We start from the raw sequence: 72,089 nt of genomic DNA, 5'->3' as shown, positions 1-72,089 counted from the left end.
TTTATAATATTTTAATCACTAGTATGGATTCTTAGGAAGACTAGTGTTATTTGTTTAAGTATGTTTAATTTTATATTGTTCTAGTTCTGCTAAATAACTTGTATTTATTCCAGGCAGCTTTTCTGTTTAGTCATGAGGATTTATTTACCTGACCATGAGCACAAAGGAAAAGTTACGTGTTATTGGGAAGACGTTATATATTTCTCTCAACTATATAATCTAACATAAAACATTTTTTTATGTTCTTATTGGACATTTACATATTCCCTGGCAAATTCCTGTTTAGAACTTTTAAACATTTTTTGATTAGGCTATTTGTCTTTTTAACATTGAGCTGTAAGCTTTCTTTATATATATTTTTATATAAGTCACTTATCAGGTATGTAACTTGTAAATATATACTTCCTACTCTGGTTTCTCTTTTGACTTCATTGATGGTGTTCTTTGATGTGTGAAAATCTTAATTTTGATGAAACTCTGTTTATCAATTTTATTTTGGTTGCTTCTACTCCTGGCGTCATATCTAAAAACCTTGCCAAATTCAGTGTTCCAAAAAATTTTACTTTTCTGTATATACAATTGTTTTTGGTGCTTTGAAATATTAATGAATTCATCCTGTCGTCAACCCCATGAGGTTGATAATACTATGACCACCACTGCCATTTCATTGGTGAGGAAGTTGAAGCAAATAAAGCCACCTTATTATTCCTACTTTTCTTTATAAATGTATCAATACCTGGATGATTTGTATAAAATATTCTGTTGTAAACGCTTCCTATAACTTTTTAACATCAATGTTTTAGTGTAGGTGTGTCTGTGTATGACATGATTCATATATATGTATACAAATACAAATCTATGTATTTGGTGATCTATATATAGTGATATATATGTGTGTGTATATAGACACACACACATCTATATATAGTGATATATATTTAAATCATGCCTTAGGCTCAAGAATATTTGTTGGGAGACTTGTTTAAAGATGAGACTTCTGGTTAACAAAGACAAATAGGTTTCTGTTAATCTGGACCACTGTGATCATACAGTGCTTCACTGATGTGCAGATTAAAGGTGTATGGCTTAATTTAGCTATTTTCCACAAACTTTATATACTTTTTGTATTCCTTGTATATATCTTTTTGTTATACTAAAAATTTAATTTTATATTTATAGGAGGGAATGATCAAAAGACTGTGGAAAAGAGAAAAAATTAGACATGATCATTTAAAATATAGTTATGTAGAATAATAATTATTATTTCAAACTGTCTTCAATAAACACATTGAATTTCCCAACATACCTATAAGATAATAAAGTGATACTGTGTCTTGTTTCAAAAGAAATGGACATATATATGTGCATGTATGTTTAGCAAGATTGAAAATTCACTAAGTCCTTTTAGAGTGCATTTCCTATATTATCACAAACTAAAATTAAGAACTTACATTTGCTATTAAAGGTCATAAAAGAGAATAAAACCAATATGAAATTTAGGATTGTTTTTCCTAGCTCTGTTAAGAATGATGATGCTATGTTGATGAGAATTGCACTGAATTCATAGATTGCTTTTGGCTGTACGGTCATTTTCATAAAATTGATTGTACCCATCCATGAATATAGGAGATGTTTCCATTTGCTTGTGTCATCTATGATTTGTTTTGACAGAATTTTGTAGTTTTCTTAGTGGAGGTCTTTCAGCTTCTTGGTTGAGTATATTTCTAAGTATTTTATGGTTTTTTTTTTTTTTTTTTTTCCTTGATTCAGCTGTGGTGAAAAGGGTTGAATTTTTGATTTGATTCTCAGTTTGAAGTCTGCATAGCCAAAGCAAGACTAAGCAAGAAGAACAAATCTGGAGGGATCACATTCCCCAACTTCAAACTACTACAAGGCTCTAGCTACTGAAACAGGGTGGCACTGGTATAAAAACAGGCATGTCGACCAACGGAACAGAATAGGGAATCCAGAAATAAAGCCAAAAACTTATAGATAACTGATCTTTGACAAAGCAAACAAAAACATAAAGTGGAGAAAGGACACCTTATTCAACCTATTCAACCAATGGTGCTGGAATAATTGACAAGCCACATGTAGTAGAACGGTACTGAATCCACATCTCTCGACTTATTTTAAAAAATCTACTTAAGATGGATGAAAAAATTAAGCCTAAGACCTGAAACAATAAAAACTCTTGGAGATAACATCAGAAAGTCTCTTCTAGACATTGGCTTAACAAGGACTTTATGACCAAGAACCTAAAAGCAAATGCAACAAAAACAAAGATAAATAGATGTGACTTAGTTAAGTCACATCTATTTAGTTTAATTAAACTAAAAGGCTTCTGCACAGCAAAGAAATAATCAGCTGAGTCAACAGACAACTTACAGAATGGGAGAAAATATTCACCAACTGTGCACCTGACAAAGGACTAATATTCAGAATGTACAAAGAGTTCAAGCAAATTAACAAGAGAAAAACAAATAATACCCTTAAAAAGTAGGCCGATCAAGAATTGACAATTCTCAAAAGAAAATATACAAATGTCCAACAAACATAAAAAAAAAGTGCTCAACATCACTAATTATCATGGAAATGCAAATGAAAACCACAATGCAATACCACTGTCCTCCTGTAAGAATGAGCATCATTAAAATCCCTCAAATAATACAATACTCGCATGGATGTGGTAGAAAGGAAACACTTTTACACTGCTGGTGGGAATGTAAACTAGTACAACCACTATAGAAAAGAGTATGGAGATTCCTTAAAGAACTAAAAGTAGATCTACATTTTTACCCAACTATCCTACTACTGGGTATCTACACAGAAAAAAAGAAATCATTATATGCAAAGACTCGTACACTCACATCTTCACAGCAGCACAATTCCCAACTGTAAAAATATGGAACAAACCTAAATGTCCAACAACCAATGGGAGGATAAAGAAAATGTGATACATACACACACACACACACACACACACACACACACACACACAGTCATACACCTTGGATTGCTACTCAGCTATAAAAATAACAAAATAATGCCATTAACGGCAACCTGGATAGAGTTGGAGACCATTATTCTAAGTGAAGTAATTCAGGATTAGGTAGTCAAACATTGGATGTTCTCACTTGTAAGTGGGAACTAAGCTATGAAAACGCCAAGGCGTAAGAGTAATATAATGGACTCTCAGCACTCCGGGAAAGGTCGGAATGGGAAGAGGGATAAAAGACTACACTTTGGGTGCTGTGTACACTGCTTGGGTGATGGGTGTGCCAAAATTTCAGAAATCACAACTAAATAAATTATCCATCTGATCAAACACCACCTGTTCCCTAAAATCTATTGAAATAATTTAAAATATGAGAATAAAATCAACCAGATGAATATTTTTAAGTGACCAGAAAAAATGGGTACACTGAGGCTCAGGGTGCAAGATTGGCTCAACAGAAGCATGGGACTGGACCCCAGCTCTCCTGACTTTTAGTCCGGTGTTCTCTCCACCACTCACTCACTCATTTCTACATTTCTAATTTTTTTTGGACAAAGATGTCTTGATTTTGTTGATATCACATGGAAAGTCTGAATTGGCTCATAGAACCAAAGACTTTGTAAAATAGTTCAATATTACTGTAGGAAGCAGGTAGCAGTAGCTATATTTCTAATTCCACATACATTCTATTGGCGAAATGAATAAAGCTCTAAAATAATAAACATTTTGCCACAAGTTTTGGGAAAAAAATGACGCTGAAGCACTATGCTTCTGCGTAAAGGCCAAGTAGCACTACTCATCTCAAAATATTAAAAGGAAGAGAGAGTTTTTTTAATACAATTCAATTGTTTAATAATTCCTTTAACAACAGTTAAAATATGAAAATCCTGCTCAAAATGAAGCCAAAGTAATCTGAATATTTGCAAAACAGTACCAATACTGTCAGTGGACTTCTTAATATTCTTGCGTTTAAGTAAAATATATGAAATGTACTTAAGCTCAGTAAAATTTTTTTCATGTAACCTATGAATGGGAGCAACGAATTTCAATATAAGCTCTACAAGTTTAAATATCAGCTCGTATGACTTTATACTATTTAACAGTTTTGCCAGTATTTTCCCTCTTGACGAAAAGTGTTTCTAACCATTAAACAGGTATTAAATCTCTGAAAAACAAATTTTTATTTGACAAGGTAAGTCAGTTTTAAAGAGATTTTCTGTCACAGAAAGAAAGGAATCTTGCGTCATAACCTTTCTTGTTGGAATAAACTGAAGAAATCCCATCCATCTGGTTTCCCAGCTTCAAGACTCAAATACAGCTAATCTCTTTTCCCCTTCTTTCCAGTTCTAGCAAATTTCCAGAAATAAAACATACAACATTGTATGATGGTAAATGTTACAGTTGCCACACAGGTCAGCAGGAACCCAATCACATCCAAAGAGTGGTACTGGAAACAGGTTAGGTCATGGACTGCAACCCGAGGGTACTTGGCTCCTTTATGGTGACTGAAAAATTCAATCCACAAGACTGCTCAACCTTTACTGGTTGATCATGACAAATTCTTAATAACTTCAGAGTATTCTCTTTATATCTGAAGGATAAACATAGAGATACCAAAATTGAAAGTAAGTTTATTTTCTTGAGCATATCAAGTCCACGTAAGGTTTTTATTTTAACTAATTAATTAATTAATTAATTAATTGAAACAGAGTCTTGCTGTGTTGCCCAGGCTGGAGTGCAGTGGTGCAGTCTCGGCTCACTGCAACCTCCACCTACCATGGTGTCAAGAGATTTTCCTGCCTCAGCCTCCCAAGTAGCTGGGATTACAGGCACAAGACACCATGCCTGGCTACTTTTTGGATTTTTAGTAGAGACAAACAGGGTTTTTCCATGTTGGCCAGAGTGGTCTCGAACTCCTGACCTCAGGTGATCCACCCGCCTCGGGCTCCTAAAGTGCTAGGATTACAGGCATGAGACACTGCACCCAGCACATGAAAGGTTTTTAAAGTTCTAAATGATTCAAAGTAAATGACATATAATTGACATAGAATTTGTGCAATTTAGTTTGAGTCATCATAGAAACTTTGGCTTTTACATTGGAATTTTATCATTGACAAATTTTTTAAAGTAAAATGGAAAGTCAGGAAAATTAATTTCTTACAGGAAAAACAAATATAAGCCATTTTATTATTACTTTTTAGTTTGTTAATTTTTAGTTTTTGTGGGTATTTACCAGGTATATATATTTATGGGATGCATGAGATGTTTTGATACAGGCTGCAATGTGAAATGATCACATCATGGAGAATAAGGTATCCTTCCCTTAAAAGGATAACTTTGTGTTGTGAACAATCCAATTATACTCTTTTAGTTCTCAAACAGGCATATGAGAACGTGCACAACATCATGAGCAATTTTAAGTGCTTTAGGAAAGATAGTGGAAATACAATTTGAAAACTATCATGTTTAAGTTCCAAAAAGGAATTGTGTCATGGCGAGTGAAATGCCTCATAGCTAGTCACTCTGCTTCTACCCTACCTTTTGTCTCCTACTGTTTCCTACCCAGTAGCCAAAATTATATTTTTAAAATAAAAGTCAGATTTTGCCACTCCCCTAATTAAGATTTTTGCCTGACTTCTCATCATATTAAGAATAAAATCCAACTCTGTTATTTGGCCTACAGGACCCTGCAATGTCAAACACTGGCAAACTGTTCTCCTAACACTTTTGCCATACACGCTAGGTCTTCTAGAGACATTGGCCTTCTATTTTTCTTTAGGGTGCCAAAAGTGTTCTCACCATAGCATCTTTACACATTTTGCCCCCTCCTTGTGCTCTTGGAACATTCTTTCTTGCAACAACCCAAGGCATGCTTCTATCTCTTTTTGAGGCTTTCCTCTAAGTATTACCTCTAAGAGAGGCTTTTCCTGGCCACACTATTTTCTCTACTGTTTTATGCTTATTTTGATACTCGATTCTTGCAATGTTAGATATATTATATATCTTATAAAATAAACCTTTAAATATTAAAGTCAAAATATAAATATACATACACTAAGTGAATAGGTCAAAAGCGTAAGATCATCTTGAACATTATCTTGAAGAGAAGATACCAATTTACCTACTCTTCAGATCATGGTGTAGGATGTCACAACCTGCCTAGAATAACTCTCTTGTCCTGAAAGATTTAGTCACTACTTTTGTCGTCCAATTAAATACTAGCCTGACTTCAAATATCATACATTAGTTTTCTTTGTTTATGTAACTGAATTATATAACATATATTCATTAGAGTCTATTTTTTAAAACTTTTGTGTAGCAGTTGTTGGTTAATACCATTGCTGTGTAGTATTTTGTTGATTGTTAAACCACAGATTATGTCATCATTTTATGACCAATAGACATTTGGGCTACTAACAATTTTTGGACAATATTAATAATTCTGTCATAAACATTCTTGTATATGAAATGCAAGAGTTCTTCACCCCCCCCCCCCAAAAGATGTGCGACAGCTGTGTGGCTTATCTGTTCCATCGCCATGCACGTTCAAGCCCCTTACGGGAGAGGGAGCACGCAGACAGGCAAGTGCAGGAGCCTGGGCGAGCGCTCCTGGGCTCTGGCGCCACGGCAGCATACAGGGGTGGGTGTCTGCAACTCCTGAAGCCCAGTGGGTATGTGTTGGTGTACTCTTTTAGCCTTGCCATATACTGATGGCTTAAGTGTTAACCAGTTCAGCGTCCTGTTAGTACTCAGGTCCTTGTCCAGCATCCAGGAAGAATTAGGTCACACATGGACTTGGAGGACAAATGCAGGGGTTTCACTGAGTGGTGGAGCTGGCTCTCAGTGGGATGAATGGGGAGCTAGAATGGTGATGGAGTGGGAAGATGATCTTCCTCTGGAGTTTGGTCATCCAGCATCCAATCTCCTCTCGTCTCCAACCGTCTTCAGCTGAACTACTCTCGGCATTCAGAAATTCCTTCTCTTCTCTCTGTTGCAGCATTCTGCCATTCTTCTGCTCTTCTGTTCATGCCAGGCTGTTGGGGTTTATATGAGTACAAAATGGGGGGCATGGTGGGCCAAAAGGCAACTTTGGACCTCAAAAACAGAATGTCTCTTCTCATTTAGGGCCAAGAGTTTTCAGGCTTGAGGGTGGGACCTTTGCAGGGGAACCAACCACTTCTACCCAGTATTTTCCTGTTTCCTGTGTGGAAGAATTGGAACACTCTTGCATTGTTGGTGGCAATGACAAATGGAACAAGTACTTTGGAAAACAGTTTAGCAGTTCTTCATAAACATATTTCCCACATGAGCCAGCAATTCCACTTATAGTATCAATCCCAAAGAAAAACATGTTTATGCAAAAACATGTGTAGCAATGTTCCTAGAAGCCACAATTGGAAACAATCAAAAGACCAATGAACTGATAAGTGAACAAAGAAAATATGGCATATCCATACTCTAAAATATTATACTGCTGTAAGAAGAAATGAAAAAACACACTACAACGTGAATGAATCTAAAAACTATTTAAAAAAAAAACCAAAAAATTATGCTCAGTGAAAGAAGTCATTTATACAACACCCTAAATTGTATGATTCCAGATGGATTCATGACTCGTAAGCATTCTAAATACACTGAGATTTTACACCTTAAATAGGTGGCTTTTAAGTCATGGAAATTACGTGTAATTATCAAGCCTGTTACAATAATGGAAACAATAAAAATGAATTTTTCATCAAGAAAATAGTTATGTTTTTAGAGATTTTAGATATTTAATGAAAATATGTTATCATATTTCTTTAAGTTTATCCTTCCTTTCTACTGTGGACTGATCATATGACTTTTTAAAAAACTGTCATTTTAGGAAAAGAAGTCATCAAATTGTCCCTGTTTGCAGATGACATGATTGTATATTTAGAACAACCCATTGTCTCAGCCCAAAATCTCCTTAAGTTGATAAGCAACTTCAGCAAAGTCTCAGGATACAAAATCAATGTGTAAAAATCACAAGCATTCTTATACACCATAACAGACAAACAGAGAGCCAAATCATAAATGAACTCCCATTCACAATAGCTTCAAAGAGAATAAAATACCTAGGAATCCAACTTACAAGGGATGTAAAGGACCTCTTCAAGGAGAACAACAAACCACTGCTCAGTGAAATAAAAGAGGACACAAACAAATGGAAGAACATACCATGCTCATGGATAGGAAGAATCAATATCATTAAAATGGCCATAGTGCCAAAGGTAATTTATAGATTCAATGCCATCCCTTCTAACCTACCAATGACTTTCTTCACAGAATCAGAAAAAACTGCTTTAAAGTTCATATGGAACCAAAAAAGAGCCCGCATCTCCAAGACAATCCTAAGTCAAAAGAACAAAGCTGGAGGCATCACGCTACCTGACTTCAAACTATACTACAAGGCTACAGAAACCAAAACAGCATGGTACTAGTCCCAAAACAGATATATAGACCAATGGAACAGAACAGAGCCCTCAGAAATAATACCACACATCTATAGCCATCTGGTCTTTGATAAACCTGACAAAAACAAGAAATAGGGACAGATTCCCTATTGAATAAATGATGCTGGGAAAATTGACTAGCCATAAGTAGAAAGCTGAAACTGGATACTTTCCTTACTCCTTATATGAAAATAAATTCAAGATGGATTAGAGACTTAAGTGTTAGACCTAATACCATAAAAACCCTAGAGGAAAACCTAGGTAATACCATTCAGGACATAGGCATGGGCAAGGACTTCATTTCTAAAACACCGAAACCAATGACAACAAAAGCCAAAATTGACAAATGGGATCTAATTAAACTAAAGAGCTTCTGCACAACAAAATAAACTACCATCAGAGTGAGCAGGCAACCTACAGAATGGGAAAAAATTTTTGCAATCTACTCATCTGACAAAGGGCTAATATCCAGAACCTACAAAGAACTCAAACAAATTTACAAGGAAAAAAAAAAAAACCATCAAAAAGTGGGCAAAGGATATGAACAGACACTTCTCAAAAGAAGACATTTATGCAGCCAACAGATACATGAAAAATGCTCATCATCACTCACCATCAGAGAAATGCAAATCAAAACCACAATGAGATACCATCTCACACCAGTTAGAATGGCAATCATTAAAAAGTCAGGAAACAACAGGTGCTGGAGAGCATGTGGAGAAATAGGAACACTTTTACACTGTTGGTGGGACTGTAAACTAGTTCAACCAGTGTGGAAAACAGTGCGGCAATTCCTCAAGGATCTAGAACTAGAAATACCATTTGACCCAGCCATCCCATTACTGGGTATATACCCAAAGGATTATAAATCATGCTGCTATAAAGACACACGCACATGTATGTTTATTGCGGCACTATTCACAATAACAAAGCCTTGGAATCTACCCAAATGTCCATTAGTGACAGACTGGATTAAGAAAATGTGGCACATATACACCATGGAATACTATGCAGCCATAAAAAAGGATGAGTTTGTGTCCTTTGTAGGGACATGGATGCAGCTGGAAACCATCATTCTCAGCAAACTATCACAAGAACAGAAAACCAAACACCCCATGTTCTCACTCATAGGTGGGAACTGAGCAATGAGATCACTTGGACTTGGGAAGGAGAACATCGCACACCGGGGCCTATCACGGGGACAGGGGAGGGATTGCATTGGGGTTGAGGTAAATGACGAGTTGATGGGTGCTGAGGAATTGATGGGTGCAGCACACCAACATGGCACAAGTATACATATATAACAAACCTGCACCTTATGCACATGTACCCTAGAACTTAAAGTATAATAAAAAATAAAAAATAATAAAATAAAATAAAATAAAATAAAATAAAAACAAAATCCCTGAAACCAACAGAGATCAGTGGCCAATATTCAATATTCTTTTTTTTTTTTCAATTTTTTTTTTTTAAATTATACTTTAAGTTCTAGGGTACATATGCACAATGGGCCGGTTTGTTCCATATGTATACATGTGCCATGTTGATGTGCTGCACCCATTAACTTGGCATTTACATTAGGTATATCTCCTAATGCTATCCCATCCCCCACCTCCCCACAATGGGACCCGGTGTGTGATGTTCCCCTTCCCGTTTCCAAGTGATCTCATTGTTCAATTCCCACCTATGAGTGAGAACATGCGGTATTTGGTTTTCTGTTCTTGCGATAGTTTGCTGAGAATGATGGCTTCCAGCTGCATCCATGTCCCTACGGAGGACACGAACTCATCCTTTTTTATGGCTGCATAGTATTCCATGGTGTATATGTGCCACATTTTGTTAATCCAGTCTGTCACTGATGGACATTTGCGTGGATTCCAAGTCATTGCTATTGTGAATAGTGCCACAATAAATATACGTGTGCATGTGTCTTTATAGCAGCATGACTTATAATGTTTTGGGTATATCCACAGTAATGGGATGGCTGGGTCAAATGGTGTTTCTAGTTCTAGATCCTTGAGGAATTGCCACATTGTTTTCCACAATGGTTGAACTAGTTTACACTCCCACCAACAGTGTAAAAGTGTTCCTATTTCTCCACATGCTCTCCAGCACCTGTTGTTTCCTGACTTTTTAATGATTGTCATTCTAACTGGTGTGAGATGGTATCTCATTGTGGTTTTGATTTGCATTTCTCTGATGGTGAGTGATGATGAGCATTTTTTCATTTGTCTTTTGGCTGTATGAATGTCTTCTTTTGAGAAGTGTCTGTTCATATCCTTTGCCCACTTTTTGATGGGGTTGTTGGTTTTTTTCTTGTAAATTTGATTGAGTTCTTTGTAGGTTCTGGATATTAGCCCTTTGTCAGATGAGTAGATTGCAAAAGTTTTCTCCCATTCTGTAGGTTGTCTGTTCACTCTGATGGTATTTTCCTTTGCTGTGCAGAAGCTATTCAGTTTATTTAGATCCCATTTGTCAATTTTGGCTTTTGTTGCCGTTGCTTTTGCTGTTTTAGACATGAAGTCCTTGCCCATGTGTATGTCCTGAATGGTATTACCTAGGTTTTCCTCTAGGGTTTTTATGGTTTTAGGTCTCACATTTAAGTCTCTAATCCATCTTGAATTAATTTTCATATAAGAAGTAAGGAAAAGATCCAGTTTCAGCTTTCTACTTATGACTAATCAATTTTCCCAGCACCATTCATTCAATAGGGAATCCTGTCTCATTAGTTGTTTTTCTCAGGTTTGTCAAATATCAGATGGCTGTAGATGTGTGGTATTATTTCTGAGGGCGCTATTCTGTTCCATTTGTCTATATCTCTGTTTTGGTAGCAGTACCATACTGTTTTGGTTACTGTAGCCTTATAGTATAGTTTGAAGTCAAGTAGTGTGATGCCTCCAGCTTTGTCTTTTTGGCTTAAGATTGTCTTGGCAATGTGGGGTCCTTTTTGGTTCCATATGAACTTTAAAGCAGTTTTTTTCCGATTCTGTGAAGAAAGTCATTGTTAGCTTAGTGGGGATGGCATTGAATCTATAAATTACCTTTGGCACTATGGCCATTTTAATGATATTGATTCTTCCTATCCATGAGCATGGTATGTTCTTCCATTTGTTCGTGTCCTCTTTTATTTCACTGAGCAGTGGTTTGTTGTTCTCCTTGAAGAGGTCCTTTACATCCCTTGTAAGTTGGATTCTTAGGTATTTTATTCTCTTTGAAGCAATTGTGAATGGGAATTTATTCATGATTTGGCTTTCTCTTTGTCTGTTATGGTGTATAAGAATGCTTGTGATTTTTACACATTGATTTTGTATCCTGAGACTTTGCTGAAGTTGCTTATCAACTTAAGGAGATTTCGGGCAGAGACAATGGGGTGTTCTAAATATACAATTATGTCATCTGCAAACAGGGACAATTTGACTTCTTTTCCTAACTGAATACCCTTTATTTCTTTCTCTTGCCTGATTGTCCTAGCCAGAACTTCCAACACTATGTTGAATAGGAGTGGTGAGAGAGGGCATCCCTGTCTTGTGCCAGTTTTTAAAGGGAATGCTTCCAGTTTTTGCCCATTCAGTATGATATTGGCCATGGATTTGTCATAAATAGCTCTTATTATTTTGAGATGTGTTCCATCAATACTGAATTTATTGAGAGTTTTTAGCATGAGGGGATGTTGAATTTTGTCAAAGGTCTTTTCTGCATCTACTGAGATAATCATGTGGTTTTTGTCTTTGGTTCTGTTTATATGCTGTAATATGTTTATTTATGTGTGAATGTTGAACCAGCCTTGCATCCCAGGGATGATGACCACTTGATCATGGTGGATACACCTTTTGATGTGCTGCTAGATTCGGTTTGCCGGCATTTTATTGAGGATTTTTGCATCAATGTTCATCAGAGATATTGGTTTAAAATTCTCTTTTTTTTTTGTATCTCTGTCAGGCTTTGGTATCAGGATGATGTTGGCCTCATAAAATGAGACAGGGAGGATTCCCTCTATTTCTATTGATTTGAATAGTTTCAGAAGGAATGGTACCAACTCCTCCTTCTACCTCTGTTAGAATTTGGCTGTGAATCCTCTGGTCCTGGACTTCTTTTGGTTGGTAGGCTATTAATTATTGCCTCAATTTCAGAGCCTGCTATTAATATATTCAGGGATTCAGCTTCTTCCTGGTTTAGTCTTGGGAGAGTGTAAGTGTCCAGGAAATTATCCATTTCTTCTAGATTTTCTAGTTTATTTGCACAGAGGTGTTTATAGTATTCTCCGATGGTACTTTTTATTTCTGTGGGTTTGGTGGTGATATCCCCTTTATCATTTTTTTTGCATCTATTTGATTCTTCTCTCTTTTCTTCTTTTTAGTCTTGCTAGCAGTCTATCAATTTTGTTGATCTTTTCAAAAAATCTGCTCCTGGATTCATTGATTTTCTGGAGGGTTTTTTGTGTCTCTATCTCCTTCAGTTCTGCTCTGATCTTAGTTATTTCTTGCCTTCTGCTAGCTGTTGAATGTTATTGCTCTTGCTTCTCTAGTTGTTTCAATTGTGATGTTAGGGTGTCAATTTTAGATCTTTCCTGCTTTCTCTTGTGGGCATTTAGTGCTATAAATTTTCCTCTACACACTGCTTTAAATGTGTCCCAGAGACTCTGGTATGTTGTATCTTTGTTCTCATTGGTTTCAAAGAACATCTTTATTTCTGCCTTCATTTTGTTATGTACCCAGTAGTCATTGAGGAGCAGGTTGTTCAGTTTCCATGTAGTTGAGTGGTTTTGATAGTTTGTTAGTCCTGAGTTCTAGTTTGATTGCTCTATGGTCTGGGAGACAGTTTGGTATAATTTCTGTTCATTTACATTTGCTGAGGAGTGCTTTACTTCCAAATATGCAGTCAGTTTTGGATAAGTGTGATGTGGTGCTGAGAAGAATGTATATTCTATTGATTTTGGTTGGAGATTTCTGTAGATGTCTATTAGGTTTGTTTGGTGCAGAATTGAGTTCAATTCCTGGATATCCTTGTTAACTTTCTGTCTCGATCTGCCAAATGTTGACAGTGGGGTGTTAAAGTCTCTCATTATTATTGTATGGGAGTCTAAGTCTCTTTGTAAGTCTCTAAGGACTTGCTTTATGAATCTGGGTGCTCCTGTATTGGATGCATATATATTTAGGTTAGCTCTTCCTGAAGAATTGATCCCTTTATCATTATGTAATGGCCTTCTTTGTCTCTTTTGATCTTTGATGGTTTAAAATCTGTTTTATCAGAGACTAGGATTGCAACCCCTGCCTTTTTTCTTGTTTTCCATTTGCTTGGTAGATCTTCCTACATTCCTTTATTTTGAGCCTATGTATGTCTCTGCATGTGAGATGGGTCTCCTGAATATAGCAAACTGATGGGTCTTGACTCTTTCTCCAATTTGCCAGTCTGTGTCTTTTAATTGGACCTTTTAGTCCACTTACATTTAAGGTTAATATTGTTATAGTGCTTCCTTCAGGATCTCTTGTAGGGCAGGCCTGGTGGTGACAAAATCTCTAAGCATTTGTTTGTCTGTACAGGATTTTATTTCTCCTTCACTTCTGAAATGTAATTTGGCTGGATATGAAATTCTGGGTTTAAAATTCTTTACTTGAAAAATATGGAATATTGGCCCCCACTCTCTTCTGGCTTGGAGAGTTTCTGCTGAGAGATCTGCTCTTAGTCTGATGGGCTTCCCTTTGTGCTTAAACCGACCTTTCTCTCTGGCTGCCCTTAACATTTTTTCCTTCATTTCAACTTTGGAGAATCTGACAATTACATGTCTTGGAGTTGCTCTTCTTGAGAAATATCTTTGTGGCGTTCTCTGTATTTCTTGAATTTGAATGTTGGCCTGGCTTACTAGGTTGGGGAAATTCTCTCGGATCATATCCTGCAGAGTGTTTTCCAACTTGATTCCATTTTCCCCAGCACTTTTAGTCATACCAATCAGACATAGATTTGATTTTTTCACATAAAGCCATATTTCTTGGAGGCTTTGTTCATTTCTTTTTACTCTTTTTTCTCTACATTTCTCTTCTCACTTCATTTCATTCATTTGATCTTCAATTGCTGATACTCTTTCTTCCAGTTGATCGAGTCAGTTACTGAAGCTTGTGCATTTCTCACATAGTTCTTGTATTATGGTTTTCATCTGTATCAGTTCTTTTAAGGTCTTCTCTGCAATGATTATTCTAGTTATCCATTCATCCATTTTTTTTTAAGGTTTTTACTTTCTTTACACTGGTTACGTAGTTCCTCCTTTAGCTCTGAGAAGTTTGATTGACTGAAGCCTTCTTCTCTCAATTCATCAAAGTCATTCTCCATCCAGCTTTGTTCCGTTGATGGCAATACTACTCATCTTAAAATATCAAAAGGAAGAGAGACTTTCCATACAATTTCACTATGTAATAGTCTCTTTAGTAGCCGTTAAAACAATACAATCCTGTTCAAAATGAAGCCAAATTATTCTGAGTATGTGCAAAACCGCACTGATACTGTCAGTGGACTTCTTCATGTTCTTTTGTTTATGTAGAATGTGTGAAATATAGTTAAGCTGAGTAAATATTTTTTGTATAAACTATGATTTAGAAAAACAAATTTCAATATAAGTTCAACAAATTTCAATACAAGTTCATATGGATTTACATGATTTTGTGTTTTCTGAAGTGTTTTCTTCATTTCTACAAAATATTTCTAACCATTAACTGGCTGGTAAATCTCTGAAAAACAAATTTTTATTTGACTAAGTAAATTTTGAAAATGTTTTTATTTTTATTTTTATTTTTTGGTCACAGGAAGAAAGAAATCTTGCATCATAATCTTTCTTCCTGGAATAAGCTGAAGTAGTCTCATCTATCAGGTTTTCCAGCTTCAAATATCAGATACAACTAATCACTTTTTCCCTTCTTTCCTTTTCTAGCAATCTTCCAGAAACAAAACAGACAACATTTCATGATGACAAATATCACAGTTGCCACACAGGCCAGCAGGAACCCAATCACATCCAAAGAGTGATACTGGAACCAGGTGAGGTCATGGGCTGCAGGCCGAAGGTGTTTAGCTCCTTTGTGTCGCATGACAAATTCAATCCAGAAGACTGCTCGATCCAGGGGCTTCACTGGTTGATCATGTTGAATTCTTGATAATTTCATAACATTCTCTTTATATCTGAAAGATAAAAATAAAGATACTAATGTAGCAGGAAGAGACTTTTACAAAACCCCTCAGACACCGAGTTAAAGAAGGAAGGGGTTTATTCATTTGGGAGCATCAGCAAAGCTCCTGTCTCAAGAACTGAGCTCCCCAAGTGAGCTGTCCCTTTTAAGGGCTCACAACTCTACAGGGGTCCACATGAGAGGGTCGTGATAGATTGAGCAAGCAGTGGGTACATGACTGGGGGCTGCATGCACCAGTAATCAGAACGGAACAGAAGAGGACAGGGATTTTTACAACGCTTTTCCATAAAATGTCTGTAATCTATAGAGAAGATAACCAGTTAGGTCAGGGGTCGATCTTTAACTATCAGGCCCAGAGTGTGGCACCAGGCTGTTTGCTTGTTCATTTCATTTCTACCTTTTAGTTTTTACTTCTTTTTTCTTTAGAGGCAGAAATTGGGCATAAGACAATATGAGGAGTGATCTCTTCCCTTGCTAACACTGAAAGTAAGTTAATGTGTCTGTGCATATGAAGTTTATGAAAGGCTTTTAATGTGCCAAATAGCTCAAAGTAAATGTCAAAGAATTGACATAGAATTTGTGTACTTTAATTTGAGTCATCACAGAAAGTTTTGCTTTTAAATTGGACTTTTCTCATTGACAAATATTTTCTAAAGTAGAAATTGAATGTTAGGTGAGAAAGTTAATTTTTTTTTGAAGCAGAGAAAATATAAGGCATTTTAATTTGCTTCTAATTGTTTAATTTTAAGTTTTTTTAGGTACAGATTAAGTATATATATTTATGGGGTATATGAGTTGTTTTGATACAATGTGAAACTATCACATCATGGAAAATAGGATATTCATCCCTTAAACATTTATACTTTGTATTATGACCAATTCAATTACACTGTTAGTTCTCAAACAGACATATGAGAATGTGCTCAATATCATGAACCATTTTAAGTGCTGTAAGAAAGATCGTGAAAATGCAATATGAGAATTATCATATCTAAGTTCCTAAAAAGTAATTGTGTCATGGTGAGTGACATTCTTCATAGCTAGCCACTTTGCTTCTACGTTACTCTTTTGTCTCCTACTGTTTCCCACCCTGTAGCCAGAATGATTTTTTGCAATTAAAGTCAGTTTATAGCACTCCCCTGATTAAGACTTTGGCATGGCTTCTCATTATTTAAAGAATAAAATCCAACTCTGTTATTTGGTCTACAGAACCGTACATTGTTTGACACTGGCAAGCTCTTTTCCTAACACTTTCCCCCTGCACACTGTCTTCTAGATTGGCCTTCTATTTTTTTCTTTAAGCTCCCAAAGGTGTTCTCGTCTTAGCACCTTACACATTTTTTTCCCTCTCTCCTGCTCTTGGAGTATTCTCTCTTGCTACAACCCAAGGCATACTTCTCTCCCTTTCTATGGCTTCCTTCTTATGTTACTTCTAAGAGAGGCTTTTACTGACCACACTATGATGGAAACTCTAGGATTTTCTCTATTTTCTGTGCTTATTTTGCTATTTGATTTCTAGAGTTTTAAAATGCATTATATATCTCATAAAATAAACATTTAAATATTAAATACAAAAGATAAATATACGTACACTAAGTGAATAGTCCAAAAATGTAAGATCATCTTGAACATTATTTAGAGGTGAAGATATCTATTTACCTACTGTTCTGATCGTGGTATAGGATATCACAACCTGCCTAGAATCATTCTCTTTTTCTGATCCATTTAGTCACTACTTTTGTCCTCCAATTAAGTATTAGCCTGACTTTGAATAGCATACATTAGTTTTGCTTGTTTATGTAATTGAATGATATAATATGTACTCATTAGTGTCTTTTATTAATGTAGCAGTTCTTCTGTAATTCCATTGCTGTGTAGTATTTTGTTGATTGAGAAAGCACAAATTGTTTCTTCATTTTGTGATTAATACATATTTGGGTTGGTAATAATTTTTAGACACTATTGATAATTCTGTCATAAACATTCTTCTAGATGGTATTATATTTATATATTTATACGTATCTCTAGGGTATATAATTGAGAGTAGAATTGCTGAGATAAAAGTAGATGCATAATTATGATCCACTTCTTGACTTTAACATTTTTTGAAGTGTATTTTTTTATCTCTAAAATGTAAAGATATGTTTGCTATAGTTTTTATAACCTGCCTCACTTCCACTATGACTGCATCACACAGTTTCTATGACATTAAATCTTATTATATTTACTAAGTCTTGAGTTATTACCCACCACAAATCACATCAAATAACTATTCGACATGCTCTAAGAAAATGTGTCTTCCAGTTGATATATATAATACATATATGTGTATTGTATATGTACACATGTTCATGTGTGTGTATCATTTTACATTATAAGATTCCATTTGGTAATTGTGCTCTTCAAATGTTTTATGTCTTTACTCATTATTTGCTCTTTTTTTAAGTCTGTTTAGATTGAATAAAAGTATTCGTACAATCACATTTAAATCTACCAGTTTGCTTTATACATATTTTTTCTATTTGTCCAAGTTGGTTTGTGTTTCTTTTTAATTATTTCCTATCTTCTTTAAAGGTGTTTTTATCATTCATTAACCTTCTTTTTTTGTGATGAAGTATTTTTAAAGTATTCCTTTAGATGATGCCCTCCTTATTTAAAAGCATTATTGATATTAGTTATAAATGCTGGATCGATGGTAGCTGGACTCTGCAAGGAATTTTGCACATTGATATCTTTGGGTGTGAAAAAATAAAATATTAAAAATTTAACTTAAAATTTTATTTTTTTGTTTTTCAAAGACCATCATCAAAAAGGAAAATTTAGTGCACCATAATGGGACAAAATATTTAAAAATTATATATCAGCACATATAAGGATTCTCAATGTCTTTAGCCGTAATGAAAATGCAATCTGAGACCAGGATGAGAGATCATTTTACACCCACTAAGAAGGCTTTAACAAAAAGACAGATAATGACATGTTTGGCAAAAGTATGGAGGAATTGTAACCAAGTTGTACTGCTGGTGGTAGTGATAAATGAAACAAGTACTTTGGAAGACATTTTAGCAGTTCTTCATAAACATACAGTTCCCACATGAGCCAGAAATTCCACTTGTAGTATCAACCCAAAAGAAAGGAAAACAGGGTTATGCAAAAACTTGTGTAGCAATATTCCTAGTAACTACAACTGGAAACAATCAAAAGGCCAATGAACTGAGAAGTTAACAACTAAAATATGACATATCCTTACTGAAAAATATTAAACTGCTATAAAAAGAAATGAAGTATTAAAACACACAACAACATGAATAAAACAAACACCATAAAAAACAACAAAAAATTAAGCTAGGTGAAACGTCATTTACACAGCACCCTAAAGATCATAGGAAGTGAGTTCTGTGTCATTGCAATTTCTTTTGTGCTGATAAAAATGTTCTAAAATTATGGGATAATGATGGCTTCATGGCTCTGTAAACATAGTAAATATATTTGGAGTTTATATCACAAAGAGGAGGATTTTATGGTATCAAAATTAAATCTCAATTTCAAGTCCATTACAATAATGATAATAATAAAAGTTAATTTTTCAGCAGGAAAATCATCATGTTCTGAGGCATTTTAGATATTTAATTAAAATATTTATTATATTATTTCATTTATTCCTCCTTTCTACTATGAATTCATTATGTCAAAATTTTAAGAAATGTATTTTTTGGAACTGGGTGGAGCTCACAGCAGCTCAAGGAAGCCTGCCTGTCTCTGTAGACTCCACCTCTGGGGACAGGGCACAGCTAAACAACAACAACAACAAAAGCAGCAGAAACCTCTGCAGATGCAAATGACTCTGTCTGACAGCTTTGAAGAGAGCAGTGGATCTCCCAACACGGAGGTTGAGATCTGAGAAGGGACAGACTGCCTGCTCAAGTGGGTCCCTGAACCCTGAGTAGCCTAACTGGGAGACATCCTCCACTAGGGGCAGACCGACACCCCACACCTCCCACGGCAGAGTATACCCCTGAGAGGAAGCTTCCAAAGCAAGAATCAGACAGGTACACTCGCTGTTCAGCAATATTCTATCTTCTGCAGCCTCTGCTGTTGACATCCAGGCAAACAGGGTCTGGAGTGGACCTCAGGCAATCTCCAACAGACCTACAACTGAGGGTCCTGACTGTTAGAAGGAAAACTAACGAACAGGAAGGACACTCACACCAAAACCCCATCAGTACGTCACCATCATCAAAGACCAGAGGCAGATAAAACCACAAAGATGAGGAAAAAGCAGGGCAGAAAAGCTGGAAATTCAAAAAATAAGAGTGCATCTCCCCCTCCAAAGGAGCGCAGCTCATCGCCAGCAATGGATCAAAGCTGGATGGAGAATGACTTTGATGAGATGAGAGAAGAAGGCTTCAGTCCATCTAACTTCTCAGAGCTAAAGGAGGAATTACGTACCCAGCACAAAGAAACTAAAAATCTTGAAAAAGAGTGGAAGAATTGATAGCTAGAATAATTAATGCAGAGAAGGTCATAAATGAAATGACAGAGATGAAAACCATGACACGAGAAATACGTGACAAATGCACAAGCTTCAGTAACCGACTCGATCAACTGGAAGAAAGAGTATCAGTGATTGAGGATCAAATGAATGAAATGAAGCGAGAAGAGAAAATAAAAGAAAAAAGAAGAAAAAGAAATGAACAAAGCCTGCAAGAAGTATGGGATTATGTAAAAAGACCAAATCTACATCTGATTGGGGTGCTTGAAAGTGAGTGGGAAAATGGAACCAAGTTGGAAAACACTCTTCAGGATATCATCCAGGAGAACTTCCCCAACCTAGTAGGGCAGGCCAACATTCAAATCCAGGAAATACAGAGAATGCTACAAAGATACTCCTCGAGAAGAGCAACTCCAAGACACATAATTGCCAGATTCATCAAAGTTGAAATGAGGGAAAAAATCTTAAGGGCAGCCAGAGAGAAAGGTCGGGTTACCCACAAAGGGAAGCCCATCAGACTAACAGCAGATCTCTCGGCAGAAACCCTACAAGCCAGAAGAGAGTGGGGGCCAATATTCAACATTCTTAAAGAAAAGAATTTTAAACCCAGAATTTCATATCCAGCCAAACTAAGTTTCATAAGTGAAGGAGAAATAAAATCCTTTACAGATAAGCAAATGCTTAGAGATTTTGTCACCACCAGGCCTGCCTTACAAGAGACCCTGAAGGAAGCACTAAACATGGAAAGGAACAACTGGTACCAGCCATTGCAAAAACATGCCAAAATGTAAAGACCATTTAGGCTAGGAAGAAACTGCATCAACTAACGAGCAAAATAACCAGTGAATATCATAATGGCAGGATCAAGTTCACACATAACAATATTAACCTTAAATGTAAATGGACTAAATGCTCCAATTAAAAGACACAGACTGGCAAACGGGATAAAGAGTCAAGACCCATCAGTTTGCTGTATTCAGGAGACCCATCTCACATGCAGAGACATACATAGGCTCAAAATAAAGGGATAGAGGAAGATCTACCAAGCAAATGGAGAACAGAAAAAAGCAGGGGTTGCAATCCTAGTCTCTGATAAAACAGACTTTAAACCATCAAAGATCAAAAGAGACAAAGAAGGCCATTACATAATGGTAAAGGGATCAATTCAACAGGAAGAGCTAACTATCCTAAATATATATGCACTCAATACAGGAGCACCCAGATTCATAAAGCAAGTCCTCAGAGACTTACAAAGAGACTTAGACTCCCATACAATAATAATGGGAGACTTTAACACCCCACTGTCAACATTAGACAGATCAACGAGACAGAAAGTTAACAAGGATATCCAGGAATTGAACTCATCTCTGCAGCAAGCAGACCTAATAGACATCTATAGAACTCTCCACCCCAAATCAACAGAATATACATTCTTCTCAGCACCACATCACACTTATTCCAAAATTGACCACATAATTGGAAGTAAAGCACTCTTCAGCAAATGTACAAGAACAGAAATTATAACAAACTGTCTCTCAGACTACAGTGCAATCAAACTGGAACTCAGGACTAAGAAACTCTATCAAAACCGCTCAACTACATGGAGAAACTCTATCAAAACCGCTCAACTACATGGAAACTGAACAACCTGCTCCTCAATGACTACTGGGTACATAACAAAATGAAGGCAGAAATAAAGATGTTCTTTGAAACCAATGAGAACAAAGATACAACATACCAGAATCTCTGGGACACATTTAAAGCAATGTGTAGAGGGACATTTATAGCACTAAATGCCCAGAAGAGAAAGTTGGAAAGATCTAAAATTGACAGTCTAACATCACAATTGAAAGAACTAAAGAAGCAAGAGCAAACATGTTCAAAAGCTAGCAGAAGGCAAGAAATAACTAAGATCAGAGCAGAACTGAAGGAGATAGAGACACAAAAAACCCTCCAAAAAATCAGTGAATCCAGGAGTTGGTTTTTTGAAAAGATCAACCAAATTGATAGACCGCTAGCAAGACTAATAAAGAAGAAAAGAGAGAAGAATCAAATAGACGCAATAAAAAATGATAAAGGGGATATCACCACCGACCCCACAGAAATACAAATTACAATCAGAGAATACTATAAACACTTCTATGCAAATAAACTAGAAAATCTAGAAGAAATGGATAATTTCCTGGACACTTACTCTCTTCCAAGACTAAACCAGGAAGAAGTTGAATCCCTGAATAGACCAATAGCAGGCTCTGAAATTGAGGCAATAATTAATAGCCTACCAACCAAAAAAGTCCAGGACCAGATGGATTCACAGCCGAATTCTACCAGAGGTACAAGGAGGAGCTGGTATCATTCCTTCTGAAACTATTCCAATCAATAGAAAAAGAGGGAATCCTCCCTAACTCATTTTATGAGGCCAACATTATCCTGATAGCAAAGCCTGGCAGAGACACAACAAAAAAAGAGAATTTTAGACCAATATCCCTGATGAACATCGGTGCAAAAATCCTCAATAAAATACTGGCAAAACGGATTCAGCAGTATATCAAAAAGCTTATCCACCATGATCAAGTAGGCTTCATCCCTGGGATGCAAGGCTGGTTCAACATTCGCAAATCATTAAACGTAATCCAGCATATAAACAGAACCAAAGACAAGAACCACATGATTATCTCAATAGATGCAGAAAAGGCCTTTGACAAAATTCAACAGCCCTTCATGCTAAAAACGCTCAATAAATTCGGTATTGATGGGAACATATCTCAAAATAATAAGAGCTATTTATGACAAACCCACAGCCAATATCATACTGAATGGGCAAAAACTGGGAAAATTCCCTTTGAAAACTGGCACAAGACAGGGATGCCCTCTCTCACCACTCCTATTCAACATAGTGTTGGAAGTTCTGGCTAGGGCAATCAGGCAAGAGAAAGAAATGAAGGGTATTCAGTTAGGAAAAGAAGAAGTCAAATTGTCCCTGTTTGCAGATGACATGATTGTATATTTAGAACAACCCATTGTCTTAGCCCAAAATCTCCTTAAGCTGATAAGCAACTTCAGCAAAGTCTCAGGATACAAAATTAATGTGCAAAAATCACAAGCATTCTTGTACACCAGTAACAGACAGAGAGCCAAATCATGAATGAACTTCCATTCACAATTGCTTCAAAGAGAATAAAATACCTAAGAATCCAACTTACAAGGGATGTAAAGGATCTCTTCAAGGAGAACAACAAACCACTACTCAGTGAAATAAAAGAGGACACAAACAAATGGAAGAACATACCATGCTCATGGATAGGAAGAATCAGTATCGTGAAAATGGCCATACTGCCCAAGGTTATTTATAGATTCAATGCCATCCCCATCAAGCTACCAATGAGTTTTTTCACAGAATTGGAAAAAGCTGCTTTAAAGTTCACATGGAACCAAAAAAGAGCCCGCATTGCCAAGATAATCCTAAGTCAAAAGAACAAAGCTGGAGGCATCACGCTACCTGACTTCAAACTATACTACAAGGCTACAGTAACCAAAACAGCATGGTATTGGTACCAAAACAGAGATATAGACCAATGGAACAGAACAGAGTCCTCAGAAATAATACCACACATCTACAGCCATCTGATCTTTGACAAACCTGAGAGAAACAAGAAATGGGGAAAGGATTCCCTATTGAATAAATGGTGCTGGGAAAATTGGCTAGCCATAAGTAGAAAGCTGAAACTGGATCCTTTCCTTACTCTTTATATGAAAATTAATTCAAGATGGATTAGAGACTTAAATGTTAGACCTAATACCATAAAAATCCTAGAAGAAAACCTAGGTAGTACCATTCAGGACATAGGCATGGGCAAGGACTTCATGTCTAAAACACCAAAAGCAACGGCACTAAAAGCCAAAAATGACAAATGGGATCTAATTAAATTATAGAGCTTCTGCACAGCAAAAGAAAATACCATCAGAGAGAACAGGCAACCTACAGAATGGGAGAAAATTTTTGCAATCTACTCATCTGACAAAGGGCTAATATCCAGAACCTACAAAGAACTCAAACAAATTTACAAGAAAAAAACAAACAACCCCATCTAAAAGTGGGCAAAGGATATGAACAGACATTTCTCAAAAGAAGACATTCATACAGCCAACAGACACATGAAAAAATGCTTATCATCACTGGCCTTCAGAGAAATGCAAATCAAAAACACAATTAAAGACAATCTCACACCAGTTAGAATGGCAATCATTAAAATGTCAGGAAACAACAGGTGCTGGAGAGGATGTGGAGAAATTGTAACACTTTTACACTGTTGGTGGGATTGTAAACTAGTTCAACCATTATGGAAAACAGTATGGCGATTTCTCAAGGGTCTAGAACTAGAAACACCATATGACCCAGCCATCCCATTACTGGGTATATACCCAAAGGATTATAAATCATGCTGCTATAAAGACACATGCACACGTATGTTTATTGCGGCACTATTCACAATAGCAAAGACTTGGAATCAACCCAAATGTCCATCAGTGACAGACTGGATTAGGTAAATGTGGCACATATACACCATGGAATACTATGCAGCCATAAAAAAGGATGAGTTTGTGTCCTTTGTAGGGGATCACTTGGACTCGGGAAGGTGAACATCACACACCGGGGCCTATCACGGGGAGGGGGGAGGAGAGAGGGATTGCATTGGGAGTTCTACCTGATGTAAATGATGAGTTGATGGGTGCTGACGAGTTGATGGGTGCAGCACACCACCATGGCACAAGTATACATATGTAACAAACCTGCACGTTATGCACATGTACCCTGGAACTTAAAGTATAATAATAATAATAATAAAAAGAAATGTATTTTTTATATTCTGTATATCATTTTAAAAGTATTTTTGTGAAGAAAATTGTTTCACTAACTGGCTATTCATTAGACATATGGGTTTCAAATACAATTTTTAAATAACTAATACAAAATAAAAACAGATTTCAGACTGGTTAAATCATTTAAATTCTTTCAGAATTACTCTCTTATAAAAAGGATGAAACTCACACTCACTATTGACAAGAGAAGCTATCTATAAATACCACCTAGTGAAAAATATTGTTCTACTCACAAAGGATCATTAATTACTGTCTTCAGTGCATTCGCCAAGTCTGTACTCGACATTGTGTCAAAGTCCAATCTAACAGCTGCTCCTTTGGTCTTCATGTGAGCAATGTTATCAGGCTGATCGGCAAACAATGGAATGCCCACCATAGGGACCCCATGGTAGATTGCCTCGTAGATGCCATTGGCTCCACCGTGAGTTATAAAAGCTCTGGTTTTTGGATGACCTAGGATTGCATGAATTTTAGAAAAATTATTTATAGGAATAAAATGAGATGCACAACGAAAGGCTCTGAAAGTGACAGTGTTTTCTAGATAACACATTGAACTAATTTGCTATTGCTTTTCAGACTTCAGAGGAAAAAACACGTACTTGTGCTGGGTATGCAAGTGAAGGCTGAATGGTGTGTGTGACTTCAGACTGCAAAACAATACAAGAGTTCCAGTTGGACTAATGAAAAAGTGCAATCTAGATTTTTTAAGTGTGCAATAAAGAAGACAGCAAGAGATGGGCATGATGTGAACTGCTGTTTTAAGTGCAGTCGCAGAGTGTGATAGGTGGGGTGTGCAAGGCAGCAGGCAGTGGGTTGGTGGTGGTGCTAGGATTGAGGAAGGACAGGTCACACTTCATCATGACCTGTCATCACTTTATGATTAAGATTAGTAATTTAATCCGTCAGAAAATACAGAATTACTGGTGATAGAAAAGCTATTATTTTTGGTGGCACTTGAAATAACCCTGCAGGAGAGGAAACAACAGGTGTAAAGTTGTAGAAATAGGAGACAGAGAGACAGCTCAGGAAGTTATTGTAAAGTTCTGTGAGATGTAGTAACACCTGAAATAAAAATTCTTGCTGATTCTGACCATAAAGAATGTGAGTGTATATCATAAAATGCCAATAATTATAGCGTACTCTTTTTCCCCTAGGACTGGTAAATAAATATAAAGAAGTTACATTTTGTTTTTCCTAAACAAATATTCAAAAAGCTTGTTTCATGATTAACTATTAACACTCTAATGTACTGTTACTAATATATCCAGTATTTGTTCACCCGAGTCTTACCTAGAAGGTCATTCTGGGGTATCCAGTTATAGAGCCGAGTATTGAGGCCTAAGGTATCCGGTTTTTTCCCATCAAATCTCCACAGAACCTGTTACAGTGAAGAAAATATCTTATTCCATGAGTGGAATTCAAAAGTTATATAATGTTAGAACTGTAAAAGGATAGGAACGAGATCAAGGGATGTTAGTAAATCAGAACTACTCAAAGACTGATGTAAATAGAATACTCACATTTAATTTTCTCAACATTTATAATTAATTAGGCACATAAGGAAATCATGATTTTCCAAAATAATACCTTAGAAAAAATCAGATTATCAATTAAAAGTTCAAGTATTTAAAAAATTGTTACACTTTTTAGAAGAAACCTATGTGCGGCCAGCCATCATATGAAAAAAAAAAAAAAAAAAAAAAAGGTTAACATCACAGATCATTAGAGAAATCCGAATCAGAACCATGATGAGACAGCATCTCACACCAGTCAGAATATCATGCTGTGGGTGAGGTTGTACAGAAAAGGCTTGCTTATACTCTGTTGGTTGGAATGTAAGTTAGTTCATCCATTGTGGAAGACAGTGGCGATTCGTCAAAAACCTAGAGGGGAAAATACCATGAAACCCAGCAACCCCATTACTGGGTATGTAATGAAAAGACTGTAAATTGTTCTTTTATAATGACCCTTGCACAGGTATATTAATTGTAGTACTATTTACAAGAGCAAGGACATGGAATCACCCTAAATGCCCATTGATTATGGGCTGAATAAAGAAAATATGGTACATATACACTACTGAATATTATGCAGCCATAAAAAAAAGAACAAAATTATGTATTTTGTAGGGATATAGAAGGAGCTGGAGACCATTATCCTTAGCAAACTAGCAATGGGATGGAAATAAAAATATGGCATATCCTCACTTATAAGTGGAAGGTGAAAGACGACAACATGTGGACATATAGACAGGAACAACATACACTGCTGTGTATTGGAGGCTGGAGGGTGGGAGGGGAACGAGGATCAGGAAAAATAATTAACTGATATTAGCCTGAATATCTGGGTGACGAAATGATCAGTACAATAAACCCCCATGACACAAGTTTACCTATGTAAAAGAACTGTACACGTGCCCTTGGACTTAAAATAAAAGCTAAAAATAAAAGTTAATTTAATTTTTAAAAATAAAAATATTCTAAGAAATGTATAAAAATTTTAACTATTCATTATAATTCTAGTGTAAAAACCCAACAATTTCATAATGACCTGCGTGCTTCTTTTCTTTTATGTATTTTATATTAGTTTTCATCTTCCAAATTTAATTTGAATGTGTTCATTTCTTTTTGAGTAAGTTGACAAGTAGTTCATACGTACCTGCTTGTGTGTAGGTTATAATGTTAGAGCCCGTTGTCCCTTGATTGACAAAATAGCAAGTCCATAAATAAGCTACTTATAAGAAAGAGATTAATGCTGCAAGGGTAGTATGTGTAACTTCATTGGAATTATAAATTATCAAGCACTACTTCCAAAATAAATTTCAAGTGACCATTTTTGATATAAATTCAGAGTACTATCAGTATTTCTAACTTTGGATACTTTCTGGCATAGAAATGAGGAACCTGTTGGTATCATGAATAAAAATACAGCTGTTGAATAAACTCAAAATTGTATTTTGCTGAATTTGGTCAACTGATTATTACCACCGAGACAACGTACTACAAAGCTTTGACAACAGTGATTAATGTGTTCTGCTATAGCCAAGACATTTTATGTTTAAGTTACTAATTTTGAAACTGTGTGGGTACTTGGACAAGTTGTCTGTCAGCCTAGGCTGTTCTTTCTCTGAATAGTACCCTGAACATTACTCAGATATACCTCTTCAAAAATGTACAGGAAGTACAAGAGGCTGGATTACACGGCAAGCCTAAATTGCATGATGTATGTGAGACTTTTTGAAATACCTGCTATTGTTATTGTGCTAGTGAAGTTACCTATTAAAATGTAACTTTTTCTGATAACACTAGTAGTGTGTACAGTGTCCTCAGGAATTCTTAAACGAAAGGGTCAAATGACAGGGGGAGAATTTGATGGTATCTCTTACCTGACCCCAATATCATGGTAATACCAAAACTTCACCTACATTTCTTGAATAAATTTATTCCTGATTATGCTATTAATGCCAAATTTATTATCAATTAACAATACCCTCTGTATTATTTTAGCATTGTTCGTGTATATTTTTGATTTTGAACTAATATCTGAGATAATTAGTGCTTACTCAACGGCTAAATTTTTAGTCAGGATGTTTATTTTTTAATTTTTCATATCCATAAAGTTTATTTTTAAAATGTATAAAAGTAATTATATAGGAATATTTATTAATATACTTAAAAAGTTTTTTCCATAAGTTGAAGTAAAATACATTAGCAATATCTTCCAAACTCCATCTTTACAAAAATAAAACTTCTAGATCCTGAAATGTACTACAGTGGAGTCTATAGTTTACAATTTTTTTTTTTTTTTTTTGAGATGGAGTCTCACCCTGTTGACCAGGCTGGAGTGCAATGGTGCAATCTTGGCTCACTGTAACCTCTGCCTCCTGGCTTCAGGTGATTCTCTTGCCCTAACTTCCCAAGTAGCTGCGATCACAGGTGCATGCCAACATGCCTGGGTAATTTTTTGTATCTTTAGAAGAGATGGGGTTACACCACGTTGGCCAAATTGGTCTCGAACTCCTGACCTTGTGATCTGCCTACCTTGGTCTCCCAAAGTGCTGGGATTACTGGCGTGAGCTACTATGTCTGGCCTATAGTTTACACTTTTAATCACAGGATTGCAATTCATTTTCCTTATTCCCCTGCTCCCCACATGTGGCAGTTATTATTCCTAAATTAACGACATTCAATCGTGTTATACTACCACAGATCTTTAAATAGAGTATATACCGCATAATTACTAACAGAGGCAATCTTCTCCACTTGTTGTCAAGTATTTTATATAAGTATCTGACTTAAAGTGCAAATAGAAATATTACATTCCATAATTGTAAACATTCACCAAGAGCTTCCAGAGTACGATAAGTAATAGAGATGGCCCAAGAGTCAGTCAAGTGTTCTTCACTCATTGGATACTGCTGAGATTAGGAAAACTGTTCTGAAGAAAATGATCATAAGTCTTACTTGTATTTCTACAAGGAAACAGTTCTGGATACATTTTTTTTTATGAAAACACCTGAAAGTCATTCTAAAGACTATATTAAGCACCATTTTCACTTACCTGAAATATATTGAGTTAAATTCAGCAGTATGTATGAGTGTTAATATTAGAAATTAAAAATAACTCTGGGTCTCAAGTTGCCTTTGCTGGATACATATGGAGTAGTGAGTTTCCACTGATGCTAATAGAAACCACTCATGCATACCAAGGTTAGGAACTCCCCCAGGGTCACATGCAACCTCTAAGTCTGAGGCACAACTATGACTTCTGTCGGTGGATGCTATACAAGCATATTTAAGGCTATATTCGGCTATAAAGAGTTCAATCTACTCTTTAATATTCTTTGCATGTAGATCACATACACAATTCAAAATTTTATGGGACAGGAGGTGAAAAGTCTCCAAACATTTTTTTAATACCTTTCTCCATACAATTTATTGTCTTCATATTTACATAGGGGAATGTTCATACTTAAAAACATTTTTTTTTTTTTAAATGCAACCACAATTTTCACTTATCACTGTTTCTCCAGGAATATCCTTGTTCTAATTTTTCAACTTTTGGCCAACTTTACATTTGTCAGAAGTTTCTATAATTGGATTACTTACAAACTTTAACAGCCTCTTTCAGTAGTTTTCCACACCAGTAAGGCACTTCATCTTACCTTTTGTGGGATTTGGGCAAGGGCTGATGCAATTACATTGGCCCTTTCTTCTTTCATGTTAGTGACCATTGACCCCAGAGAAAACACCACAACACCATTTTCTCCAGAGCTCTGTACAAACTCTTCCATTTCCTGTGAAAAAAGAATTTGTTTCATCACAAAAGAGTAACAGCATAGCAGGCACTACTGAAAGAATTGGGACAAATTACTAAAGAGAGAAAATCAGTTATTTTGAGTAATCATTGGAGTAAATAATATTTTCTAACTTACTCAATCACTGAGGGATTTTGAAATTAGATACAAAATGTGAGATAGGTGGACTCTGCTAAGGATATTTGTGTAACTATGTGTGTATGTGTATGTATTTGTGTGCATGTGTGTAAGGGAGAAAAGAAATGGAGCTATTACATTGTAGTCAGGGAGATAATGTCAAAAATATTACACACAGACTCTTCTCTTATAATACTAAAATTACTAATATACGTTCTTGGAAAGTGGCACCACTCAGCTTTAATTCTATATTGTTGTTCTACTAAATCACTTGTGTTGATTTCAGGCAGGTTTTCTGTAGGATTCTTTTATTAGGAATCCATTAGTGTTTACTTCCCTCACTATGAGCTCTGAGGATAAGCTGCTCACTGTTGGGATAACTTTACATCTACATTTATGTTTCTCTACAGTGCTTTTTACTTCACTTAAAGTTTGTCAGAGTTTTCTGGTAGTTTTTGAAAAACTAAACAAAAATAAAAGCTGATGGTTAAGAACCACTGACATACTGGAGTTTGGTATTGTAATTTGGAATTTCTGTGAATTAGTCCAGGAGTCTTATTTATAATACAGAATTGTACACTATACAGTTACATAGTTGAATGATCATATTTTCAGATTATTGTTTAGGTGGAGCACCTATTGACCTGAAATCACACTGTTAAACTAATGTGCTATTTATAACTGCATATGAGGAACTCTCATCATCACTTTGTTGTGTCTCAGAGGCAGCACTTGCATCAGAATAGAAGAGGCCACCAGACCTTTTTGCAGGGGAGATCTTGTCTCTCTTTTGAGTAGCTCACTCACACCACATTACACTCCTGGTGAAGATGTGCTTGGCTGCAATCGATTGCGAATTATTCTGACTTGTGTTCTCCAATGAATGCCAATATTTAAACTTAAATATTTTCAGATTTAATCATTGTGGTAAAACTTTTCCTTATGATTCTTAACAAAACAAAGAAAAAATGTCCAAATGTTAACTGTGCAGACCACATATTACGGAGCATTTTTAAAATATGATTTTTAATCTTAACATAAGAGTCATTGTACTGCTATTCCAGGTAATACTTGGGGCATGTAGGTATTGTGCATGACTGCTGTTGACTGTAGCCATATTTACTGTAACTGGTGTTCAGTGTTTCACCTCACTAGCTTGATGCCAAGAGCCCTGTTTATCCATGCAGTGTTGAAGGACTCTAATCTCTGTTTACAGATTCATCACTGATGTGGACTGGTTGTTTCTTCTTCTGTGATAACATCATAAAAATAATATAAGATTAATGTAAGAAATTTTATAAAAGCATGAAAAATTTTTTTAAATAAAATTTTTCTAAAATTTTTATGTTGTGATATTAGTTATGTAAAATATGTTTTTCATCATGGCTTTTGTCCTATTTATATAGCTCAATGTACACATGTGACACTTATTTAGAAAATGTTAATCTTATTGTGTATGCATTTTCCTCCTGCAAAAACTTGTCATCTTGTTACGTTTATCATTTTCTAACTCCCTTTGTTTGTATTACAGCTGACAGTGTAATTGAATATTTCATTGATAAAATTATTGTGATGCTATTGTATACACACAGTATAAGTTTTTAATCATTCCTTCATTTAAGATGTTGGACTACTTCCAATGCTAATTTCATGCATATTTTCCATAATGTCGAATAGGTGTACCTTAAGTAATTTTTTTCTCTGTATGATTTCACGTGAATATAGTATAAAACTTATAGTAATATTCATTTTTAAACACCTGATACATTTTGTCATGTCTTATCCTCTTATATAGAAATTGTCTGAGAATCTAATATTTAATTGGAATGAAAGCAACCTGGGTTAGCAATTATTTTACGTAATAAAAAAAGAACTGGTTTCACAACCACTGACTTGCATTCAAATCTTTCTGCAAATTAGTAACAACAGCTAATAGTAGTAATTATCACTATTGTACTACTAGTCATCCTTTTTCTTGTCCTTCTACAAGTCCTACTCTTCCCCTTCCTACTGACACTATCGGTTTCCCTTAGTGTGAGTGGGAAAATCTTTCAAGAGTAGGCCAGGGTGGCATAGATTTTTCATTAGTCTTACCCCAGCTTTTGTCTCTTGAGAAAGTTATCATATAAAGCCCATGCAATTTGCATTCAATATAGATAATGAGTTTTAACAATGGAATAAAATCTCAGTTTTATGTGGACAAAAATTATCTTTTAAGAGATTACTTAATAATGTAATAAAGAATGCTTGCTTTGTACACAGGTTTTAAAAGTGTGATATTAATTTAAAATATATGAGTTTATTGTGTTCTTTCATAAAGAATATAATCTTATATGCCGGCAGAATTTTTTTGGTATTGAAACTAAGAACACTATTCAGATACAATTGGTATAAATTATTTGATCTTTATTATCCATGCATTGTTCATTATCTCTGTGCTTCTCTGTCAAGCAGCTATGATGTTAACACAAGTTGACACAGGGAGCTTTAATGAGTTACTTGTCATATGACAAAAATCATCTGCTCTCATAGGGTATGTTTATGCTGTAATATGTAAACCCCTGGGGTCTCAATGAAGAATGATTTAAATGCTTTAGTAAGATCAAGTGAAACTGAGTTTGTCTGCAAATATTACAGGAACGCATTTATTTTGTTGAGGAAGTGTTTTAAGCTGTGATACTGGTGAAGATCCTCATTACCTATGAGAGAATTTTAGAATTTTAACTAGCTCATTGCAGTGGGAAGTCAGGGACCCCAGAGGGAGGGACCGGCTGAAGCTGTGGCAGAAGAACATAAATTGTGAAGATTTCACGGACATTTTTTAGTTCCCCAAATTAATACTTTTATAATTTCTTACACGTCTTTACTGTAATCTCTGAACATAAACTGTGAAGATTTCATGGACACTGATCACTTCCCCAATGAATATCCTTGTGATTTCCTATGCCTGTCTTTACTTTCATCTCTTAATCCCATCATCTTCTTCGTAAGATGAGGAGGATGAATGTCGCCTCAGGACCCTGTGATTGTGTCAACTGCACAAATTGTGTGTAGAGCCTGTGTGTTTGAATGGTATGAAATCTGGGCATCTTAAAAAAAGAACAGGATAACAGCGATGTTCAGGGAACAAGAGAGGTAACTTTGAACTGGCCACCAGGGAGCCGGATGGAACAAAGCTATATTTCTCCTCTTTCATAAGCAAATAGGAGAAATATCACTGAATTCTTTTTCTGAGCAAGGAACATCCCTGAGAAAAGAATGCGCCCTGAAGGTAGGCCTATAGACAGTCCCTTTTTAAGGCATTCCGTCTTTTATGGTGGAAGCCTAAGGGATGAAATAAGCCCCGGTCTCCTATAGTGCTCCCAGGCTTATTAGGTGGGGGAAAATTCCCACCTAATAAACTGTGGTCAGACAGGTTATCTGCTCTCAAATGCTGTTTCCTGATAAGATGTTATCAATGACAATGCCCAAAACTTCATTAGCAATTTTAATTTTACCTCATTCTTGGTCCTGTGATCTAGCCCTGCCTCCATTTGCTTTGTGATATTTTATTACCTTGTGAAGTCTGTGATCTCTGTGACCCACATCCTGTTTGTGCACTCCCTCCCTTTTTGAAAATCGCTAATAAAACTTGCGGGAACATCACGGATCCTGATGGCATGTGATATCTCCCCCGGACACCCAGCTTTAAATTTCTCTCTCTTGTGCTCTTTCTCTTTATTTCTCAACCCAGCCGAGACACTTAGGAAATAGAAAAGAATCCACGTTAAACATCAGGAGCGGGTTCTCCTGATAGCTCATCTTACTGTCAAAACTGATAAACTGATATGTCTAGTTTTAATCAAGTCCACATGGTGTCTGTCAACTATGACTTTGCAAGATAATATAATTTTGATGTACTGAAAAATCTGGCTCTATTAAATGAAGAATGATATCTCAAGTGACCTGCACATGTTAAGTAATTAGTACTATTAGTAATAATAGCAAAATAACAATAATTGCAAAATAAATACTATCTCTGAGTAACTGACTACAGGTCAGAGACATTTGAAGTGTTTTCCTGTGTTAATATTTTTCCACACAACACAACATAAATTTGTCACTATTTTTTAAATGTAGGTATCATTATTTCCATCAACATACTCGTCCACTTCTCCATCAACTGTTACCTGAATCCATGCAAAATTTCCTGAATGGCTGGCTCTTTATTCTGACCCTCCTGCAATTTAATCATTGAATATCTTGAAAGCTCTTCTTAAAGAAGAGAATCTTTTCATATAGCTTTCCTTCTTAACTCTTTTTCACAGCTTTTCAATGTGCTTAAAAAATATTTCAACTCCTAATATGTATCTGGCTCTAATTTGCCTCTCAGCATCATCTGATTCTTAGTCTCTCCCTGCAAATAAAACCTGAGGACTTGAGAACTATCCTGATGACTTTACCTGTTTTCCTTCTTTTGTCTATCTCTCCCCATCATTCTTTTACTTATTCCTGTGTATTGTTCAGCTCTCATCTTAGTAATCAGTGACTCCAGGATACTTTCTATTATCTCCACTGATGCTTTCTTGTCATTGGGTTTTTCCTTGAGATAATAGTTTTTATATAATTTTTATTACTTGCACATATTCTATCTTTTCAAGTAGAATGTAAGGTATGTGGGGACAGAAACTCAGTCCACTTTTTTCACTGAAAATTGTGCACTTACCTGTGTTTAGTGCTAATCCCTTTGTAAATATTATTTGAATGCATGATCAATACCTTCTTAGGTGTTAAATAATGAAGACTTTAATTCAACCAACTCTATTTTTGAAGTCTTCTTAGTATTCCCCTCTATTAGTAGTACTCATAAAACTCACATACGTGTGATGGTATCACTATGTACATGAGTTCTAATTAGTATCTGCTTTACCCCACCCACTTCCCATCTTTCTTTCAGTGTAAGTCAAACACTCTGAATGAAGACTGTAGAATCATTTCTACTGAAAATTCAAAGCCAACAAAATAAAACCAATGACAGTATGTTTACCTTAGGTAGGGGTTTGGCAGGTTTGCAGTGGAGTCCTCCAACAAAATCAACATTTGGTAAGAGTGGATGTGGAAACTGAAAATTCCAGGAGTTTCGAATAAGCCATATGTCAGCTTTCCCCATTGTCTCAGATAATGTAGTGGGTCTTCCTGACAAGAAAAAGAAAAGAAAAGGTGGATGACACAAGATAATTACATTAGGTTATTTTCTGAAAGGGGTTAGAAAAATGAAGGCAAAAATATAGGCAAAAGCGTCTGTGCTTTGAAAAATATATACATATGTTCATTTACAGACATAATTTAATTTATGTATTTTTGATTTTGCCCATGAATATTTATAAGAAAATAGTAGGAGAATTGTGAGGTTAAGCTACATCTCTAATGTCACAGCAGTATACTCACAATCATAAATAATTATTAAAATAAGCCACAGAGAATTAAACACCAATTTCTTTTCTTTTTAAAGCTTCAATAGTAGCATATGGACATTTAAACAACTCTTTGAGCTCCATATTCAATTAATTCTACTGTACCCATAAAAATAATTTTCTAAGAAATACTCTAGTTTACACAACTCATTAAGCCAATCCTTTTATCTTTGGTTCTTCAAGTGAACTGTGGACTATGTGGAGATTATGGATGAAAACTTTGTACTCTTTTAGATTCAAGGTAAGATCTTAATAATATTATCTTTAAGTAAATATATTTGTAAATTATAGCTAGAAATTTTTGAGAAATTATTGAAATAAAGATTTGTACTCAACCTTAATCTGTCTTATATCTTTTAATAAAGAGACATAGTTTGAAAAGCAACTATGTAGACATAACAACCTTCACATTCCAATAAGATGATTGGTCTCTAAATGAATGGTTTCCAATTCTTTAATGAAAGAGTATAGAAACATTAGAAACTTCAAATTATCTTTAATGATTTTTGCATCAGAGATATAGACATTCTCTCTCTCTACTGTGAAGGAAAACTTCTGGTAACATGGGAATATCATTTGATTTCTAAATAAGAAAACCAAGCTTTACAGAAAAAATAATTTTGGCAGTTATATAGATAGTTGTAGAAAAATGTGTAACTACTCATTCTAAATCTATGCATTCAGTAAGATGTTATTTGATGGGTTTTACAGATTTTAAGATGTAAAACAATGTATACTAAAACAGATGAGTAATTACTTAAAGTCTTAGAGGCATTGATACATAGGTTTATGATTTCCTGGGGTTTTCTGTGTGAAACATGGCCACACAGTTTTAACTGACCCTGTAATTTAAGCTTTTCTATAATACTTGTGAGATTGATAGATCATCCTGTATTTTCGTTTTATAAATTCACTTACCAAAACCCCACTACCCTGACTTTATGGCTTTATATAAGCTCTGTTTCAAAGAGACAAATAAGTTACAGATTGAAAAAAAATACTTACCTAGAACTTCACTATAAAATTGATCCCACTTCTTCATGTCATACATTTGGAAATAAAAGTCAAAAGAAAGCATATAGATCATATTTTTTACCCTCTCCATGAAAGTCATTTGATCACTTAATTCTGACATAACAACAGGTACGTAGGAGGGAGGGAAAAGAAATCCTCCACAATGCTTTTCAAAAATGTAGCCAGGAGTGAAGCGGAGACTGTACACAAGGGGTATGTTAAATAGCTCAGCCAGCAGCTCACTACAGGGAAAAATAGCATCTCCAAAAATGACATCAAATCTTGACTCTTGTAATTTCTTCATTAATTTCTTATTTGAAACTACATCTTTACAGAAATTTCTAATTATGTCACCAAACCTCCATGCGATTTCTTGCATTTGTGAAAAATATAACCAAAATGTATCTTTTGGAAGTTCTATCCATCTCTTAACCTCTTGCATGGAGATATTCTCAAACTCAATTTTAGTTAAAGATGTAGGAAAGACTTCAATTTTAAGAGCGGATGAGTTGTTGGGATCAAAAAGAATGGAAGCTGAAGATGCCAGGACAGTCACCTCATGACCTCTCTGGACAAGCTCTTCCAGGATTGTCTTCATATTCATCCAATGGCTATATTCTGCCGCCCACACCAGCACCTTTCCACAACTCCCAGAGCTAAAGTAAAAGCTCAGTTGTATTAGCAGAATTACTGAAGTCCATTTCACAGACATCTTTGTGCAATGCAATGCTTGCTTTCCAGTTGCTGTTCCTTTCTGTCAATTCTCATGGTTATATCCAAAGATAAATTAACCAAGAAGTTAAAATGTAACCCTTATACTTCAAAGTACATACAATATCATTAAATCAACATTCCAAGCATGTGGATGGCAAGGAGACAAATGAAGGTAAATGACTTGTTTACACAGATGTGATTAATTTCCCGTTTATGTTTATGAGTGCTATCCTTCAGCTAATATCAAGGATCTTGTATGGACATACCATCTGTCTTATGCAAGATATTTTAGAAGAGTGTCCAGAATTGTAACAGTGAAAGGTCATGTTTCTGTAGCCCATTTGACACAGAACTAAAGATAAAATGATGAAACATGGTCCATATATTTTTGTACCCTTTGTTGACGTATAATTTAAACATCATAAAATTTATCAATTATTGTGTAAAATTTAATATTCCATAGTATATTCACAGAATTGTGCGTCTACCACAACAATCTATTTGACAGCCTTTTTATCTCCCCAAAATAAGTCCTATAGCCTTTAGCCTTTTCCTCTTCACCTCTAGTTTCTGCATTTCCCCTGTGCTGGGTAATTGCTAATTGAATTTCTATCTCTATAGATTTACCTATTCTAGATGATTTTTAATACATGCAATCATACAATATGTGGTATTTCATGACTGGCTTCTGTTATGTAACATAATATTTTAAATGTTCATTTATGATATAGTATATACACGTTGATTCTTACAACCATCATGTAAGATATTGAGAGTGTGAAGATGACACTATCTTTATAAACTTTGTGAAAGTAATCAAAGATAAAGAGAGAAAAGGAGAAAAGTAAATCAAGCTTGTAGTACATTCAGCATTAATCATTAGGTTAGCTTGTTCTCTGATTCACTTCCTCATAGTTATTTGGCTATAGTCCTAGAATTATGCAGACCTTGTTACGAGATTGTAGTACCTCTTAACTCTTCTATAGATAATAACTTAAACATTATGAAATGATTAACTTTCCTTCTGAGATATTCCTTCAGGTCCAGCATACTGATAAAACTACTGACTCAGCAGGTCTGAAGGACCTCACTGATGCCAGGTGATCTGAGGGACTTCACTGATGCCAGCTGATCTAGAGGACCCCACAAGGAACTGACTCAGCAAATAATGTTGTTTCTTGCTCTGATAACTTTGTCTCTATTACCCTGACCAATCAATTACCCAAATTTTCCAGTCCATCACCATCTATGATCTCCTTAAAACCTCCAGCCCAGAGCTCCTTGAGGAGCTGGATTTGAGGTTCTCTTCTCATCTCCTTGCTCAGTGCCCTGCAAATATTGAACTCCTTCCTTGCTGCCAATCCTGACGTCTCAGTAGTCGGACTATTACTGGACAGTAAGCATATGAACCTGTTGGTCCTATAACAAAACTTCCATGGAAAAAGTAACTGCAAATATAATAAAACTAGAAAGATAACTATAATTAGAAGTGGAACTTAATGATGTAACAGAATTGATGAAATCTCATGATAAAACAAATAAGTGAGGAGTTACTTCTTAGGGAGGAGCAAAAAATATTGGTTTCTTGAGATGGAATCTACTCCTGGTGAAGATGTTATGAACATTGTTGAATGGCAACAGGAGATTTAGAATATTACTTAAACTTACTTTATAAAGCAGCATTAGAGTTTCAGAGGATTAATTCCAGTTCTGAAAGAAGATCCTCTATGGGTAAAATGCTATCTGACAACATTGCATGCTGAAAAATATCTTTTGTGAAAGAGTGGGTTAATGTATATTGCAAATGCCATTGTTGTCTTATTTTTAAGAAATTGCCACAGCCATGCCAACTGCTAGCAGCCACCACCATAATAAGTTATCAACCATCAACATTGATGCGAAAGTCTCCATCAACAAAAGTTGCACTCACTGAAGATTCAGATGATCATTAGCACTCTTTAGCAATTAAGTGTTTTTAATTAAGGTATGTACTTTATAGACTTAATATTATCGCAGACTGAATACACTACAGCATTGTGTAAGCATAACTTTTTCTATGCCTTATAAAGCAAAGCAAATTGTGTGACTCACTTCATTGCAATATTTGCTTTATTGTAGTATTCTAGAACCAAATCTGCAACATCTCAGAAGTATGCCTTGTATTAGTGAAAACACTTAATATGAGATAAACACTAAAATATATATTGTGGTTGAAGGGGCTCTATTTACTCACCCCTTCTGTTCCTCTTTGTGAGAGCCATGCACATTACCTACTTTCAGTCATTCATCTTGGCCACATACATTGACCCATTCTTTCACAGAAGATTTTTTTAAAGTTTCTAATTCACACAAAACACAAACATACACAACAAACACACACTTTCTGTCACTCCCCACAAAGCCCAAAATTACAAGGTGGTTTTGGAAAACAAATATTTTACATCACTTTACCTATGTGGACCCTCACTAATTAGTTGATAATAGATTGAATAGCTATAATATAAAGACTATTTTGATATGAATCACATGAACAATACAGGATGTTTAGAGTTCCAGACAAAAACACAAGTACTTCTATATGAAATAATTAGAAAAACTTAATGAGGCAGGTAACATATGATATAAGGTGAAAGCTTTGATTGGACCTAGGCAGTGTGTGGCCAAGAAGGGATTTTCCAATAAAGAACAGAAAGATTAAAAGTCATGGAGATATGGAGAGCATCCCAAAGTGTATGGATCACAGAGAAAGTTGAGGGCAGGAGATTACAAAAGACAGTTAATTTGGAATGAAGACCTTAGGCAGTCTTACTTGTCATACTATGGATTTGGATTTTAATACACCACCAAAATTTACTTACATAACTTTTAAAGAATGACAGTTATGAAATCAAGATTTTCCTTTAGCAAGCAAATGTGTCAACTAATATTGGTGTGCAAAGCCAAGACCTTAAAGTTAGAAAGGATTATTAAAAATGTGCATTTGTAACCAAAACAAGAGATCATAATGGCCTGATGTGGTTTGACTGTGTCCCCACCAACATCTCATCTTGAAGTGTAACTACCACAATTCCCACATGTTGTAGGAGGGACTTGATGGAGGTAACTGAATAATGGGGATGAGTCTTTTCCATGCTATTCTCTTCATAGAAAATCTTTGCTTTAGATTTTGCTATTTGTTTTTGGATAGTTAGTTTTCTTTACTTTCTGCTTTTCTTCATGCCTCCTTCACTCCTTGATTTTGTATATTAATTTATTTTTAATTAAAAAAGAAAAAGACAGAAGTTACTTCGAATTTATGTTCAATGTTGAATTTTGTTCATCTTTATGCCTTTTGTCACATACTTTTTTTTTTAATGGGAAACCTATATGAAAATATTACATTTGAAAACATAAGAATACACAAATGTTCCAATTTCATAAGCAAAACAAATTTCACAATCCTAATTAGCATACTTACTTTTATTGAGTTTTATGAAATTTAATTAACCATTAAATTTTTAAAAACTCCTTGGATAGTGTAAAGAGTGGAAATCTAGAATTGCAATAAGAAGAAAGTTAAAATTATCTGATTGCTAGACTGTAACATCAAAATTGTAATTGCTTTTTAATTCTAGAAAATTCTAATTCATAAGAAAGACTACATTAATCGAACCTTCTACTTTCATGCCTAAGTACAGTGGATGGAGTTCTTACACAATCAAATATACTGAGGAGATTCTTGGGCATAATTCTTCTCTATCTTTGTTATATCAGCCCTCCCTTTATATGTTCCTTGGGGTTAGTACACTTCAGCGTTGCTTTTGTTTTTTTGTTTTTTGATTTGTTTGTTTTTGAGTAGTCAGCACAGACCTTAAGATTTAAAACCTTGGGCGGGAGTCGTGACTCAGGCCTGTAATCCCAGCACTTTGGGAGGTTGAGGCGTATGGATCACGAGGTCAGTAGAGTGAGACCATCCAGGCTAACATGGTGAAACCCCCTCTCTACTAAAAATACAGAAAATTAGCGGGTCGTGGTGGTGGGCGCCTGTAGTGTCAGCTACTAGGCTACTAAAAATACAAAACATTATCTGGGTGTAGTAGTCCCAGCTACTCAGGAGGCAGAGGCAGGAGAATAGCGTGAACCAGCAAGTGTGGAATTTGCAGTGAGCCAAGATCATGCCACTGCACTCCAGACTAGGTGACAGAGTGAGACTCCGTCTTAAAAAAAAAAAAAAAAAAAAAAAAAGATTTAAAATAACAAAATGTGAGATAGGAACTTAATATTTTCTTTTCATTTTGTCACAAACAAATGACAACAAAGAGAAGTATTTCCAAAGTAACTTCAAGAATTCATAGGCAAATGATTAGTTGAGCCCACATACACTACTGTAATGCTTTAAAATTTTTTATGTAGAAGTAGTGCCTGTTAATGCAAAGCAGAAAATAAGATTCAAATTCCAAATGGAAAGTCCCACTTTCTTCACTGTGTAAATGGCTGCTTATAAGGACTGGAGGTTGTACTCACCTTCTGTGGAATCTGGGCCAAGTCTGAAACGATGAGATCAGCCTTCCCTTCCATAACTGCCCCAGAGAAAACACCACGGTGCCATCTTTGGCAGAGATCTGGACAAATTCTTTCATTTCCTACAACGAAAATAATATCTGCATCATAAAGATGCAATATCATGTAGAAAAATATAGTTTACCTATGCTTTAATACAAATCTGAAGAAGTTTCCATATGTATAATTATATTGTCCCTATATTCTGCCATATACTTCCAGTCTCTACAAGAAAGTTTGTGTTAGAAATGCATGGCTTCAATACATAGTAATTATTTACTAGAAACAGTACCCAACCAAATAGTTATACAGGACACTTAAGTAATAAATATACAGCTTTTTAAATATTTGGTAGATACTCTAAATTCTAAAATCATAATGGTTTGAAAACTCATAAAAATATTCCTTGAGGAGTGGTGTCAGTAAAATGATGCCCCCCAAATTAATTCCCACACAAAGAGATAGCTAGTAACTATGTAAATAAAAAAAGCCACTCTGAATTCACCAGAGCTAAAAAGAGAAGAAGAAAATCCCAAGACTCATAGACATGGGAAAACTCATGATCTGTAAGATGAATAATGTTTTGGATTATGACACCCTTTCCACACACCAAGAAGACAGCACTGTGAGAGAACTTTACCTGAAGTTACCAAGATCAGAGTAGGAAATGTGAGGGGAATGTTCAGTTTCTTCATGGATCTGTGATTCTTTTTGGGAAACTCATTTTTGTCCTACCCCAGGAGAGGGATTAGGAGCGGCTAGAGGGTTGAATGACCTGGGGTGAATTGGAAACAAGAGTGGGAGTACTAATCACAGTGACAGGCACACAGATCTCAGCAACTGCTTGGTGTTCCTGTTAGCAGGAATGCCACACTGCAGAGTTTGACCAGTATCATAACACTGCAGGGACCAAAATCCAAAGAAAGGTCTGAATCTTTCGCCCGTATTTTTTACAATTCTCAGGTCCTCATACGGAGCTTTACTATGACCTGCAAACAAGTATAACATTTGAGATTAAGTTTCAGTTATTGCTTAAGTCTCTCCAAGACCTAGAAATCACTGCAAGTCTGATTTTAAGTTACAATGCAGAATTAAAGTTCAGATGCTCTGTAAAATTTTTGATAAGAAATTCAGTGCACACCTATTTTAAAAATTCAGAAATCACAGCACATATGGATATAAAGTTGAAAAAAACACATTTTAGAGAATAATCCAGGAAAAAGATGATAAATTTTGCAAAGAAGTAGAAATATTTTAAAAATAAAAAGAAATCCAATTAAAAAAAATAAGTGAAGTGAATTGAAAAACTCATTAGAAAACTTCAACAGCAGACTTGGTCAAACAGAGTAAGGAATCAGCAATCCTAAAGGTAAAACATATGCAATTACTCAGTCAGAAGAGCCAAAAAAGAGAAATAATTAAAATTAGTGAAGTAAGCCTACGGAAAGTATCAAATATTATTAAACAAACTACCTCCGTATAATAGGAGCTCTTGAAGGAGATAAGAAATAAAAAGGTCTAGAGAGCATACTTAAGAAAATAATGATGGAACATTTTGTAAATCTAGAGAAAGATGACAGTATCCAGGTACTCTAATCAAATTTAATCCAAAGAGTATTTCCCAAAGGCACATCCTATTTAAATGGTTAAAAGGCAAATACAAAGAAAGAATAGTGATAGCAATATGAGAAAAAGTTTGTACCATATTAAACAATGTCACAATTCAAATTTCATCAAATTTCTCAAAATAAAATAAAATAAATCAACTCGTGAGCAAGAAGAAAATATAAGATATACATTTAAGGTGCTGAAAATAAATCTGCCATGCAAAGATACTGTGCCTACCAAAGCAGTTCTTAAACCGGAAAGAATGATAAGATTTTCCCACACCAACAAAAGCTAAGGCATTCATAAATACCAGACAAATCTTATAAGAAATAATAAGAAGGAAAATTTTTTTATTGGAAAGAAAAGGACACTCACATGTAACAAGTACACGTCTTAAGGCATAAAAAGCACTAGTAAAAGCAATTACAAAGACAAATTCAGAATACTCTAATAGTATAATTGTGGTACATAAGCCATTTATATCTTTATCGTGAAGAAAAAAGACAAAGATACTAAAGAAAATAGTAACTACAATTGGTTAAGAGATGGAAATTTGAAAAGATATAAATTTAGACATCAAAAAGTCATTATGTGGAAGACAAAATTATGTCAAAATATAGTTTTGTTTAGTTTTCTTTGTGCTGAAAGTTGTCATCAGTTTAAAATATCTAACAATAAAATATTCTTGTAAATCTTTCATTAACTAGGAAGCCAAACTTAGACACAATACACAAAAGTGGCATGAAATGAAAACATACTACTAGAGAAAATTTCTTAACCATTAAAGGAAGACACAAAGAGAGATAGAGAGACAGAGAGAGAGAGAGAGAGAGAGAAAGAGAGACAGAGAGAGAGACAGAGAGACAGATCGAGAGAGAAAGAAGATACAAAAAGTAACCCAGAAAAGAATTAACAAAATGGAGGTAGCAAATCTTTATCTATTAATAATATTACAGAATGAAATTGATTGAATGATCCAGGTGAAAGATATAGAGTGACTGAATAGATAAATAATTAAAACTCAACTCTATTGTCCCCACAGGAAACTCACTTCCCCTATGAAGGCAAACACAGACTAAAAGGAAAGAAATAGAAAATTTTGTTTATTGTCATTGTAAGCAATAAAAAAAATTGCAGTAGTTGCTATACTTAGTTAAAATATATATTAAGTCGATATTGATAAGAAATTGGTTATTATATAATAATCAAGAGCACACTAGAGCAACAGAATAAAATTGTAAATATGTATGGTCATAACACTGGAACATACAAATATATAAAGCAAAATTTACAGAGCTGAGGAGAGAGATTTACTGTGATATAATAGTAGAAGACTTCAGCACTTTACTTACAATAATAAAAATATAATTGAGACAGAAAATCAAAGAAGAAACCTCAGAGTTAAACTGCACTCTAGGTAAGATAAACCTAACATGAACATTTACAGAACATTCCATCGAACATCTGCAGAATATCTAATCTCCTCAACAGCACATGAAACATCTTCTAGAATAGACCATACTTTAGGTCAAAATAGGTCTTAAAATTTTTGTAAATCAAAATTAGGTCAATTTTTTTCCACAAAGGAATAAAACTAGAAATCAATAAAAGAAAGAATTTGGGAACATATACAGCTATACGGAAATTAACTGTGCTCATAAACAACCATTGAGTATATAGATAAATTATTTTAAAGCATATGAGAAATATAAAAATGGAAAGACAATATACCAAAACTTAGAAGATATAGAAAAAATAAGTTCTAAAACAACAAATATATACCAATAAACGTCTATGTTAAAAATGTAGAAATATCTTAAATAAGCAACCTATACCAACTCAAGAAATGTGAAAACAGAAACTAAACTAAAAAAAAGTAGATAAGGAATATAACAAAGATTTTCGTGGATATAGATAAAACAGACTTTTAAAATATTTAAAAGTCAACAAGACAGAAGTTGGTTTATTGAATATAAAATTGAAAAATCTTCAGCTAGATTAACTACAAAAAGTTATGACTCAAATAAATAAAATGAGAGATGAAAAAGATACATAACAACTGATACACAGAAATACAAAGGATTATAAGATACTGTTAAAAACAAGTTCATGCCAACAAATAAAAAAATCTAAAGGATATAAAAAAATTTTTGGACACACACAACCAACCAGTATTGAATTAAAAAGAAATAGAAACATGAACAGGGAAATAATGAGTAACAAGACTGAAGCAGTAACAAGAACTCACATCAAAAAACAAAAACTAAAAACCATGAACTGATGGCTTCAATACTAACTCAAGATGGATTAAAGACTTAAACATAAAACTGAAAACCACAAAAACCCTAGGAGAAAACCTAGGCAATGCCATTCAGGACATAGGCATGGGCAAATACTTCATGACTAAAGCACCAAAAGCAATTGCAAAAAAAGCCAGAGTTGACAAATGGGATCTAATTAAACTGAAGAGCTTTTGCACAGCAAAATAAACTATCATCAGAGTGAGCAGGAAACCTACAGACTGGGAGAAAATTTTTGCAATCTATCCATGTGACAAAGGGCTAATACCTAGAATCTCCAAATAACTTAAAGAAATTTACAAGACAAAAACAAACAACACCATCAAAAACTGAGTAAAGGATATGAACAGACACTTCTCAAAAGAAGACATGTATGCAGTCAACAAACATATGAAAAAAAGATCATCATCATTATCATTAAAGAAATGCAAATCAAAACCACAATGAGATACCATCTCACAGTAGTTAGAATTGTAATCATTAAAAAGTCAGAAAACAACTGGTGCTGGAGAGGATGTGGAGAAATAGAAATGCTTTTACATTGTTGGCGGGAGTGTAAATTAGTTCAACCATTGTGGAGAAGGGTGTGGCGATCCCTCAAGGATCTAGAACTAGAAATACCATTTGATCCAGCAATTCCATTACTGGGCATCTACCCAAAAGATTATAAATCATTCTACTATAAAGACACATGTACAAATATATTTATTGCAGCACTATTCACAATAGCAAGCACTTAGAACTGACCCAAATGCCCCTCATGATAGACTGGATAAAGAAAGTGTGGCAATATATCCCATGGAACACTATGCAGCTATAAGAAAGAATGAGTTCAGCCACTTGTAGGAACATAGACCAAGCTGGAAACCATCATTCTCAGCAAACTAACACAGGAACAGAAAACCAAACAGTTCATGTTCTCACTGATAAGTGCAAGTTGAACAATGAGAACACATGGACACATGGAGGGGTACTAAACACATTGGGGCCTGTTGTGGTGGGTGGCAAAGGGAGGGAGAGCATTAAGACAAATATCTAATTCATGTGGGGCTTAAAATCTAGGTGACTGGTTTATGGGTGCAGCAAAACATCATGTGACATGTATACCTATGTATCAAACCTGCATGATCTGCACATGTATCCCAGAACTTAAAGTATAATTTAAAAATTAATCCATTTTTTCTCAAATGTATTTTCCAAAACATTAAAGTAAATACTTTAAAAATAATTTTTCAAGAGTGTGATTACCTTGATACTAAAATCAGAAAGAAGAAGCCAGAGGTGGGGTTGGCGGTGTGGAAATTATAGACCAATAATCCCAGTGAACATAGATGCAAAAATGCTCAACAACTGCTAGCCAACCAAATCTAAGAGCACATCAAAGAGATTACACACTATGATGAACTGGAATTTATCCCATGGATGCAGATAAGTTTAAGCATATGCAAATCAATAAATGTAATACATTACATCAAGAGAAGTAAGAAAAAACATAATTTTATCAGTAGATGCACAAAAAACATTTGACAAAAATTGCATTTCTTTATGAAGAAAATGTTAAACTTTCAACAAATAAAGTATATTAAAAAACTCTTCAAACTTATAAAGGCCATATAGACAAATGCACAAGTATCATCACATTAAATAGGAAAGTTGGAAAGCTTTGTCTCTAAGATCTGGAACAAGACAAAGATGCCCCTGTTAACTACTCTTATTCAATATAACATTAGAATTTCTAGCCATAGCAATTAGCCAAGAGAAAGAAATAAAGGACATTCATTGGAAAGGAGAAAATCAAATTATCCCTCTCTGCATATGACATGGTTTTATACACTGAAAATCCTAAAGACTCTACCAGAAACTCTTAAAATTGATCAACAAATCCGGTAAAGGCAGATGGTACTAAATCATCATCCAAAAAATCAGTTGTGTTTCTGTATTCCAATATCTAAATGAAAAAAAAAAAAAAGAGTGAAAAAAAGAAATCACATTTACAAAACTACAAAAATGAAATATGTAGGAATAGATTTAGCCATGAAGATATAAGATCTCTATAATAAAAATGATAAAACATTCTTGAAAGAAATTGAGGAAAACACATCGGTACTTACAAAATCTTGAACTCCCCAAGTCATCCATCAGGATTTGAATCAAGTTCTTCCAAACTCCTGTTAATGTTGATATGCTGTCCTGCTCCTACGAATTGCAAATTTTTTAGTTTCTAATATGGTAAATTATTTACAGAAGGTTTACAATTTACTCTGTTCATATTAATCACAGAAATTACAATCTAAAACAACAATAGCATTACAAAATGTATTTCTTCAATGATAAAACTTGAAAGTAAATTTAGAGCTTTATTAGTGTGCTGCAAAATAGATGTAATATTGGTGGATGTGAAAACAATATTAATATCTTTGTACATTTTCATCAGAACTTTTGGCTATCCATGTGCATTGTCATTAAACAGTAATATTTTGAAATAAATTTTATTTTCTAAGGAGTAGATCTCAACAAACAGCTTAAAATATTCAGTGAGTCATGCTTTAAACAGATGTACTGTCATCTAGGCATTGTTTGTCTGTTTAAAGTACACAGGCAAAGCAGATTCTCAGATTCTCAATGCATAATTCTCAAAGACTCTAGTACTTTCAAAATAATAAATGAACATTATCTTCAACTTAAAGTCACTAGCCGAATTAGCCACTAACAAAAGAGTCAGCCTGTCTTTTAATGCTTTAAAGTCAGGAATTGACTTCCCCTCTTTAGCTACTAAAGTCTCAGATGACATATTTTTTCAATAAAGGACTGCTTTGTCAACATTCAAATTCCGTTGTTTAGTGTAATCACCATCATCAATGATCTTAGCTAGGTTGTCTAGATTATTTTCTGCAACTTCTACATTGGCACTTGCTACTTTGTACTTCTTTGTTATAATGATAGATTTTTTTTTTTCTTTCACAGCCTCATGAGCCAATGTCTGCTAGCTTTCCAAATTTTTCTCTGAGGCTCCTTCACCTATTTCAGCCTTCATAGATTAAAAAGAGGTAGGGTCTTGCACTGGATTAGGGTTAGACTTAAGTTATGATTGTGACTGATTTGATATATCCAGATTAAAATGTCTTCACATCAATGATAATGGGCTTTTAATTTTTTACCATTTGGGCATTCCCTGGACTATCACTTCTAATATCCTTCATGAATTTTGTTTTATCTTTTTGTTTGTTTGTTTGTTTATTCACAACTTGGCTGTTTGATGCAAGAGGCCTAGCTTTAAGTCTTTCTAAAGTTTTAACATGCGTTCCTCATGTTTCTTAATTATTTCTAGCTTTTGATTTAAATGAAAGATGTGGTACTCTCCCTTCTACTTAGAGACCTTTGTAAGTTTATTAACTGGCTTACTTTCAATGTTGCTGTGTCTCAGGAAATAGGCCTGAAGGGTGGGAGAGAGACTAGGAAACAACTGATGTGTGGGGCACTCAGTAGACACCTATTTATTAAGTTGGACATCTTATATGGGCATAATTTGTGATGCCCTAAACCAATTACAATAGTAATATGAACAATCACCAATCACAGATTACCATGACAGACATAATAATAGCGAAAAAGCTTGAACATTTGTGAAAATTAGCAAAATGGGTCACAGAGATATAAATTAGTTACTTACAGTTTGAAAAATGATGTCAATAGACTTGCATGATGTGCAATTGCCACAAATATTCAATTTGTAAAAAAAAAAAGAAAAAGAAAACAAACAAAAAGAAACTAAATATCTGCTAACCATAATAAAACAAAGTACAATAAAGTAAAGTATGCTTGTACTCTGAAGAATATTGTGATATGTGATATAAATAGTGCAACATGATCAGAAACCGAGAGAAAACCATTAGCCATCTGTGGAGCAATCAGAAAAAACTGGAGTGACAGATCACATATACGGTGAGATGAAAGCTTTTGTAGGCTCTAGACAGAGAGCGGCTAAAGGAAACAAATCACAGAATGAGAGAAAGTCCTGATATTTGGAAATTATCCCCACAAGTATGAATTTTACAGTAAATTGTATACCAGGGATTATAAAAGAAAAATTTTGGTTGAAATTGGAGGCCTTGTGTAGCTTTATGTGATGTATACGGGTTTCTATTTTAATATACAGGCAAAATAATTTGGTATACTATTAAGGAAAACCAGTCAAAAGGTCATTGCTGTTTTGTTTTGTTTTGTTTCTTGAACAAGCCAGTCTGGCAGCTAAACAAAGACTGTCAAGTAAACAGAAGAGTGTAAATGTAGGGAAAATAATTAAAAGTATATATTAGGAAACCAAGTATGAGACTATAGGGCTGTGGCTTGCATTGATGAAAGTAAATGTGAGGAATATAATTTGAATTTGTGATTACTGACTGACTACATCTGAGGCTGAAAGTATTGTATCCACAAAGACACAGATATGGTTTCTACCTGAATGGTGAAAACATTGACAATGCCTTTAAGTAAAATATATACAAAAAAATGAATGCTATGTTTGGGAAAAATATGATCTTTCTGCAACTGGTTTTTCTTCAGTGATTAATTTAGTAATAATACTTCTCTATGTCAGTAATTACAAAATCCTAGGAGACTCATTGTTGGGTAAAGTGATAGAGTTTTATAATATGAATTAGATAATAATTTATCTACTCAATTATCTATGCTTCTGTTTTTTTTTTCATGTTACACATTTAATGCACAATTTACAGCACTTACATAATCCACTCATGAATGGTATGTAGAGAATAAAAGAGAATGTGATATAGCTTCTGTGCTCAAGTAGCTCACATGTTTATATTTAAAGAATTTGAATGGCATTTATTTCTATATTAAAGAAAGGGCTCCAATCAGAGGGTTAAGATGGCCAAATAGGAATGGCTCCAGCTGCCAGCTCCCAGCATGAGTGACACAGAAGATGGGTGATTTCTGCATTTTCAACTGAGATAGTGGGTTCATCTTGCAGGGGCATGTTGGATAGTCAGTCCTGGTCAGTGGGTGAAGCCCAACCAGCGAGAGCTGAAGCAGGGTGAGACATCCCCTTACCTGGTAAGTGCAAGGGGGATGGGAATTCTTTTTCCTAGCCAAGAAAAACTGAGATACGCAACATCTGGAAAATCAGAAAACTACCACCCTAATATTATGCTTTATCAAGGGTCTTAGTAAATGGAACACCAGGAGATAATATCCTATGCCTGGCCCAGATAGTCACATGCCCGAGGAGCCTCCCTCATTGCTAGCACAGCAGTCTGAGATCTAACTGCAAGGTGGCAGTGAGGCTGGGGGAGGGGCACCCACCATTGCTGAGGTTTAAGTAGGTAAACAAAGCCACTGGGAGCTGGAACTTGGTGAAGCCCCTGCAGCTCAAGGAGGCCTGCCTGCCTCTGTAGACATCACCTCTGGGGACAGGGCATAGTTAAACAAAAAGCACCAGAAACCTCTGCAGATGTAAATGTCCCTGTCTGACAGCTTTGAGGAGAGCAGTGGTTCTCCCAGCATGGAGATTGAGATCTGAGAATGGACAGACTGCCTGCTCAAGTGAGTCTCTGACCCCTGAGTAGCCTAACTAGGAGAAATCCCCAACTAGGTGCAGACTGACACCTCACACATCACATGGCTGGATACACTTCTGAGACGAAGCTTCCAGAGCAAGAATCAGACAGCAACACTTGCTGTTCAGCAATATTCTCTCTTAGTAGCCTCTGCTGCTGATACCCAGGGAAACAGGGTCTGGAGTGGACCTCAAGCAAACTCCAACAGACCTGCAGCTGAGGGTCCAGATTGATAGAAACATAATCAACAAACAGAAAGGACAACCACACCAAAACCCCATCAGAGCATCACCATAATCAAAGATCAAAAGCAGGTAAAACCAAAAAGATGGGGGAAAAGCAGTGCTGAAAAGCTGGAAATTAAAAAAGTCAGAGTGCATCTCTGATTGCAATGAAGGAAAAAATGTTAAGGGCAGCCAGAGAGAAAGGTCGGGTTGCCCACAAAGGGAAGCCAATCAGACTAACAACAGATCTCTCAGCAGAAACTCTACAAGCCAGAAGAGAGTAGGGGTCAATATTCAACATTCTTCAAGAAAAGAATTTTCAACCCAGAATTTCATATCCAGCCAAACTAAGTTTCATAAGTGAAGGAGAATTAAAATCATTTACAGACAAGCAAATGCTTAGAGACTTTGTCACCACTAGGCCTGTTCTACAAGAGATTCTGAAGGAAGCACTAAACATGGAAAGGAATAACTGCTATCAGCCATTGCAAAAACATGCCAAAATTGTAAAGACCATCAATGTTAGGAAGAAATTCCATCAACTAATGAGAAAAATAACCAGCTAATATCATAATGACAGGATCAAGTTCAAACATAACAATATTAACCTTAAATGTAAACAGACTAAATGATTCAATTAAAAGACACAGACTGGCAAATTGGATAAAGAGTCAAGACCCATCAGTTTACTGTATTCAGGAGACCCATCTCACGTGAAGAGACACACATAGGCTCAAAATAAAGGGATGGAGGAAGATCAACCAAGCAAACAGAAAACAAAAAGGCAGGGGTTGCAATCCTAGTCTCCAATAAAACAGACATTAAACCATCAAAGATCAAAAGAGACAAAGAAGGCCATTACATAATGGTAAAGGGTCAACTCAACAGGAAGAGCTAACTATCCTAAATATATATGCACCCAATACAGGAGCACCCAGATTCATAAAGCAAGTCTTTAGAGACTTACAAAGAGACTTAGACTCCCATACAATAATAATGGGAGACTTCAACACCCCACTGTCAACATTAGACAGATCAACGAGACAGAAAGTCAACAAGGATATCCAGGAATTGAACGCATCTCTGCAGCAAGCAAACCTAACAGACATCTACAGAACTCTCCACCCCAAATCAATAGAATATACATTCTTCTCAGCACCACATAGCACTTATTCCAAAACTCACCACATAGTTGGAAGTAAAGCACTCCTCAGCAAATGAAGATCAGAAATTATAGTAAACTGTCTCTCAGACCACAGTGAAATCAAACTAGAACTCAGGACTAAGAAACTCAATCAAAACCGCCCAGCTACATGGAAACTGAACAACTTGCTCCTCAATGACTACTGGGTATATAATGAAATGAAGGCAGAAATAAAGATGTTTTTTGAAACCAATGAGAAGAAAGATATAACATACCAGAATCTCTGGGACACATTTAAAGCCGTGTGTGGAGGGAAATTTATAGCACTAAATGCCCAGAAGAGAAAGTAGGAAAGATCTAAAACTGACACCCTAACATCACAATTAAAAGAACTAGAGAAGGAGGAGCAAACACATTCAAAAGCTAACAGAAGGCAAGAAATAACTAAGATTGGAGCAGAACTGAAGGAGATAGAGACACAAAAAACCTTCAAAAAATCAATGAATTCCAGGAGCTGATTTTTTGAAAAGATCAACAAAATTGATAAACCGCTAGCAAGACTAATAAAGAAGAAATGAGAGAAGAATAAATAGACACAATAAAAAATGATAAAGGGAATATTACCACCGACCCCACAGAAATAAAAACTACCATCAGAATAGTATAAACATCTCTATGCAAAAAACTAGAAAACCTAGAAGAAATGGATAAATTCCTGGACACATACACTCTCCCAAGACTAAACCAGCAAGAAGCTGAATCCCTCAATAGACCAATAACAGGCTCTGAAATTGAGGAAATAACTAATAGCCTACCAACCAAAAAAAGTCCAGGACCAGATGGATTCACAGCTGAATTCTACCAGAGGTACAAGGAGGAGTTGGTACCATTCCTTCTGAAACTATTCCAATCAATAGAAAAAGAGGGAATCCTCCCTAACTCATTTTATGAGGCCAACATCATCCTGATACCAAAGCCTGGCAGAGACACAACAAAAAAAGAGAATTTTAGACCAATATCCCTGATGAACATCGATGCAAAACTCCTCAGTAAATTACTGGCAAACCAAATCCAGCAGCACATCAAAAAGTGTATCCACCATGATCAAGTGGGCTTCACGCCTGGTATGCAAGGCTGGTTCAACATACACAAATCAATAACGTAATCCAGCATATAAACAGAACCAAAGACAAGAACCATATGATTATCTCAATAGATGCAGAAAAGGCCTTTGACAAAATTCAGCAGGATGAGTTCATGTCCTTTGCAGGGACATGGATGCAGCTGGAAACAATCATTCTCAGCAAACTATGGCAAGAACAGAAAATCAAACACCGCATGTTCTCACTCATAGGTGGGAATTGAACAATGAGATCACTTGGACACGGGAAGGGGAACATCACACACCGGGGCCTATTATGGGGAGTGGGGAGTGTGGAGGGATGGCATTGGGAGTTATACCTGTTGTAAATGACGAGTTGATGGGTGCTGACGAGTTGATGGGTGCAGCACACCTACATGGCACATGGATACATAAGTAACAAACCTGCACGTTGTGCACAAGTACCCTAGAACTTAAAACATAATAAAAAAAAATATATAATAAAGACAGGGCTCCATTAGAGATAGTCCATGGTGAGTGTGTAGAGAAGTATGTTTAGTACAGAAAGTCAAATGCATTTGATTTTTTTCGGATGAAGCTGTGCTTCAGCTGAGACTTTTCAATAGATGCTTAGAAAGTCACAGGAATGTTACTTAAAACCCCAATCGGCCGGGCGCAGTGGCTCAAGCCTGTAATCCCAGCACTTTGGGAGGCTGAGACAGGCGGATCACGAGGTCAGGAGATCGAGACCATCCTGGCTAACACGGTGAAACCCCATCTCTACTAAAAAATACAAAAAAAACTAGCCGGGCTAGGTGGCGGGCGCCTGTAGTCCCAGCTACTCGGGAGGTTGAGGCAGGAGAATGGCTTAAACCCGGGAGGCGGAGCTTGCAATGAGCTGAGATCCCGCCACTGCACTCCAGCCTGGGCGACAGAGCGAGACTCCCTCTCAAAAAAAAAAAAAAAAAAAAAAAAAACCAATCAACTTTAATAGCCTCCTTTTGCTAAGAAGAGAACCACAAGCAAATTTGAAAGTGTAGTCATTGAGAGAATTTTTTTTTTTTTTTTTTTTGAGACAGAGTCTCACTCTGTTGCCCAGGCCAATGTGCAGTGGTGTGATCTCAGCTCACTGCAACCTCTGCCTCCTTGGTTCTAGCAATTCTGTGCCTCAGTCACCCGAGTAGCTGGGATTACAGGCATGTGCTACCATGCCTGAGTAATTTTTGTATTTTTAGTAGGGAAGGGGTTTTACCACGTTATCCACCCTGGTCCCAAACTCCTCACCTCAGGTGATCCAACCATCTCATCATCCCATAGTGCTAGGATTACAGGTGTGAGCCACCACACCTGGCTGACAGAATTTTTGAGAGAGGGAGAAAGGATCAGATATTTCATATTTCCCAATATTTTTTGTTTTACCCTTAATGTTGCTGTGCTTTGATACAACAAATGTCTCAGAGACTCAGGGTCATTTATATAGCAGAACCTATTTGAGAGGAAGGATTAGAGTCAACAGTTGGAAAATGATTTGCTTTGCATAATTAGTCAAGGTGACAACAGATTTTCTGGTAGTAATTGATAGAGTGAATGGCACTTCACAGGGAAAAAATTCAAAAAAAAAAAAGATGCTGAGATTAACGAACATTATACAATAAAGTTAAATATTTATATTATTTGACAATAAATATTACTACTATGCTATATACAAAATTCAGATATGCTAGAATTACAGTATGGCTGTATCACTTCTGTAAAAAACACCAATTGGATTAAAAACTTTAATGACACCAAAAGCTAAAGACAGGTTTTAAGATTATATTCACATTCTATATGCCAAATAAAAGTAAATTTTGCTTATGTGAGAAACTTGACCTTATCCAGAGAGGCCAAGCAAGTATTCATATGATTTGGTGACAAAATGGTTTTAGAATATAATCACCAATTTCTAGAAAACATGGTGGTTTACGAAAATTAAGAATGAATGCAAAGTTAATGGAAGACTGAAGCTAGGTAAAATTCAGGTATAAAGATATACTTCAGAGGATAATAAGTAAATGTAGTAAATGAAGAAAGACCAGTCACAATATGCTATACTGTGAAAAATGAATATGACTATATTTTTAAAGTCTGAGAGATTTAATAGTGTTTGTCTTTTTGGATCAGCTCCTCCATTTGCTTTAATTAATTAAGAATCAACTTGCATTACTACCATCCTTGCTAGAGCTTCCAGCCCAGCAGTTTTACTTCTATTTGAATGCAGCAGAAGGGTGCAGCTTCCTGTTGTCCCAGGAAATACCCAGATAGCATGGCACACAACCTCACCCATTCTTCTGCTGTTAGCCAGATGGGCAATGCTTGCTAGAGCTTCCAGCCAAGTGGCCTCCTTTTTGTGTGAACTCAGCTGGAGGGCTCAGATTCCTATTGTACCAGGAAACACCTGAACAGCAGAGCATGCTCCACCTGAACCTGTCACTGGTAACCAGACAGGAAATACCGAATAGAGCTTCCAACCCAGTAATCTTGCTTAGTGTGAGTTCAGGTAAAGTGTGCAGCCTCCTGTTACCCCAGGAAACACTCGTATAGCAGGATGTGTGACATTCCACCCACCACTGCCACTTGTCACTAGGTGGTGCAGACTCCTATTGCCCTAGTAATACATCGACAACATGGCAAATAACTTCACTTGTCCCCACCTTCCATAGCCAGATGGACGACATCTGCAAGAGATTCCAACCCACCTAGCATTCCCACTTTCATCTGAGCTTCAGGAAGCGCAAAGACAGCAGATTAGGACTGACAGGCCAAAGGTATGGTTTTGTGTGCCATTTATTGCCTCTTCCTGAGGAGGACAGATGGTCAGAACAATTAACAAAAGACACACAGTCATGGAGAAAGTAATCAGAAGGGACTCCTCTAAGACCTAGGAGTGGACTAGAATCAAAGATAGTCAACTGAATTCATCTTATTTCATAATTAAAGCCCTAACAGCATCAAGAAAGGAGAAAGAAAAAACAAGTTCTGAAATTGAGGCAGTAATTAATAGCCTACCAACCACAAAAAGTCCAGGACCAGATAGATTCACAGCTGAATTCTACCAGAGGTACAAAAAGGAGATGGTAAAATTCCTTCTGAAACTATTCCAAATGTAGAAAAAGAAGGAATCCTCGCTAACTCATTTTATGAGGCTAGCATCATCCTGACACCAAAACCTGGCAGAACCACAACAAAAAAAGGAAATTTCAGGTGAATATCCCTGATGAAGATCGATGTGAAAATCCTAAATAAAACGCTGGCAACACAAATCCAGCAGCACATCAAAAAGCTTATCCACCACAAGCAAATCAGCTTCATACTTGGGATGCAAGGCTGGTTCAACATACGAAAATCAAAAAACATAATCCATAACATAAATAGAACCAATGGAAAAAAAAAATGATTATCTCAGTAAATGCAGAAAAGGCTATTGACAAAATTAAACATCAGTTCATGCTAACAACTCTCAATAAACTAGGTATTGATGGAACATATCTCAAAATAATAAGAGCTACTTATGACAAACCCACAGCCCATATCATATTTAATGTGCAAAAGTTGGAAGCATTCCCTTTGAACATCGGTGAAAGAGAAGGATGCCTTCTCTCACTACTTCTATTCAAAACAGTATTGTTAGTTCTGGACAGGGAAATCAGGCAAGATAAAGAAATAAATGTTATTGAAATAGGAAAAGAGGAAGTCAAATTGTCTCTGCAGATGACATGATTATATGTTAAGAAACCCCCCCTGTCTCAGCCCCAAATCTGCTTCAGCTGATAAGCAACTTCTGCAGCCTCAGGATAAAAGTCAATGTGCAAAAATCACAAACATTCCTATACACCAAGAATAATAATAATAATTTAAAAACCAGAAACCCAAATCATGAGAGAACTCCCATTCACAATTGATACAAAGAGAAAAAAATATCTATGAATACAACTTACGAGGAGTTCTCTTCAAGGAGAACTACAAACTACTGCTTAAGAAAATAAGACAGGACACAAATAAATGGAAAAGCATTCCATGCTCATGGATAGGAAGAGTCAGTATCATGAAAATGGCCATACTGCCCAAAGTAATTTATAAATTCAATGCTATTAACATCAAGCTATCTTTGACTTTCTTCCCAGAATTGGAAAAAAGAAAAACTACTTTAAACTTCATATGGAACCAAAAAAAAGCCTGCAGAACCAAGACAAACCTAAGCAAAAGGAACAAAGCTGGAGGCATCATGGTACCTTACTTAAAACCATATTGCAATTGTACAGTAACCAAAACAGCATGGTAGTGGTACCAAAACAGATATATAGACCAATGGAACAGAACAGAGGCCTCATAAATAACACCACACATATACAACCATCTGATCTTTGACAAACCTGACAAAAACAAGCAATGGGGAAAACGTTCCCTATTTCATAAATGGTGCTGGGAAAACTGGCTAGCCATATGCAGAAAACTGAAACCGGAACCCTTTTGTACATCTTATTCAAAATTAACTCAAGATGGACTACAGACTTAAACGTAAGACCTAGAAGAAAACCTAGGCAATACTATTTAGGACACAGGTGTGGGAAAGGCTTCATGACTAAAACAGCAAAAGCAATAGTAACAAAAGCCAAAATAGACAAATGGGATCTAATTAAACTAAAGAGCTTTTGCATAGCAAAAGTAAGTATCATCAGAGTGAACAGGCAACCTACAGAATGGGAAAAATTTTTGTAATCTATCCTCCTGACAAAGGGCTAATATTCAGAATCTACAAAGAACTTAAACAAATTTACCAGGAAAAAAAACAAACAACCCTATCAAAAAGTGGGTGAAGGATATGAACAGACCCTTCGCAAAAGAAAACATGTGTACAACTAACAAAAATATGAAACAAAGCTCATTATCACTTGTCATTAGAGAAATGCAATTCAAAACCACAATGAAATACCATCTCACGCCAGTTAAAATGCTGATCATTAAAAAGTCATGAAACAACTGATGTTGGAAAGGATGTGGAGAAATAGGAATGCTTTTACACTGTTGGTGGGAGTGTAAATTTATTCAACCTTTGTGGAAGACAGTGTGGTGATTGCTCAAGGATCTAGAACTAGAAATACCCTTTGACCCAGCAATCCCATTACTGGGCATATACCCAAAGGATTGTACATCATTCTGTAAGATACATGCATACATTTGTTTATTGTGGCACTGTTCACAAGTAGAAAGACTTGGAACAAACCCAAATTCCATCAGTGATAGACTAGATTAAGAAAATGTTGTACATATATACTATAGAATACTATGAACACATAAAAAGGATGAGTACAGGTCCTTTGCAGGGACACGGATGAAGCTGGAAACCATCATTCTCAGCAAACTATCACAATAATAGAAAGCCTAACACTGCATGTTCTCACTCGTAAGTGGGAGTTGAACAATGAGAACACATGGACACAGTGAGGGGAACATCACAAAATGAGGCCTGTCACGAGGTGGAGGGCTAGGGGAAGAATAGCATTAGCAGAAATATCTAATATAGGTGACAGGTTGATGGGTGCAGCAAACAACCATGGCACATGGTATACCTATTTAGCAATCCTGCACGTTTTGCACATGTATCCCAGAACTTAAAGTATATTAAACATAATACAATAAAGAAATATCTTTGCAATTATTTATCACTTTATAACAAACTACCCTCAATTGTCGGTATTTTGAAAAACAGCAAGCATTTTATTACAACTCCCATAGCATGACTGTTCGGTAGCCTCAGTCAGGTGGTTCATACACAGTGTTTCTCAGGCCATTACTTTCATATGGATGTAATCATCTGAAGGTCATTCATTCACATACATGGTGGTTGATGTCAAAAGACTTGAATTCCTGTGAGACCGAATAATCATGACTTCTTAGTCTCCTCTTTGCATCTCTCCTTGAAATTGTCCTTTATCAACAGGACTTTGTGTGTGACACTGAACTCCAACGTGTATACAGGGAGAAAAAGAGAAAGAGGGAGAAGGAGAAAGAAAGAGAGGAAAAAGTATAAGTAGAAGACAGAGACAGACAGACAGAGACAGAGAGACAGAGATAATGTACTGCCTTTTCTAACACAGTCTTCAAAATTATGCTGTCACTTTCACTATAATTTATTTGCTGAGCAAGCCAGAAGTCTTGCCACATTTCAAGTGGAGGGACCATGGTTTAATAAGAATGTCCAATTATTTGCAGTGATGTCTCAAAATTCCACAAATTTAAGCTATTTATTTGGTCAACAGAAGACTAAGCAACTATGAAATTCATTACATATGGACATTAAAAACACAAAAAATCCTAAAAATTGTGTGAATTTATATTTTTACAACTACTGAATCATTCATTAAGCATTTTAAAATATTTACTCATGGATTTTTATATATGAAATAGGTGTCCTAAAAACTAGACTCAAATAAATTAAATGACATAGTACACTGAGGTGATCATAAGTGACTCAACTTTTTCCAACTTATTCTGCTCCAGACACATATACATGCATTAAAAAATGATGTCAAAAAGCATATATAGCCTAGTATAAAATGAAAGAAGAATGTCCACCAATTGTTAAAATTGGAGGGAATTCTATGAATAGATGCTTGTGAAAACTATGAAAAAGTGACTTTTGGGAGGAAAACAAATGAGAAATAGTACCTTGAAGTAAGGAACAAAAATTTACAGAGTGCAGTGACTTTCGTTAAGAAATAAAATAAAATAAAATATGTGTGTAACTGGAGGTCTCCCTAGACTGCAGCAGAGGCAATTTTAAATATTGTGAAGGGATTCTCTTACAATAGAGAATACTGTAGGGATATTGCAGAAATCAACACATGTTGAAGATTTCCTGAAGAAAACTGTATGAGGAAATAACCAGTGATACGCAGTTGGAAGATTTTCACCCAATGATTGTAGATAGAGGACACAATCAGAATGAGGCTTTGATTTTATATATATATATATATATATATAATCAAATATATATACAAATATATATATTTATATATACAAATATATATGCACAAATATATATATTTTTTATTTTTATATATACAAATATATACATATATATTTTTTAAGATAAGGTGTTATTCCATTGTCCAGGCTGAATGAAATGCAGTGGTGTGTTCAGGGCTCACTGCAGCCTCAACCTACCAAGCTCAAGTGACTCTCACTCTGCTGTCCAGCCTGGAGTGCAGTGGTGTGATCACAGCTCACTTCAGCCTCAACCTCTGAAACTCAAATGATGCTTTCACCTCAGTCCCCCAAGTGGCTGGGACCACAGGTGCATGAGACCACACCCAACTAGTATTTTAATTTTTTGTAGTGATGAGTTCTCATTATGTTATCCAGGCTGATCTCAAACTCCTGGGGTCAATCCTCCCATTTCAACATCCCAAAGTGTTGGGATTACAGATGTGAACCACCATGCCTGGACAAAATGAGATTTTTAAATAAGCATGATTCAAATATTCAGAGATGTAAGTGTCACTAATATAAAACAAGAATGGGATGAAGTGAGAAGGATGAATTAAAAAAATCAGAATTTCTGAAATCAGAAATGTGCTCCTTAATTATATATGAAATGTTGGTTGATTACACAAAATAAAATGAAACTAAATGCTTGACTGACAGAGCCCCCAAGAGGCATCACCTAATGCTCTAGAAATTGTCAGTAAACAGATTAAAACCTAAAAGCATTGCTTGTTAACACCTTACATTAGAAATTTCCTGATTACCTGTACTTTTCCAAAGCTCTCTTGTTTCTAGTTGTTTTCTTGGTCTTAACTAGTCATTATATGCTTTGTTCAAACATTTATAACCTGATTCAGTGTGTTTGTCTCAAGTTTTTTCCATTCTGTGTTAACTCTTGCAACCTGCATGTCCTCATTATGATGGATTAATCCAACAGCAAAGTTCACCTTATCTGACTGAAGATTATTCATTAACTTTTACTTGTTTATCTGACCTTTATCAATCTTGTTTTAGACAATCACTCTGATCCACTGTCATGATGAGTCAGGATTCTAGATCTCTTATGAAGAACAAATTCATCCTTAAATAAAGTCTCTATACCAAAGACGAATCGATAGAAAAATGTCACTTGACAAAATCAATGCAGTACATGAATGAAATTCTCACTGGATCATAAACCCAAAAAGTGATTAATCAGACTAATAATTAGGAACTTGCAATGAAATCAATGAGACATCTTGATATGCTTTGAATTGGTGACGGTTAATATCCATTATAGGTAAAGCACCAAATACCTGGCTACTCCAGTGTTGATTTGTTGGGACTATGAATAGAGTGGTGATAGGCTAAGGGTATGCATGGGTCCAGCACAACAAAACTTCCTCTAACCAAGTCTGAGTTAGCTACTACTGAAATAAAAAATCCAACTTGCTAGTATGTCAATTCTTATTATACATTTGGACATTAGGGAAGTGACCACCAGGCAGGTGGTGAACCCAGTGGGCCAACTCTACGTCATCTTTCTCAGAACCTTTACATGTCCCCACTTTCAATAATGTTATTTTCAAAAGAAAGCCATGCCTCCTACTCAACCAAATTTTTCCAAGATTCAATGTCAGAACGAACACAACTTTCAGAATGATAGCAAATGAAAAATTTGAAAATTTATGCTTTAGAAGTTTTCAGTTTGTTGTCCCCTGGGTGCTAATATAACTTTATGATACTGAATCTGAATCCTGTAAACATTCCTCCTTTGCCAGCTAGTTGAATGTTAAGCTTCTTCAATAGAGAACACTGGAGCGGTTGTGAGGTGTTAGATGCTGGAAGACACATCCCTTCTAAGACCCTACTCTTTACTGTTATTCAGTAATTTTTACAATTATTATTGGATTTTAAGAATTTGTATGTTAAAGAATATATTTAAGTCTATTAAAGAATATACTTAAAGAATATAAGAAGGAAACTTCTAATTAGCACATTTGTTTTATCTTTTAAGAAACATTGCCTTCTGCATAGATATTAATTCAGAAAACTACGTAAACCGTTTGTCCTTGACATAGATAGAATCAGCTTCATATGTTACTTTCACCATTAAAATCAAAATTATGTTATTTTTGCCTTCAACTTCTGTGGTGTTTCATATTCCAGTCTTTAAGCAGCATATTCAAAATTTTATAGAAAAAGATTATCACGAGATGAAGAATGTTATTTCAATTCAGTGATTCCTGACGACTAGAGTTTCTGTGTTTAAATTTTGTTAACTCCTGAGATTTTTTTTTTTTTTTTTTTTTTTGAGACGGAGTCTCGCTGTGTCGCCCAGGCTGGAGTGCAGTGGCGCGATCTCGGCTCACTGCAAGCTCCGCCTCCCGGGTTCACGCCATTCTCCCGCCTCAGCCTCCGAGTAGCTGGGACTACAGGCGCCCGCCACCACGCCCGGCTAGTTTTTTGTATTTTTAGTAGAGACGGGGTTTCACCATGTTAGCCAGGATGGTCTCGATCTCCTGACCTCGTGATCCACCCGCCTGGGCCTCCCAAAGTGCTGGGATTACAGGCTTGAGCCACCGCGCCCGGCCAACTCCTGAGATATTTAAAAGCTTTTAGAATCAATCTCAAAGAAACAGACACATGCAAAATATTGAAATTTTTGGAATTTCATATACTATGTGATTTTATGAGTCTCTATCAAGTAAACCTTCATATTCACATACATTCCTAACTATATGTGTACATATTATTTTATGTGAAAAGTTGTCTCAATATGAAAACAAATGAAAGTATTCTTTGATAACTCATGAATAGACAAAGATTTCTGTATCTGGCTATATGGTCTATGAATTAGAAAGAAGATCTATTTTGGCAAGTTCCTTGATGCATTTTCAGAAGTTGTTTCATTAAAAAAATATAAATAGACTAAAATTTAGTTTGTGTAGTACACGTTGAGTAACATTATTTCCCCAGGCTAATATTTATCTATAAGGTTTCCCCTTTTATAAAGAAGACATTTCTATAATAGCACTAATACATTACACTTTTTTTCTTGTATTTTGCTATTTTTTTTTCTAGTGACATGACGATATATTCAAAGTTTAATAAAGTAAAATACTTAGTGTATATTTCTTTTCTAGAATTCATTTTATTACCAATTATTGCTACAACATTTTCTCCTAGAGAAAAGTACTGTAAAATCTATTTCATGTGTCAGAAATAATCATTATGCCTCTCTTTCTTTCAACTGTTTTAGACACAACTCTTGTCAGACAGAAGAACTGCTCTTAAGTTGGTTCTCTTCTTCTCTGTTATTTGTTTTGCAAAACTTGTTCTCAGTCCAAAGGCTGTAATGAGCAATATTTGAATGTAGGTATTGGAGAGCTTTTTGCCATTTACTACGTTTTCTCCAGCATAGACTTTAAAAATTGTTGCACGTGATATTTGGCTCTTTATTCCACCTACAATTTAGTTTTTGATATGTTATGAGAAGAGAATAACTAAAATAATTATATACATTTCTGGTTTGTATATCCTCAGTATTCCATGTATTAAAGTAGTAGGAAATATCATACTTGACAAGGTGAGGGCAAGAAATGTGAGATCTTATTGCAGGAGAGAAATCATGTAACATTATAATCCAGAGGGACTGGACTAAACTTGCTGGACCATATCTATAATTCCTAACTAAAAGGAATTAGCCTCTCCTTTTCTTTTGTGTATTACTATCCAATTTCAAATTGTCAGTACTAAAGCAAAAATAGTAACTCAAGCATATTCAAGGTCTCATATGGAAAATATCTTCAGTCTTTCTAACCAAAGATTTTACCAGGTTGCATAGTTTTACGTAGAAAGCCAGTTATGACCATCTAGAGTTTTGAAATATAGAAAATTTTCATGAGAAAATATTTTGTATTTCATGAACGATATTAATTGGAAACACCCATTTAACACAAAAACTTGCCTAAACAGTATGCTAAGAGAGTTGGCCAAGTTTACTCCAGCTTGTATGTGTGCTATGTAATGGATTTGTCCTGGAAGGTGACCCTGGCCTTGATGCTGAGGCTTTGCTCAGTAAAATGTGATCCTGTCAAACTGTAAAATTACCCAGTCTAACTCAGGTTGTCTAATTATCAATCATTTTACACTTAATTTTTATGTAATTTTCTATTTCCATATAGCCCACTACTCTCTTTTTGGTTCCCTTATTTTTATTTCCTCATACTCCCATTTTATTCATAAACAGATTTTCTTTAAAAGTCTCAGTTAACCTTTGTCTTAGTTGGAGTTGAACTCAGTTCATACTGCGGTCTCTAACCCCTACTTCAGTAGTCAAAATAAAATTTGTCTTGCAATTTTTAACAAGGATCTTGCTCAATTTTTCTTTTTTTTGACAGGCACAAACATTGCATATAATTGCATTTGTTTATATAGAAGAGGGTTCTTTACTTACGCAACAAACATGCACATCCTGCACATATACTTCTGAACTTGAAATAAAACAATAAAAATACAATAAATAAATATATTTATTATACATTATAAAAAGTATAATATTTAAAATATATGAATTTATTATACATTCTATAAATATATAAATAAAATAAAAGATTTCTTAAAATGCTAAATATAGTTAGTTTTTCTAGCCTTCTCAAGTAAACAGACTGAATTTCTAGTGAATCTCATTTTATTTTCAGTTTAAAAATATACATAGATAAGCATTAAAAGTGAATTATTACAGGTTTTCTGAAATTAACTTTGTACATTGCTTAATGTTTAACAAAGACTAAACATTTCAAACAAATCAAGAAGGCACAGGTCTTGTAAAATGCAGTAAAGAATTTAGTCCATACCTTGATACATAGTGGTGGCATTAAATGGCATGATTTTCTGCATCATGCCTGCCTGCCTTAGATCTCAAAGAGATCTACTCTCTTTTCTTCCTATCTTGCCTTAACAAACAGTTGGTAATCAAGCAACATATTATGACAAAGAGAGTAACAATTGCCATGTAGGCCAGCACATCCATAGAGCAGTACTGCAACCAGGTGAGGTTGTGGGTAGGTGGCAGCAGGTACTTGGCTCCATTGCGGTGCATGACAAACTCAGTCCTGGAGAGTTTTTGGTCCAAGGGCTTCAGAGACTGATCATAATAAATGATTGATAACTACATCACATTCTTTTTACTGTTAATGGAAAATCAAATAGACATCAACTTATATAATGAACCAGAAAAGATAAATATGTGAAATTTTTGTGTAGATGTTAAAAATGAGTGCCACATAAAAGTGGATGAAAAATAAAATATTTTATTTCATGGTGGTTATAGAGATTTTGGTTTATGGACTAGAATTTATTTCATCCATAAGATTTCAAGATGAGAAGGGATAATTTAAGAGAGAACAATTATTTGTAGCCTAGAAATTGAAAACAGGTATGTTCAAAGGGTTAAAAAAAAATCATTTGAGAGTACAGAAATTGAATTATCTAGTTAAAAACATTTAATGGACCTGAAGTACAAGTTTCAAAATAATATCAAAGTCTAGAGATGACAGACAAATCTGACGACGTCAGGTTCATGTCAGGGAAAAACTCGTAAGAAGTTGGCACTGACCAAGAGTTGGTATTAACATTACATCAGTGGATTCATGGTTAAAAGTTTGAAAGTGGATGGTCTTAGGTTGAATCCTAACCTGCTATCTACTGGTCCTTTTTAAAAAAAATGTTATCTATTCCAAGTTTTTTTATTGTTAAATTGAATGAATAAGAATTGTATCTTTCTTGCCTGATTATCGTGAGTCGTCAAGTAATGATTCTCAGAATACTTGGTAGAATTATTCTCATCATAAAGTGATTGTCAATAAATGTTCACTCTTATTACTCTTTTTCTTGTATTGGGATTTTAGAGTCTAAGTGGCTTTCAATATTTTACTTTGAGGTGCTGTGGTTCCGTTTATTTCTAGTGTTGAAATAATTATGGACTAATAGACAAAGAGTAAGGATGCATGTAAGTACATCGCTTACCAAGTCAAAACCAAAAAGTGCTAAAGCATGGCACTGTAGCAATAGCAATGGAAGTAACTTCTCTCCTTGTTATTTAAAAACACAGTGGGGGGAACTGTGTTTTTCAGAAGAGGGCACTAATTCTGATACATTTTTTTCATACAATTGGGTTATATAATACAAAGAACCAATACAATGTGTGTCACACACATTCAGTATGTATCAACTAATTAAAAATTATCTTCATTTTTCAATACCTGTGCTATGTTTATTAAAAATTATTGCTATTACTAATATAATAGTAATAGCATAACTGAAATTAATGTGCTGAAATAATTTTTAAATCACATATTTCTGGTTTCATACAATTTGGCTGTTAAACAGAAATATTCCAACTTATCTCTTTCAAGCCAACTATTTTTTGATTTCATATTTCTTCCAAATATAAGCAAATCAACCACCACTGTGAGAACAAAGAAATGGCTACATTTATACTAATATCTCCTTTTTTCAATCATTTTTAAAAGGCAAATTTGAAAGCTCTACTTGTTTACAAATTATCAATGATGGGATCAAAATGTAGTGTAAAAATCTGTAAAACATTAAATATAATGGGAATTACAGATTGATTATGTCAAGCTGATTTCTGAAAATAAATCATCTTAGGAAAGCTTTAAAAACAAAAGAAATGAATAACTAATATGAGATCATGAATACGTTTATTTGCTTTATTATGATAACTTTTTAAATATGTATTTTAATTCCATAATATCATTTTGTATACCTTCAATATACATAGAAAAATATTTTAAAATGAGCATTTGATGAGTTCTCATGCTGAAAGACAACATAAGTGAGCTGAAAATTAGTCAGTACTGTAATAGTATTTATGGCTTTCTGCTTCAACTTTGTCCTCAATCTTCCTTATAATCCTTCTGTTATCATTTTTAGCAATTCCTCTTATTTTGCTTTTTGGCTCTTTTAGAACTTATGCACTATCCTAAAACCTCTGACAAATGTTTTCACTAAACCAAACAAACAAACAAAAAATATTGTGATACAATAATGTATTGATCATGGCCTTTAGGTGTTGCAAAAACTATATGTACTCAGCACTGTGTTCATGTTCAGAGTCACTGCAGCTCCTTTGGCCTTCATGTGAGAAAGTATGGATACACGCTATGAAGTTAAAAAAATTACATTTGTGTGGGGTCATTAATGACTGCTTTTAATGCATTGAGCAAATCTGTAATTTACATTGTTTTTGAGTCCAATCTAACAGCTTCCCTTTAGCCTTCATGTGAGCAAAATTATCAGGTTGATCTGCAATAAAGGAAGGCCCACCGTAGGGATTCCATGGTAGATTCTCTCATACATTCCACTGGATCCATCATGAGTTATAAATGCTTTAGTTTGTGGATGACCTAAGATTAGATGATTTTTTGAAAAAGTATGCATTATAAGTCTTAGAACTAAAATGAGCAATGTACAATATGAGTCAATGAAACAGGCATTGTTCTCTAGATCCCAAATTATTGTAACAGTAAAACTGCATTAAAATCGGTTTCAGATCACAAAGGAAGAAGCACCAAGTCCTCTGGGGGAGTAAGTAAAGGCTACACATTAAGACATGGTATGTGACTTGAGACTTGAAGAATTAATACAAGATTGTCACATGCACAAATAGAGAACACTGTGTATAAAGATAATTGTGTATCACCCATTTCTCATTACCACCCTCCCCCAAAAATGAAGCAGCATGCATGCCAGAACTTGTTCTCCTAGAGAAATGATGAAGTCACTGAGTTTGATAGGGCACAGTATCTACTGCAGCAGGGAGTGGAGTGGTGGTGGTCCTTGGATAGAGGAAGGACAGGCCACACTCCATCATGAAATGTATTACCACCACTCCATGATAAAGATAGGGGATTTACTCTCATAGAAAATGAAGCAACTGGTAATGAAAGAAGAGCTGTCATTTTTCTGTTGCATTTGTGACATCTATACATTAGGAGAAAGAGTAGATATGATGATTGAATTAGGAGACAGACAACCCAGAAAATTATTGAAAAACAATTTTGTGAAAGGTAACTACACTTGAAATAAATAGTTTGTTTCTGGCCATAAAGAATGTGACTGTGCATAATAAAATGTTAACCCCTTTTAGTTTATTATATTTTTCCTAGGACTGGAAGATACATGTAAAGAAGTCAGATTTTGTTTTTGACTTTTTAAATGATAAATGGTGAATCAATTATTATTTCAACAGCGTGTCTTCTGTTGAACCATTTTCATCCTCACATGCTGTCACCCAAGTTTTCAATATTTGATCCTCAGAGTCTTACTGAGAAGGTGATTCTGGAATACCCACTATATTGTTGAATATTGGTACTAAGGTATCTGATTTCCTGTGATTAAATTTCCCTAGAACTGTATAGATAAGGGAGCCTAATGATGAGAACACGTGGACACATAGAGGGCAACAACACACACTGAGGCCTTGCAGAGGGTGGAGGGTGGGATGAAGGAGAGGAGCAGAAAAAATCACTAATGGGTACTAATGTTAATGCCTTTGTGATGAAATAATCTGTCAAACAAACTCCCATGACACAAGTTTACATATGTAACAAACTGGAACATGTACCCCTGAACTTAAAAGTTTTAAAAATGAATGCACCTAGTTCTATGAGTAAAATTCAAATTATAGCATGTCTGTTAGAATTCTAAAAAGATTGAGATCTCCTAGTCAAATGCCTTCCGTATGGCTAATAAGGAAATGAGGACAAGTTAAGTAACGAGAACTATTAGAAGACTGAAGTAAATAGAACAACTATATTATCTTGACTAATTTTTATATTGTCAAGTTAAATGCAATCATGAGGTTTCATTTATAGTGACTTAGAGAACTGTGAGAATTAATTAAAACTTCAAATATTTAAGTAATTGTTAGGCAGACATAATCCTAGTATAAAGAAGAGTAAAAAGTTACTACTAATGGTCTACACTTATTTTATTAATGTATTTAGTACATACACATTCATCTTACAAATTTAATGCTAATCTTTTCATTTATAAAAAAATGAAATGGGAGGGAGTTTACTTATATTCACTTCTTCCACAAATTAGAGTCTTATATTTGATAATTTACTAAAAATACAAATCTATGTCATCATCTATGTATGAGAGATCCATTAATCTACTTAGAAAGTACATATAATTTGTTTCTGATTACAAATTATTAAGCGTTTCTTCCAATAAAAAATTGTAAGTGATATTTTTCACATATATCGAGAATATTATCACATTTACTACCACTGCAAATTCTTTAAATGTAAAAATACTGATTGGCAGTTTATAAATAATGGGGCTGTTAAAAAACTTCTAAAATTTTGATGATGCTAAATTTTGTTCTGCTGACTGTTAACTCTTTGACGGTATACTCTACAGCATTGACAGATTCTGTCTACCTTAAGGGCAGGATTTGATCCCCCTCTTTTTTATTACATCTTCCTATCAGATATTGGCCAAGTCCAGTCCACCAAGGCAGTTTGGTTTTTCTGTTTCTCCAAATCTACGTGGCTAAGTGGGTACCTAGACTCGGGGTGGATGAGTTTGAGCTTCCTTTCTCTTAATAGCCCTCTGAACAATACACTGAATAGACCTATTTCAAAATTACGTTAAGTAAAGAGGCCCAGATAACATGGAAAGCTGAAACTCCATGATACATTTCCATTTTTTTTTTCAAACCTACTTATTGTTATTGTGCTAGTGAAGTAACACATAAAGTATAACTCCTTTCTGATAACATTTGTAGTATGTACAGGACACTTAGGAATCCTATAAGTTATAGAATTGAATGGCAGAGCAGGATTTGGTGATATCTGTTACATGCCTCCACTATCATGATAATAACAAAATGCCACACTGCACCTCCTATTTATGTATTTTTTTTCTAATCGCAATGTTAATGGCAAAGTATTATTAATCAACAACACTCTTTGTGCTATTTTATCATCTGTCATGTATGTTGTTCTTAAACTGATATCTTTTTGTGGGAATCAGGAGGACCAGAGAGAGACCTTGGGATGTATACAAGAGGATATCTTTATTGAGTGCACTCAGTCACACTCAGCGGACTTAACGTCCAAAGATTGGGACCCCAATAAAGACAGCACTTGACTTTTATACATACTTTCCAAAAGGGGTGGGCTAACCTGATGCAGGCTTACAGTGGAGCAAAAGCAGGGATACAGAGGGAGAATAATTGATCAAATTGTGACAGCTCATAAGTCAGGATAACCCATGACTGTTGCTGTGCAAACTAGATGTCTGTTATCTAGGTTTTGCTCAAAACAGCCTTGCACTGGTATACCTTCTAATCTTCAATATGGTGTCCAGACAGCTGTAGTTCAGGCCTGCTCAGGCTTGTCGTGACCTTCACTGTATATTTAGACAAAACAGGATACTTGAAGCTGCTAGTTACAGAGAACAAAAATCTATAAACTCATACCATAAAACAGAGGACAATTTGTTTTTTTCTCCCTATGTTGAAGGAGTGCTGGGAGAGTCTCTGGACCACATTTTTTTGGTGTGTATCCTGGCTTTTTAGATAGCATTACCAAGACTTTCTCTGGGTCTGAACTTCACCCATTGCTGCCTCTGGGACAAGTTGGTCTAATACAGGAAAGCTTATTTCTCTTTTTAATTTCTTTCTTTCTTTCTTTCTTTCTTTCTTTCTTTCTTTCTTTCTTTCTTTCTTTCTTTCTTTCTTTCTTTCTTTCTTTCTTTCTTTCTTTCTTCCTTCCTTCCTTCCTTTCTTCTTTCCTTCCTTTCTCTCTCTCTCTCCCTCCCTCCCTCCCTCCCTCGCTCCCTTCCTTCCTTCCTTCCTTCCTTCCTTCCTTCCTTCCTTCCTTCCTTATTTCCCACCTTATCTCCCCCTTTGATGCC

At 35.3% G+C, this 72,089-nt stretch overlaps 1 protein-coding gene across 3 annotated transcripts; it reads right to left on the bottom strand.

Annotated features, from left to right (window-relative positions):
* Nucleotides 1-15,108: 15,108 nt before the first annotated feature.
* On the bottom strand, nucleotides 15,109-37,633 carry LOC112624278 (UDP-glucuronosyltransferase 2B9). 3 transcript variants are annotated; one of them, XM_025384788.1, is made up of 7 exons: nucleotides 37,316-37,633; nucleotides 36,913-36,964; nucleotides 35,481-35,629; nucleotides 30,185-30,316; nucleotides 26,311-26,398; nucleotides 25,254-25,473; nucleotides 15,109-15,639 (listed from the first exon to the last, which is right to left on the bottom strand). In XM_025384788.1, the coding sequence occupies exons 1-7, from the start codon at nucleotides 37,631-37,633 to the stop codon at nucleotides 15,360-15,362; spliced, it is 1,239 nt and encodes a 412-aa protein (XP_025240573.1). In that variant the 3' UTR covers nucleotides 15,109-15,359. The 3 variants fall into 3 exon arrangements, with proteins under 3 accessions (XP_025240573.1, XP_025240571.1, XP_025240572.1); XM_025384786.1 differs by having other exon boundaries at nucleotides 36,913-37,633; XM_025384787.1 differs by lacking the exon at nucleotides 36,913-36,964 and having other exon boundaries at nucleotides 37,165-37,633.
* Nucleotides 37,634-72,089: the final 34,456 nt, after the last annotated feature.

The sequence above is a fragment of the Theropithecus gelada genome, chromosome 5 (genome assembly GCF_003255815.1).
Source record: "Theropithecus gelada isolate Dixy chromosome 5, Tgel_1.0, whole genome shotgun sequence".
Taxonomy (NCBI): Eukaryota; Metazoa; Chordata; class Mammalia; order Primates; family Cercopithecidae; genus Theropithecus; species Theropithecus gelada.
This window is presented reverse-complemented; position numbering and strand designations above follow the sequence as displayed.

What these genes read in the sequence shown, in the direction of transcription:
- LOC112624278 (XM_025384786.1), bottom strand. Translation starts at nt 37,633, where the DNA reads ATGTCTGTGAAATGGACTTCAGTAATTCTGCTAATACAACTGAGCTTT. An exon ending in ATTTTATAGTGAAGTTCTAG is followed by an intron (nt 35,630 to 36,912) that starts GTAAGTATTTTT and finishes TTTTCTTGTCAG; the next exon opens with GAAGACCCACTACATTATCT. An exon ending in CTGCCAAACCCCTACCTAAG is followed by an intron (nt 30,317 to 35,480) that starts GTAAACATACTG and finishes CTTTTTTCACAG; the next exon opens with GAAATGGAAGAGTTTGTACA.